This window comes from Antechinus flavipes, chromosome 3, assembly GCF_016432865.1.
Source record: "Antechinus flavipes isolate AdamAnt ecotype Samford, QLD, Australia chromosome 3, AdamAnt_v2, whole genome shotgun sequence".
Classification (NCBI taxonomy): domain Eukaryota; kingdom Metazoa; phylum Chordata; class Mammalia; order Dasyuromorphia; family Dasyuridae; genus Antechinus; species Antechinus flavipes.
The window spans coordinates 133,055,815-133,127,903 of NC_067400.1; positions in this window are offsets into that span (position 1 = coordinate 133,055,815).

Genomic DNA, 72,089 nt, shown 5'->3' on the forward strand with positions numbered 1-72,089 from the left:
CTAAGTTCTTCTGGCACTTTGTGGCTTACAATTTGCATTTTGTATTTGCTTTTCAGTGTTTTACAGCAAATCTTCTAAACCACCCACTTGCAACCAGGAGAGAATAACCTAAGAGCCTCACAGAAGATTCCTTGTTGCATTGATGCTGCAACACTTTGGCTCTCCATTCCATCTCCTTGCCCTGGGCTCTCTATGCCAGTGTCTGGGCCCAAGAGATTGTCCCCCTGCTTACTTGAAATGGATCTGTTCTGAAGGTTTTCCAAAGTATCTTCTTCTGGAAATGTGTTTTATTCCAAATATCTGTGTGTTCTGTCACTCCAGTACCAGTTCAGGAGCTTCATCTGCTGTTGGTTTGAGAGACAGTCAGAGGAAGTCGCAGAAAGCTGTGTCTGCTCTCTGCCATCTTGGCTCTGCTCTGCTAGATATTAATTTCAATATCAGAGTAAAGCTAGTTGTTTCAGATGTATACATTTATGTTTTGAGTTTTGTCTCTGATAACACTATAAAGCTCAGCAAGCCAATTAAATAAAATTATGACATGTTTAGATATGCTCAAAAATATCTTAAGGTATTGAACATAATCAGTTATGTTTTACTTAGAATATCCATTCTCTAAGTTTCATAGACAACTCCTTTAGAATGAAAAAGAAATAAATAATAGTATTTATTGTAAACAAAGGTTGTACATTTTATGACTCAATCCTATTTTTAATTTTTTTTTTTTTTTTTTTTTTTTTGGTAAGCAATCAGGGTTAAATGACTTGGCCAGCATCTACTAAGTATCAAATGTCTGGGACCTTATTTGAACTCAGATCCTTTGACTTCTGGATAGCAGCTTTTACAAATAAACTTTTTTTTCAATATTATAATGCTCTTCTTCATAGCCACTTTTATCTAAACAAAAATATTAAATGGAATAAGTGATAAAATATAAATATTATTATTTGGAATCTACTTACATAAAAACCCAATGGTAAATTTATTCATTGCCATTGCCATTGCCAAAATGATTGTACTACTGTTGCATAAAGAAAATTTCATTAAGTTTTCCTTTCAGTAATATTATATTCAGAGTTTCCCCTTGTGTTACCCAACTTCTATTCTGAAATTTAATTGTTAATTATCATTTACAATTCTTTGTAATAATGATAATTGATTTCTAGAGGCTGCATGACTGGCCTCAAAGCTGTCATGTTGGCAGTTGACATGAAATATTTTGATATTTTAATGTTCTATGAGTGGTGCAGGGCAGGCTACATATTATAGGGGAAGATTCTTGAGCAGCAATTGGCAGTACTAAGCTACACAATCTTTTCCCTTCTGTTCCATTAAAATGCAATAATATTATAATGAAGAATATTAGAAGTGCCTTTCCAGCAAAAAATAGGAAGCTCTCTGCGGCAACTATGCATCCCATGATAATGAATTGTTCAAACTGCTTATTCTTCACAATTTAAAAATAGGCTTCCTCTAGGTACCCAGAAATATGTCTGAAGAAAATTTATGTTTTCTTGCTGCTATATAAACTCATGTTAAAGGTACTCTACTTGTACCCCTTAAAATGTATGCTACATAAAGTATGCCAATCAATAAAATTCCAATTTTCAAATGACCCTACAGTGAGAGTGCAAGTTTCAAAAGAGTATCTTTAAAAAGAATATTCAGTTTCTTTTATATGGTCCTTGTTGCATTTTCTTCCAAGTCTTCTGTCATGCCATTTAACACCCCCATATTAAGAATGTTTTTCCCTCTCCTAATGCCAATCTGTATTCATATGACCTTATATTTAAAATGAAAAGAAATCTTAAAAATGATCTAATGCAAAGGTGTCAAAAACTCTATTCATATGACTACAAAGTTACAAAGATGGGTCAAAGCCAAATTAAAAAGCCATTGGAATTTTTTTTTATTGTGTTATAGCCTCTTTTTTTAAATTTTTATTTAATAATTACTTTATATTGACAGAATCCATGCCAGGGTAATTTTTTTTTTTTACAACATTATCCCTTGCACTCGTTTCTGTTCCAATTTTTTTCCTCTCCCTCCCTCCACCCCCTCCCCTAGATGGCAAGCAATCCTTTATATGTTGGATATGTTGCAGTATATCCTAGATACAATATATGTTTGCAGAACTGAACAGTTCTCTTGTTGCATAGGGAGAATTGAATTCAGAAGGTATAAATAACCTGGGAAGAAAAACAAAAATGCAGATAGTTCACATTCATTTCCCAGTGTTCTTTCTTTGGGTGTAGCTGCTTTTGTCTGTCATTTATCAATTGAAACTCACTTAGGTCTCTTTGTCAAAGAAATCCACTTCCATCAAAATATGTCCTCATACAATATTGTTGTCGAAGTGTATAATGATCTCCTGGTTCTGCTCATCTCACTTAGCATCAGTTCATGTAAGTCTCGCCAGTCCTCTCTGTATTCATCCTGCTGGTCATTTCTTAAAGAACAATAATATTCCATAACATTCATATACCACAATTTACCCAGCCATTCTCCAATTGATGGGCATCCATTCATTTTCCAGTTTCTAGCCACTACAAATAGGGCTGCTACAAACATTTTGGCACATACAGGTCCCTTTCCCTTCTTTAGTATTTCTTTGGGATATAAGCCCAATAGAAACACTGCTGGATTAAAGGGTATGCACAATTTGATAATTTTTTGGGCATAATTCCAGATTGCTCTCCAGAATGGTTGGATTCATTCACAACTCCACCAACAATGCATCAGTGTCCCAGTTTTCCCGCATCCCCTCCAACATTCATCATTATTTTTTCCTGTCATCTTAGCCAATCTGACAGGTGTGTAGTGGTATCTCAGAGTTGTCTTAATTTGCATTTCTCTGATCAATAATGATTTGGAACACTCTTTCATATGAGTGGTAATAGTTTCAATTTCATCCTCTGAAAATTGTCTATTCATATCCTTTGACCATTTATCAATTGGAGAATGGCTTGATTTCTTATAAATTTGAGTCAGTTCTCTATATATTTTGGAAAAGAGGCCTTTATCAGAACCTTTAAATGTGAAGATGTTTTCCCAGTTTGTTGCTTCCCTTCTAATCTTGTTTGCATTAGTTTTGTTTGTACAAAGGCTTTTTAATTTGATGTAATCAAAATTTTCTATTTTGTGATCAGTAATGGTCTCTAGTTCATCTTTGCTCACAAATTTCTTTCTCCTCCACAAGTCTGAGAGATAGACTATTCTATGTTCCTCTAATTTATTTATAATCTCATTCTTTATGCCTAGGTCATGGACCCATTTTGATCTTATCTTGGTATATGGTGTTAAGTGTGGCTCCATGCCTAATTTCTGCCATACTAATTTCCAATTATCCCAGCAGTTTTTATCAAATAATGAATTCTTTTCCCAGAAGTTAGGGGCTTTGGGTTTGTCAAACACTAGATTGCTAGAGTTGACTATTCTGTCTTGTGAACCTAACCTTTTCCACTGATCCACTAATCTGTTTCTTAGCCAATACCAAATGGTTTTGGTGACTGCTGCTTTATAATATAATTTTAGATCAGGTACAGCTAGGCCACCTTCATTTGATGTTTTTTTTTTTTCATTAATTCCCTTGAGATTCTCGACTTTTTATCGTTCCATATGAATTTTGTTGTTATTTTTTCTAGATCATTAAAATATTTTCTTGGAAGTCTGATTGGTATAGCACTAAATAGATTAGTTTAGGGAGCATTGTCATCTTTATTATGTTCGCTCGGCCGATCCAAGAGCACTTATTCCTATGCTCTCAAGTGTTTTTTATTAGGAATGGATGTTGGATTTTATCAAATGCTTTTTCTGCATCTATTGAGATGATCATATGGTTTTTGTTTGTTTGGTTATTGATATAGTCAATTATGCTAATAGTTTTCCTGATATTGAACCAGCCCTGCATTCCTGGTATAAATCCTACTTGGTCATAATGTATTATCCTGGTGACGATTTTCTGTAATCTTTTTGCTAATATTTTATTTAAGATTTTAGCATCAATAATCATTAGGGAGATTGGTCTATAATTTTCTTTCTCTGTTTTCAGCCTACCTGATTTAGGTATCAGTACCATGTCTGTGTCATAAAAGGAGTTTGGTAGGACTCCTTTAATCCCAATTTTTTCAAATAGTATATTTAGCATTGGAGTTAATTGTTCTTTAAATGTTTGGTAGAATTCACATGTAAATCCATCTGGTCCTGGGGATTTTTTCTTAGGGAGTTGATTGATAGTTTGTTCTATTTCTTTTTCTGAGATGGGACTGTTTAGGATATTTACTTCTTCCTCTGTTAGTTTGGGCAAGCTATATTTTTGGAGGTATTTTTCTATTTCTTTTAAGTTGTTGAATTTATTGGCAGAAAGTTGGGCAAAGTAACTCCTAATTATTGCTCTAATTTCCTCTTCGTTAGTGGCGAGTTCTCCCTTTTCATTTTTAAGACTAACAATTGGATTTTCCTCTTTCCTTTTTTTAATCAGATTTACTAAGGGTTTGTCTATTTTGTTGGTTTTTTCATAGAACCAACTCTTAGTTTTATTAATTAATTCAATAGTTTTTTTACTTTCAATTTTATTGATCTCTCCTTTTATTTTTAGAATTTCAAGTTTAGTGCTTGACTGGGGGTTTTTAATTTGTTCCTTTTCTAGCATTTTTAATTGCAAACCCAATTCATTGACCTTCTCTTTCTCTATTTTATACAAATAGGCCTCTAGAGATATGAAATTTCCCCTTATTACCGCTTTGGTTGCATCCCATACATTTTGGTATGATGTCTCATTATTATCGTTTTCTTGGGTGAAGTTATTAATTATGTCTATGATTTGCTGTTTCACCCAATCATTCTTTAGTATGAGATTATTTAGTTTCCAATTATTTTTTTGTCTACTTCCCCCTGGTTTTTTGTTGAATGTAATTTTCATTGCATCATGGTCTGAAAAGGATGCATTTACTATTTCTGCCTTACTGCATTTGAGTTTGAGGTTTTTATGTCCTAATATATGGTCAATTTTTGTATAGGTTCCATGAACTGCTGAAAAGAAAGTGTATTCCTTTCTGTCTCCATTACATTTTCTCCAGAGATCTATCATATCTAACTTTTCTAGTATTCTATTTACCTCTTTGACTTCTTTCTTATTTATTTTGTGGTTTGATTTATCTAATTCTGAGAGTGCAAGGTTAAGATCTCCCACTATTATAGTTTTACTGTCTATTTCTTCTTGCAGCTCTCTTAATTTCTCTTTTAAGAATTTAGATGCTACACCACTTGGTGCATATATGTTTAATATAGATAGTGCTTCATTATCCATGCTACCCTTTAGCAAGATATAGTGCCCTTCCTTATCTCTTTTGATTAGATCAATTTTTGCTTTAGCTTGATCTGAGATCAGGATGGCTACCCCTGCTTTTTTGACTTCACCTGAAGCATAGTAGATTTTGCTCCAAACTTTTACCTTTAACCTGCATGTATCTCCCCGCTTCAGGTGTGTTTCCTGTAAACAACATATTGTAGGATTCTGGCTTTTAATCCATTCTGCTAACCGCTTCCTCTTTATGGGGGAGTTTACCCTGTTCACATTTATGGTTAGAATGACCAATTCTGTATTACTTGCCATCTTGTTAACCCCGGTTTATGCTTTTCTCCCTTCTTTCCCCTTTCCCCCCTTCCCAGTATTAAGCTTGTGAGTACCACTTGCTTCTCACAGCTCTCCCTTTTTAGTATCCCTCCCCCCGCCTTAGAGTTCCTCCCCCTATCTTACCCCTTTCCCTCCCAGTTTCCGTATTCCCTTCCGCTTAGCTTATTCCTTTCCTTTTCACTTTTCCCTTCTCACTTTTCAATGAGGTGGGAGAAGTTTGAATATGTCTTAAGAGTTTTCACTTAAAGCCAATTCTGAAGGCAGTGAGATATCCACTATATTCATCCCCCTCCATTCTTTCTCTCAGATATAATAGGTTTCCTATGCCTCTTCATGAGATGTACTACCCCCACTTTACCCTTTTTCTGGTACAATGCGCTTTCCACATCAATTTCTAGAACAAGGTATACATGTATTCTTTATACATCTATATAGTCGAAATATAGTTCCCAAGATTAATCTTTACCTTTTTAGATTTCTCTTGAGTTCTATATTTGTAGATCAAACTTTTTGTTAAGTTCTGGCTTTTTCATCAGAAATAGATGAAATTCGCTTACTTCATTGAATGCCCATCTTCTTCCCTGGAAAAAGATGCTCATTCTCACTGGGTAAGTTATTTTTGGTTGCATACCAAGTTCCTTAACCTTTCAGAATATCATATTCCAGGCCCTTCGATCTTTTAATGTGGATGCTGCCAGATCCTGGGTGATCCTTATTGTGGCTCCTTGATACTTGAATTGGGTTTTTCTAGCCGCTTGCAATATTTTTTCCTTCGTCTGAGGGTTCTGGCATTTGGCCACTATATTCCTTGGTGTTTTGATTTTAGGATCCCTTTCAGTGGGTGATCGATGAATCCTTTCAATGTTTATTTTTTCCTCTGTTCCTATGACTTCTGGGCAGTTCTCTTTGATAATTTCCTGGAAAATAGTGTCCAGGCTCTTTTTTTCATCATGCTTTTCTGGAAGTCCAGTGATTCTCAGATTGTCTCTCCTGGATCTGTTTTCCAGGTCTGTTGTCTTCCCCAGAAGGTATTTCACATTCTTTTCCATTGTTTGATTTTTTTGGATTTGCTTGACTGATTCTTCTTGTCTCCTCGAGTCATTCAATTCCAATTGTTCAATTCTGATTTTCAGTGAGGTATTTTCTTTACTCACTTTTTTAAAATCTCTTTCTAATTGTCCCATTGAGTTCTTTTGTTCTGTGGAATTTTTTTTCCATTTCGCCAATTTTGTTTTCCAGTTCACCAATCCTATTTTTCAAGGATTTTACTTCTTTATCCACTCTCTCTTTAATTGACTTCTCCAGGCTCTTTTGCCAAGCCTCCCTCTCCTTTTCCCATTTTTCTTCTAGCTCCCTTGTGAGAGCCTTTTTAATTACTTCTATGAGGTTCATCTGTGCTGAGGAACAGATGATCTCCTCCTTTGGGAATTCACCTGGAGACAGTCTGTTTTTAGTCTCCTAAGGATTTAGAGTCTGCTCTCTATCTGTATAGAAGCTGTCAAGGGTTAAAGTCCTCTTCAGTTTCTTGCTCATTCTGTCTAATAATCAAAGACAAACTAGCAAAGAAAAACAAAAAAAACTGGAGTCTTTCTTTGGGGGAGGGTCTGGGTGGTGTTACCGAGCTTCCTCTCCAGACTGCAGGGGCAGCAGTGAGGCACTAGCCCGACTGTGCTGTGCCTGCGCTCTGATATCCCAGAGCATGCTGAGTCACTGTGTGTGTGTGGGGGGGGGGGGGGGGGGGGAAGGAAGGGGGGCGGCCAGGTCCCGAGAGACTCCAGCTGTTTGGGGTTGTATTCTTCAGCCCCAGTGTTTTTAGCTTCTCTGCTGGGCTGCTGACTTGCTGCCGGGGCAAAGTATCCAGTCCTGTAGCGAAGCTCTCCCCGCAGAGACAGCTGCGATCACTCCCCACCCCCTCTCCAGTTTGCTCCCGTGCTCTCACTGCCGCTGCCCTCAGCCTGCGCCCGATCTAAAACCGTCCCAGCCCTCCAGTAAAGACAAACCTTTCTTGGCGAATCTCAAGGATGGCTTCTCTTGGTAACTATTTGTGGTTTTTTTTTTTCAGTCAAACATTAATTCAGAGGCTTCTAATGAAATGGATAGTGAGAGAAAGCGTGGAGCTACACATCTATGTGCCTCCTCTCCGCCATCTTAACCGGAAGTCCCCCATTGGAATATTTTTAACAAAAGTACAATAGAACATAGATAATATTACTATTTGATATTCTATATAATAATTTGCCTAGCCAGGATGCTTTTGAATCTATTTGAGTTTGACACCAATAATACATTCAGTTTTATAGGTAATAAAAAATAACTTAAAAAAATACACATAATTTATAAGTAGAATAATTAGAATTCAACTCCATATCATTCCACACTAAATCCATTTGAGTGCCGGCAACATAGTACTGAAGAATTGTCTAGGGAAACAAGAGAGTGAAAGACTTATTCCAGACAACATATTAATATGTATCGAAAATGGATCATGAGCCTTAATGACTCTGGGTCCTGTCCTTTAAATGCTATGCAAAAAATCTCTTTACCTTAGGCTTAAAATAAACTTACCATTAATCATTACATGTTTATTTGCTTGTACTTACCTCTTTTTCTAGCCAAAATGTTTAATTTTCAAAATACACATGTTTAAGTCCTTCCTCTTGTATTAGCTACTAAATTAAGCTATTAACACGATTTCTACATCCATACTAACTCAAAGTCAGAGTATGAAAACCTATATTAATAAGCTTACATTTTTAATAGTCAACTATAGCACCCAATTGCTTTTAATTAAAAATAATATAATGAACTTAATAAATATCTTTATATTTGCACTCTTACAAAAGCATATACTGTGACTACAAAGAAGAGTAAATAGTAACCAAAAGGATCATAAATGTCGAGCAAAGAAGTAAGCTAAATGCAGTCTTGAAACATATGAAGAAGGGTAACATACATGTGACCGACCTTAAGGACCAAGAATGGTTTTTAGTGGAACTATTATCCTCCTCCCAAATAGTTTCCCACCATACCTTCATCTTCAACTAACTTTTTCCCCAATCTGGAGGTAGGATATTATTCCATATGAGCTGTCAACGTCTGTTGGTCTCAGGATAACTGCTTTGCATGTAGCTTCTCGTAGGCTCTGCTATTAGTACTAGCCTCTCATTTCATTTCTTTGGACCAATAAATATTATTAATGTTCTGGCTTATACTGATTAAAACCTGAAAAGGACAGAATTATATATAGCTCTGAAATTATAGTGACCATATTCAATTAATTAACATCAAATTGCTCCCACACAAAGTTTTGTTTGTTGTACATTTTAAATTTTAGGTACAGAATAAAGTCTTCTGTTTCAAAAAGCTCTTAATTTAAGAATAGATTTTCCCAGAATACTCTGATAATATTGAATTTCAGTGACAATAAAAGGCAAGATAAGGAAGTGATACAATTTTCTTCCATCCATGTACCCCATACACCTGTCCTTATTATGAACACATCAGGAGAAATATCTGTTTAATTTGATGCTGTATTTTTACCAAAGAAAATTTTCTGTCTCTCTACTCTAATAAAAAAATGGCAACAGTGAATGGAGGGAAAGAGCCTATTAAAAGTAAGAGGAAATATTTTGCTGTTGTTGGCAAGGGTGGTGTTCATTCTACAAATTGTATTTCTTGTTTCTTATTTCTTTGCATGCCCTTCTTTTTTAGCTTCTGATTTTTTCTTTTTTTAATTAAAGCTTTTTTTTTTTTTTCAAAACATATGCATAGACAATTCTTCAACATTAGCTCTTGCAAAACCTTGTGTTGCAATATTCCTTCCCATCCTCCACGCCCTCCCCTATATGACAAATAGTTCAATATATGTTTAACATGGTAGAAATACATGTTAATTTTAATGTATGCATACATGTTTATACAATTATTGTGCTACACAAGAAAAACCAAATCAAACCAGTTTAAAAAAAGAAGCAAAATAAAAAGCAAGCAAGCAACAACAAAAAGAGAAAATTCCATGTTGTGAATCACATTCAGTTCCCATAGTACTTTTTCTGGGTGTAGATGGTTGTCTTCATCACTGAACAATTGGAACTGGTTTGAATCATCTCATTATTGAAGAGAGCCATATCCATCAGAATTGATCATTGTGCAATCCTGTTGTTGCCATGTATAATGATCTACTGGTTCTTCTTATTTCACTTAGCATCAGTTCATTCAGGTCTTTCCAGGCCTCTGTGAAATCATCCTGCTGGTCATTTCTTACAGAAAAACAATATTCCATTACATTCATACATCATAATTTATCAGCTATTCTCCAACTGTAGGACATCCACTCAGTTTCCAGTTTCTAGCCACTACAAAAAGGGCTGCCACAAACATTTTTGCACATGTGGGTCCCTTTAAGATCTCTTGGGGATTTCTACTGTGTTTCTACTGTGCAAAAGGTACACACAATTTGATAACTTTTTGATCATAGTTCTAAATTGTTCCTCAGAATGATTGGATCCATTCATAGTTCCACCAACAATATATCAGTGTCCCAGTTTTCCCACATCCCTTCCAGCATTCATCCTTGTCTTTTCCTGTCATCTTAGCCAATCTGAGAAGTGTGTAGTGGTATTTTAGAGTTGTCTTACTTTGCATCTCTCTGAACAATAGTGAATTGGAGCACTTTTTCATGTGAATAGAAATTGTTGCAATTTCTTCATCTGAAAATTGTCTGTTCATATCCTTTGACCATTTAACAATTGAAGAGTGGCTTGAATTCTTGTAAATTTAAATAAATTCTCTATATGTTTTAGAAATGAGGCCTTTATCATAACCTTTAAAATTTATTTAAAAATAATAAAACAATAATCTTGTCTGCATTAGTTTTGTTTATACAAAATTTTTTAATTTAATAAAACCAAAATTATCTATTTTATAATCAATAATGATCTCTACTTCCTCTTTAGTCACAAATTCCGTCCTCCTCTACAAATCTGAGAGTTAAACTATCCAATGTTCTTTTAATTTGTTTATAATATCATTCTTAATGTCTAGGTCAGTGTCCATAAACTACGGCCTGTAGATCAGATGCATCAGCTGAGGATGTTTATCCCCTCACCCAGAGCTATGAAGTTTCTTTATTTAAAGGCCCACAAAACAAAGTTTTTGTTTTTACCATACTCCAGCCCTTCAACAGTCTGAGGGACAGTGAACTGGCCCCCTATTTAAAAAGTTTGAGGACCCATGGTCTAGATCATGAACCTATTTCAAGCATATCTTGGTATATGGTATTAGATGTGGGTCAATGCCTATTTTCTGCTATATTAGTTTCCAATTTTCCCAGCAATTTTTGTTGAATAGTGAATTCTTACCCCAAAAGCTGTGGTCTTGAGTTCATCAAACACTAGATTACTATAGTCACAGACTATTTTGTCCAGTAAACCTAACCTATTCCACTGATCAACTGCTCTATTTCTTAGTCAATACCAAATGATTTTGATGACCATTGCTTTATAATATAGTTTTAGATCTGATACAGTTAAGCCATCTTCATTTGCTTTTTTTCCCCATTACTTCCCTTAAAATTCTTGACTTTTTGTTCAGCCAGATGAATTTTGTTGTTATTTTTCTAGGTCAGTAAAATAGTTTCTTGGGAGTTTGATTGGTATAGCACTAAATAAATAGATTAGTTTAGTTAATATTGTCATCTTTATTACGTTCGCTGGACCTATCCAAGAGCACTTGATGTTTTTTCTAATTGTTAACATCTGACTTTGTGTAGAAAGTGTTTTGTAGTTTTGCTTATATACTTCCTGACTTTCCCTTGGCAGATAGATTCCCAATTATTTATACTATCTCTAAGTAAACCATCAAATCATTTGCAAAAAGTGATAATTTGGTTTACTCATTTGCTACTCTAATCCCTTTAATCTCTTTTTCTTCTCTTATTGCCAAAGCTAGCATTTCTAATACCATATTGAATAGTAAGGATGATAGTGGCAACCTTGTTTCACCCCTGATTTTATTGGGAATGATTCCAGTTTATTGCCATTACATATGAATGCACTTTCAACAATAATTAGTAATGGAGAACTGTGTAGAATTTATAAGAATACAAGTCATTCCTCAATTGAGAAATGGTCAACAAACAACTTTCAGATGAAGAATTAAAACCATCTATAGTCATATGAAAAAAATTGCTCTAAATAACTATTGATTAGAGAAATGCAAATTAAAATAAATCTGAGGTGGTAACTTATACCTCTCAGATTGGCTAAGATGACAGGAAAAGATAATGATAAATATTGGAAGGCTGTGGGAAAACTGGGACACTGATGTATTGTTGGTGGAGTTATGAAATGATCCAATCATTCTGGAGAGTATTCTGGAAATATGCCTAAAGGGCTACCAAATTGTGCATACCCTTTTACCCAATCCTATTGGATTCATTTTCCAAAGGGAGAATCCAAAAGGGTAAGGGACCTATATCTGCAAAATGCTTGTAGCAGCTCTTTTTGTAACGGCAAGGCTAGGAAAATTTAGTGCATGCCCATCAGTTGGAAAATGGTTAAATAAATTAGGGAATGTTAAGGTAATAGAATATTATTGCTCTGTTAAAAAAAAAAAAAAAAAAGATGAGCAAGCTGATTTCAGAAAAGCTTAGGAAGACAGAATCAGGAGGACATTGTACAGAGAAACCACAAGATTAAATGACGATTAACTGTGATGGACTTGGTTCTTCTCAAAAATGTGAAGATTCAAGGCAATTCCACTGGATGGATGGAAAATGTCAAGTGCATTGAGAAAGAGAACCATATAAGAAATGACGAACAGGATGATTTCAGAAAGGCCTGGAGAGACTTTTATTATTATTATTATTATTATTAAATAACTTTTTATTGACCGACCCCTTGCCAGGGTAATTTTTTACAGCATTATCCAAAAATTATTATTTTGGTATGATGTCTCACCATTGTCATTATCTTGAGTGAAATCATTAATTGTGTCTATAATTTGCTGTTTCACCCAATCATTCTTTAAGATGAGATTATTTCGTTTCCAATTACTTTTTGGTCTATTTACACCTAACTTTTTGTTGAATGTAGTTTTTATTGCATTGTGATCTGAAAAGAAAGCATTTACTATTTCTGCCTTCCTGCATTTAATTTTGAGGTCTTTATGTCCTAACATATGTTCAATTTTTGTGTAGGTTCCATGAACCACTGAGAAGAAAGTATACTCCTTTCTGTCACCATTCAGTTTTCTCCAGAGATCTATCATACCTAATTTTTCTAATATTCTATTTACCTCTTTAATTTCCTTCTTATTAGTTTTGTGATTTATCTAAATCTGAGAGAGCAAGATTGAGATCTCCCACTATTATAGTTTTGCTGTCTATTTCTTCTCGCAACTCTCTTAACTTCTCCTTTAGAAAGTTGGATGCTATACCACTTGGTGCTTTTGCTTGATCTGAGATAAGGATGGCTACCCTTGCTTTTTTGACTTCACCTGAAGCATAATAGATTTTGCTCCAGCCTTTTACCTTTACTCTGTATGTATCTCCCTATTTTAAATGTATTTCCTGTAAACAACAGATTGTGGGGTTCTGTTGTGATCTTTTTCTTCTCAAAACACAGCCAGGTGATAAAAGTTCAGATCTTTTATTATCCCAATATAGCCCGGTTAGCTTAGAGGCCTCTCTCTCTGCTTGGTTCCAAGAGCTCTCTCCGAATGTCACCAAATCCAAAGGTCTGGTCCTTCAGCCTCTGCCTCAGTTTTCTTCAGCCTCCAGCCAGCTCCAACTCTTCATGTCATTCCACTGAAATCTCGACTTGTAGCGTCTTCACTCTCCCCGAAGAACACTTCTGCCACCAGCCAGCCAAGTGGAAAATATTCTGCCTTGCCTCGGAGAGAGGGCTTCTGGCGTAACTCTACTGAAATCTGACCGAGAGCTTCTGTCTGTTTCTTTTATCCAAGAGGGAGGAATTGTGGGATACGAGAGAGAGGGATTATGGTTTTTCTCCCATAGTGCTCTCTGGCCCAACGAGCTTCAAGGGAGGTGTGAACTCATTGAACTTAGTTCTACTTAGTACCTTGTTTCAGGTTCTGCCCAAAACTCTTCTTCTTGTAAGATTAGATCAACTCTAATTAGTTAGCAGTTAGTAAGGATTCCAACATCTCCCCCTTTCTTTTGTTTTAAAACATAGGGGGTTTCTGAAGGGGTACACATAAATCCATCAATATGGGCCAGAACTTTGTAACAGATATACATGGTATACATAAATCCATCAATATGGGAGGCATTATACATAATTTACAAAAGCATACAGCAATATCATCAACAATCTTTCATCTCAAGAAATCCAATGATTCTTGCAATTGCTTAAAATACATAAGCACATAGTAATATAACACAGGCTAGTAGTAATGTAACAACATAAATCGACCTGAAAATTTACAAATGTCCATAAGTCCTAGAAATAGTCCATAAGGAATCCATTGTCCATTAGTTCATGCGCCAGGAATCTAATAATTCCTATAAGCTCTGAAGTACTGCAAAAAGTCTCATCAACAATTTTTTCTCAGGGAATCCAGTGATTCTTGCTGGTTTTTCAGGAACTGAAAGCTGAAGATTTTAAAGTTCTTTTGACAGTCTCATTGTTAGCCATCTGATTCCTTTTCCACCTGTGAAATATAAGCAGATCCTCTTCCCCAAGCAGTTAACCTATCTAATTCTCTTCTATTTACCACTTTTGGGATTTCTCTCATCATCTGGTAATTACATTGGAGCTGTTTGCATTGGATATTGTTTGTTGTCTTAAAAGGCCTGTATTCTTCCCAACTGTAATCCTGATTGCTTTTCTGTTGGTTGATGACATCAGAGTTCTGAATTTCTAAAGTCTCTCTGGGTGTAACCTCAGCTGCTATCATGCCCCACCTGTCCTTTGATTGATACTTTGGAGCTGGGCCTTGCCTCTCATTCCTCTGGGTCAATATACATTTAGAGGCCCAATGAAAGCCTCCGTTACATTTTGGACATGGGGTTTTGGGTTTTCTCTCACCCTGTCTTCTCACTCTATCTCCATATCTACAATGAGCTCTCAAATGTCCAATTTTTCCGCAATGAAAACATCGACGAGTTTCTCTAGAATTCCCCTGCCAAGAAGGACCTTGTCTTTCCATGTTCATCATAGTCTGGGCATAATAAGCATTTGTGCCCACTGTGGCACAGCATCTAATGATTTCCTCTAAAGGAGCATCTTTGTCTAGCCCCCATATAATTCTCTTGCAAATCTCATTGGCATTTTCCTTAGCCAAATGTCTAGTCATTATTTCTGTTGCTGCATTGTCTCCAATGGTTCTTATTACAGCTGTTTGTAAACGTCCCACAAAATCTGCAAAAGGTTCATTGGGACCTTGCTCTATTTTTGTGAAAACATTATTTCCATCTTTCTGTCCAGGGAGAGAATTCCAGGCTTTTATTGCAGCCTTAGAAATTTGCTCATAGACTGTTATGATAATAAATCTGTTCTGAACTCTCTGCATATTGACCTTCACCAGCTAGTTGGTCAAAAGTGATTTGTACAACAGCTCCTGTTTGCCTATTGCGTCCCAAATTAAAAGGAGTGTATTTTCTCTCTTTTTGACCTGAGAGTTGAGCTCTTCAATCACAGGATATGCATTTATAAAATCAGATATATCTTCTCCTTCATTTTTTGCTTTAATTAATGCTTTTTCTAATCTGTCAAATTCTGCTTTACAGAGAAGTTGACTGTGTTTCTGTCTCCCTCCCTCCCCCTGGTTCACCCATGAACGTTTAATTGCGGGGGGAGGGTCATGAGATGTGGAATCACTTAATCCTCCTGCTGTGAAGTATCATACTCAGAATTGTAATTAACTCCATTCTCATCTGATTCGTCCTCCTTTTCACCTAGTAAAGTTTACTTCTTCCTCCTGTACTTTCCTTTTCATCATTCTATCACTTAAATAACTTCTTATAGCCAATTGTATTACATTATATGTATTAATTATTGAGTTAGGCCCATTTTTATTATAGAATTGACAAAGATCCTCTCCACCAATTTCCATTCATTTAGATCTAATTCCTTATCAAGAGAGAAACAAGGACATATGCCTTTACAGTTTGTAAAAGTTCAGTGATTTGCTGTACACTTATAATTAAACCTTGGCTTTCCATAACTTTAACAATGCTCTCTAAACATTTTCCTTGAACAGAAACAGGCAGTTTTCTAAATATCTGTCCCATCTTAGCTGAAATTCTACTTTAACTCTTTTAACAAAATTTCTTTGTTGTACTCACTCTAATTTCTGGGTTGAAGAGTCTTTTCCACTGGATCAGGATCAGAGGCTTTTCCACTTGAATCAGGATCGTAGCTTTTCCACTGAAATCCACTGAGGGGTCTGTTTGTCCCACGTTCAGGGCGCCAAATGTGGTGAGTTTTTTCTTCTCAAAACGCAGCCAGGTGATAAAAGTTCAGATCTTTTATTATCCCAATATAGCCCGGTTAGCTTAGAGGCCTCTCTCTCTGCTTGGTTCCAAGAGCTCTCTCCGAATGTCACCAAATCCAAAGGTCTGGTCCTTCAGCCTCTGCCTCAGTTTTCTTCAGCCTCCAGCCAGCTCCAACTCTTCATGTCATTCCACTGAAATCTCGACTTGTAGCGTCTTCACTCTCCCCGAAGAACACTTCTGCCACCAGCCAGCCAAGTGGAAAATATTCTGCCTTGCCTCGGAGAGAGGGCTTCTGGCGTAACTCTACTGAAATCTGACCGAGAGCTTCTGTCTGTTTCTTTTATCCAAGAGGGAGGAATTGTGGGATACGAGAGAGAGGGATTATGGGTTTTCTCCCATAGTGCTCTCTGGCCCAACGAGCTTCAAGGGAGGTGTGAACTCATTGAACTTAGTTCTACTTAGTACCTTGTTTCAGGTTCTGCCCAAAACATCTTCTTGTAAGATTAGATCAACTCTAATTAGTTAGCAGTTAGTAAGGATTCCAACAGGGTTCTGACTTTTGATCCAGTATACTATCCTCCTCCTCTTTATGGGAGAGTTCATCCCATTCACATTTATGGTTAAAATTACTAATTCTGTATTTCCTGCCATCCTAATATCCCCAGATTATACTTTTCTTTCCCTTGCCCTCCTTCTCTTCTTCCCTAGTATTAAACTTATTGCTCCTATTTGTGTCACGCAGCTCTCCCTCTTTAGTATCCCTCCCTCTTCCCTTTGAATCCCTTCCCCTTTCTTGTACCCTTCCCTTATTACTCTTTTTCCTTTTTCCCTTTCCTCTCCCACTTTTTAATGAAATGAGAGAAGAATCTGTGTAAAACAAATATGTCAATTGTTTCCTCTTTGAGCCAACTCTGATGAGAGTAGAATTCACACAATGTTCCTCCCCCTCTCTAAGTTCCCTCAGATATGATAGGTTCCTTTGCCTCATCATGGCATGTAGTTTCCTTCTTTTTATCTCCCCTTTTCCCTTTTTTCTGACACTATCCCCTTTCCATTTCTACTTCCCTTTTTTATGTTATATTGGTAAAATCAAATTATACATTTTTTTATGTATATCCACAACAGAAATACAATTCTCAAGAGTTCCTTTTACCTTTTTCTACTTCTCTTGAGTCCTATTGTTCGAAATCAATTTTTTTTGTTTAAGTCTGCTTTTTTCCTTAGGAACAAATGGAATTCCTCTATTTCATTAAATGTTCATCTTCTTCCATGGAAAAAAATTACTCAGCTTAGCTGGGTAGTTTATTCTTGTCTGCATTACAAGCTCTTTTGCCTTTTGGAATATCTGATTCCAGGCCCTTCGATCCTTTAATGTTGAGGCAGCCAGATCTTGCGTGACCCTTATTGTGGCATCTTGGTATTATAACTGTTTTTTCCTGGCTGCTTATAAAATTTTTTCTTTAGTCTGAAAATTCTGAAGTTTGGCCACAATATTCCTCAGTCTTTATTTTAAGGTCTTTTTCAGAAGGTGTTCAATGAATTCTTTCAATGCCTATTTCACCTTCCAGTTCTATTACTTCTGGACAGTTCTATTTGATGATTTCCTGTAAAATAATATCTAGGCTCTTTTTTTCATCATAATTTTTGGGTAGTCCAATGATCCTCAGGTTATCTCTCCTAGATCTGTTTTCAAGGTCTGTTGTTTTTCCAAGTAAATATTTGACATTTTTCCCCAATCTTTCATTTTTTTGGTTTTGCTTGATTGATTCTTGATGTCTCAATGAATCAGTCATTTCTATTTGTTCAATTCTGATTTTTAGTGAGTTATTTTCTTTATTAGCTTTTTTTTTACTTCTTTTTGTATATGTCCAATTGAGTTGTTTTGCTCTATGGAATTTTTTCCCATTTCACTAATTTTTTTTTTTCTTTTAGCGAGTTATTTTTCTTTTTCCAATTCACAAATTCTGTTTCCCTGCACTTCTTGGGAGTTTTTCACCTTTTCTAATTCACATTTTAGGAAGTTCTTGCTCTCTTGCATAGCTTCTCTTTTCTTTCCCCATTTTTCTTCTAGTTCTCTTTTAAGGTTTTAATAGTCTCTTCTAGGAGAGCCTTTTGCATTGGAGACCAACAATTGTCTGGAGACTGCTATTAGTCTCTTCACGGTTGAAAAGCTGTTCTCATTCTGTATAGAAACTATCAATTGTTCTTTTGATTTTTTTTTTTACTTATTTCATTAAAGCCTGTAGGGTCTGCCTTCAGAGCCAGGAGGTTACCAGCTTCCTCTGCAGAGCAGTAAAAGGTGTATGGTCGGGTAGCTGTCCTGCCAGCCGTCTTCAAAAATCAGCCAGGTACTGGAGTTCTCTGGGAAAGAGTTCCCCACCCAGGAGTAACTCAGGCCTGCAGGGCCAGGCTGGGAAAGTGCCCTGCAAAGAACCCCAGTTGTGTGAGATAATGACTGCCCTGGGAATAGACACTGAGCAGTGAGAGTTTCACTGCAAGCCAAATCCCGCCCTGGGGCTGTGGATATTAGCAGTTGAGCAGTGAGTGGATTTGCAGGGATGGGAAGTATCTGCCTGGGAAGCACAGTCTTCTGGGGAAGTTCTATTGCCCCAGGCTGAGCCCTCCACTGTTCCTATTAGAGGCTGCCCAGGCTGTGCCCCCCTGACATGCAGATTTGTAACTGCCCCCGCAAAAGCCCCAAACTATAGGATGTGGCTGCAGGGTTGCCTTACAGTCTGCCTGAGTCACTTCCGGGTTTGAGGGGTTACAACCAGATCTCGTTAAGTTTTTAAGAGGACTCTCTGTTTTAGGCTTTAATTTCTCTGCCAGTTTACTGCTTTATAATCAAGGCAAAGCAGTTAGCCTATAGCAGAGTGGTCCCTATAACTTCTCTAGCCACAGAGGTCACCCCCACCCCTGGTCTGCTTAGGACACTAGTCTCTCGCTGCCTGTACTAGTCTGTTCCTGGCCCCTCAGGACAAAACTTCCCTGGCAATCTTCCAGATTATTTTCTGCTGGTAAATTGTGTGCTTCTAATCTTCATGAATTTAAGCATTGAAGAGTTATTTTTGAAGCTGAATTAAATAGTTGGTAATGAGGGGAATGAGAAAAGCTTAGAGAGTCGTGTGTGTCTTCTCCACCATCTTGGCTCTGCCCCCGGAACTTATATGAACTGATGCTGAATGAAACAAGCAGGTTCAGAAGATCATTATATACTTCAACAACAATAATATATTATGACCAATTCTGAGTGACCTGGCCATCCTCAGCAATGAGATGAACCAAATCAGTTCTAATGGAGCAGTAATGAACTGAACCAACTACGCCCAGAGAAAGAACTCTGGGAGATGATTAAGAACCTTTACATTGAATTCCCAATTCTTATATTTTTGCAAACCTGCATTTTTGAGTTCCTTCACAGGCTAGAGTCCGATTCTTTTTGTACAGCAAAATAACAGTTCGGTCATATATACTTATTATGTATCTAATTTATATTTTAATATATTTAACATTTACTGGTCATTCTGCCATCTGGGGAAGGGAGTGGAGGAAAGGAGGAGAAAAATTGGAACAAAAGGTTTGGCAATTGTCAATGCTGTAAAGTTACCCATACATATAACCTGTAAATAAAAGGCTATTAAAATTTTTAAAAGAGAGAGAGAGAGAGAGAGAGAGAGAGAGAGAGAGAGAGAGAGAGAGAGAAAGAGAGAGAGAGAGAGACAGAAAGAGAAACATAAAGACTGAATGTTATTGAAGCATATTGTTTTTTTCTTATCATTTTTTCTTTATTATTTTCTTTCTCATGATACTCCTCTTTACTTTTTGGTTTGATTTTTATTGTACAACATAAGAAATATGAAATATGTTTAAAAGGATAACACATTTAACCTATTTAAGATTGCTTGCTTTCTTGAGGAGGGGAAAGTAAGAGAGAGAGGGAGACAAATTTGGAACACACATTCTTGTAAAAATGATGTTGAAATATAATTCTACATGTGTTTTAAAAAATAAATACTATTGAGTGTTATGGGGCCAGAACTCTGTACTTAAAACAAGAATTCTTACAATTCCACTAACTCAGTGGAATTGATAAAGACAATGGTTATCTAGTTTAGCATGGTGATTAATATTTCTCTAAATTCAGTATGATTGATTTAATCTTACAACAAATAATGGTTTTCTAGTGATATAATGATTGGTTTATACTCAGTGTAGAGCATATAAACTCAGCCAAATTCATTCTATCATCCACCTTTGTGGAGCCTGGAGGTTGAAGCACAAGTCTCAGAGACAGAGTCATTCATCCCATCTCATACCACCGTGGTGGCAGGACTCTCCTTAGGTTCTCCACTGAAACCAAGAATCTGGAAGGCCTCTAAGAAGGCTAGCCAGGGCCCTAGGCAAGCAAACTAGATTGTGAAGGAGAGAATAAAGCATTTGGACTTTAACACCTGGCTATAATTGTGATGATTGATCTGCTGAAAGGAAAGCTGCTCCAAGACTTCCAGAAAACAAGAACATTATAATTGAGGAAAAAAAGAAAAGAAAATGAAGCATGAACACCACCATTCATTCCACATGCATGTTGTATTGTAACAACTCCAAGTCACTTTATTTTCTTTTTCAAAGAGTTTATTGCTTGGCTGTCAATCTTCCCCTCAAATTGGTTCCTTTCTTTTTAAGGACATTAATTATTGTTTGATTTTCCCTAGACCTGTCTAGGGTTTCAGTTCCTTTAGTTACAGTTCCATAATTCATATTTTCATATGAAAAGTTCATATTTTGAACTTAGATGTCACTATCACCTATAACTATGCCATCTCCAAGGTCTAGAACTTTGAATTCCCCTTCTTTCATTAGAATAATTTTCCTTTTATTTTTCTGTCTGCTCCACTCTTCATGAATATTTGGCCTTTACTGTAATCTCAAGCAATTCCATCCCACCTTCTTAATATTTCTCTGGATTCATTTTTTTCCCTTTATGGTTTAACTCTATGATTGATCAGCTAAATTATATCTGTAAATAAGTGAGCCAAAGGAAACTATGATTGAGTTTATGAGTTACCAATTAATCTCTTGAATTTACATGGAGTAAATCTTTGAAAATAAGGTCAATTTCACATGTAATATGAACATGCCACTGGCAAACAACTTGATTGAGAATTAAAGTGTAGAACCTTCCAGATTATCAACTGATTGAGAACCCATACCTTATCACTTCTCTCTTGCTCTATTCAGGACTTACTCTTCAACCTTTCCCACTTTTGCCTACTTCTGGAATGTTTCAAGAGAGAGTATGCCTGATTTTCTCCTCATATATTTAATTTTAAACCTCCATTATTAAAATTTATATTAAATGCATTGTCTTTTATTTTTTGGACTAGGCTCCTAATCATCAGCTTCATGGAGAGATGAACAACTAGGCTACTATTTTAAGCCAAAAATCTAATAAAATATTTCATTCTTTTGAAAAAGTATCTTATTTCTAATGGAAAAATTAGTGGTTAGAATAGATACAGTACAGGACAATTAGATAGTTTAATTCAAACATTTGAGGATTCTTTGAATGACTAAATTCAAAGAATGGTGATTGATGTTAACTTTAAAAGACCTTTCTACTGAACTCCCAAGGGTTATGCACTTGACTTTGTTGCTTAATATTACTTGATAAAATATTATCTCCTAACTGAAAGATATTGTACTAAGCACTCAGCACAAAAACAAAAATTAACCACTTCCAATTCTCAAGCTTATATTATGTTTCTAATATATATTGGAAGGACAGGGAGTAAGGGAAGAAATCAATTGTACATCTTAATAAGATAGACTGCATAAAATATCTTTTTTATACAGCTGCCTTCAATTAATAAAATATTCAAGATAAATACTAGCTAATTACTCACTACTTTCTGCCTTTTCATTCCTCCATTTTTGCCAGACTTTCTCTGTTGTCTAAATTTTTCTTTCTCATCTCTTCACATTAAAATCCTGTATGTGCTGGGACTCTGTAACAACTTCCCTGAATATCTATCTGATGAAAAGTAAATCAAAGTGAGCTACAATAAGAATAATACATAAACATAGTAATTATAATACTGTAAATTGGGAAAATATAACAAAACAATCAAGTCTACTGCAAAATTATAAATAAATTTGACAAAAAAAGATATATGATAAAAAAAAATGAACTTGCTTCTCTCTTCTTTGCCAAAGCAGGAGAAACTACAGTTAATGAATGGTTAGGGAAATTTTTTGGTTTTGTTAGAGTATATTTGTTTTTTTTTCCCCTGTCAATCTTTTATATATATGGCTCTATAAGGCATGGCTCTTGGGAAAAACAGAAAAGTGAGGTCTAGTAAATAATGTGAATCATATAAGAACCAAAGATTTGTTTTAAAAATATTTTTTTCTGTTTTCCCCATCTGAAAATGTTTTTTATAATCTAGTGATTCTCCATTATTTCTACTAACTCCCTCTCATTACACTTTATGTTTGGAGACCAAGGAATCTTTGATTGTTGTCTATAGATTTAAAAAACCCAGTCCAGTGCCATGTGCATAGTATGCATTTGAAAAATATTTGATATGCTAAATAAACCACCTTTTGCTTCTGAATTTAAGATACATCATACCTATTGTTATTCAAAATACATATTTTCTTTGCTCTTCTCTTTCTTTAATGTGTACTTGTCATTTTGTTATTAATAAAATTAAATAAAAATAAGTGTCTATGATATGTAATTGATTTTCATCTGTGTAGGACCTAGAACAAAGAAAAATTCTTGACTTGATGTAATTAATAAGTTAATAAGAAATATATTGTAAATACCCAAGTGGGAGTATGAGACAGAAACTGACAGAATGTCATAATAACATTAAAGAGAGGATAACAATTATATACATAAATATGAAATGTCTGCTCTGGAGGGACATTCAAATTCTTAAAAATTCCTAGAATTCCCTTTTAAGTTTAGATTTTTATCATAGTGAACCATTTCTATTCCATATGGATATCATTTGAGTTATTTATTCTCCGTTTAAACTTAGATTTGAATATTATGATTTTTTTTTTTTTGGAAAATTTCAGTAGCTCTGTTGGAAAAATCACTTCAACATGTTAATCAGATTGAAAACATTTCAACTCTTCCTAATGGAACACATCTTCTAGTTGTTGGTTTCAGGTTGGAATTTATCAGGTTTGATTCCAAGCAACTATAGCATTCAATGTAATAGTATAAGAGTTTCTTTTAAAATATCTGTTGATATTATAACACTATGGAGTTCTTTCAATGTAACCCAGAAAAAAATAAGATTCTATGATATTTTCCATGATTTAAATTCCATGATTCCATTAGAATAAAGCTGATTAATTTCTATGGAAAACTTTCATCTTTTTCAATTACATGCAAATGATGTGATGACTATTTCATTTAACAATAATTTTTTGGTGTTGCTATAGACCTGTTTTAATAAAAAATGATGAACAGATTGATTTTAGAAAAAAAAATAATAGGATAACAAGAATGAAGAGTAAAATGATCAGAAACAAGAAAACAGTAAAAGCAATATTGTTTGAATAATAACTGTAAATGACTAAATTATTGTGTGGATTATACATATTTCAGTCAACTCAAAAGACCTATGACAGAAGATGCTATCCACCCCTAGATAAAGAATTTATAAAGAGATGTAGAGTATATTTTATTTGCAAATGCATGTATGAAATGCTGGCCTTCTCCAGGTAGGATGGGGATGGGGAGAAGCAGAAAAGCAGATAGTTTGAAATTTAAAATGAAATAAAATATAAATTTAAGTAAAAAAGAATCTCTGATTCATAGATACAACATCTGATCACCATAATTTCAAAAGACTCTGAAAGCATTTTCAGGAGATGGATCAATACCTAATCTCAAAAAAAAAAAAAAAAAAAAAGAGTAAGTAATGATTCAAACTCCGTTAATTTTAATTTTATATGTTAATATTTTGGACTCACTATTAGTTCATCTCTCAAATTATTTTAATGCCATTTATGCTGCCTTGACTATGTTTTACATAAAGCTCATCTAGAAAGGAAATAGTATATTAATAGTATATTCAGCTTTACCATATATTTTGATTATATTATCTCATTTAATTATTGAGTTGTTAATTTTTATTTCACAAATGAGGAAACTGTAGAAAATTATATAATTTGTTGAGAAGAATGAAAACCATTAGAGGTGGTATTAGAACTCACTTGTTTCTTTACAGTTATTATTTCATTTGATCATCATATCTACCCTGAGATGTAGATGTTATTATCTTCCTTTGATAAATGAGTTCATTGAGACAGCCAGATATTAAGTGACTTGTCTAGACTCAAAAGAATGGATGTGAACTCAAGTATCACTCATTCCAAGTTCAGAACTATATTCACTGTGTCATGGCCTTTAAAAAAGTCATTTATTAAATATATTTTATTAAATTTGAATATTGATAAAATAAATTAGTAAATTACTTTGCTATTATTACATATTAAATATGTATTATATTTTCTCTATTTAGCAATGAGACTGCATAATTTTTTTCCCATGTATCTTCTTCTTTTTGAATTTTATTAGTATTGATTTGATTTGTTCATTTAAAATATTCTTTAATCAATATTATTAATTTTACATTCTGTGCTCTTCATAATGTTTTATTTGGTCACAGATGCTTCCCCTATTCATAAATATTATAAATGTATTCTTCCTAACTCCTCTATTTGTTGTTGTTGTTTTGTTGATGTTGATGATGATGATAACGTATCCTTTTATGGCTAAGAACAATTTGGAACTTAGCTTTGAACTTATTGGGAAATGTTGATTTATATCTTGATTTTCCCATACCAGTTTCTTGAAACTTTAGTTTTTCCAATAGTATTTCTCAAATAGTGATTTTTTGCTGCAATATCTGTTATATTTAGGCTTTTTAAATACTATATTCCAGTGATTATTTGTGTAATTCATTTGTTCAACTCATTAACTTCTCCATTTGTTCACCAGTATTCAGTTGTTTAAATGAGAATTGCTTTATACTATAATTTTATATTTGATATTATTTAGAATCTCTTCCTTCCCAATTTATTTTTAATAATCCAGTTAATAGTCTTGACTTTTTTCTTTTTATCATAAAATTTTGATAAATGTGCCATTTGTCAAATTTTTTTTAGTTCTATAAACTAATATTTTTAAAAGGCTCAGTGTGATTTTTAAAATATTAGTTTATAGAACTAAAAAAAATTTGACAAATGGCACATTTATCAAAATTTTATGATAACAAATAACAAATTAAGTTATTTAATATTACCTGTAATGTTCTGGGTTAGGTTTCCGCAAGTCTTGGGACCAGCCTTCATTTCAGCAGAGTAATCACCATGAGAATAGGTAAGGATAAAGTCCAAAAGTCTTTATTGTCTTCTTTTCAGTCTGTCTCCTTGTCTGGGGCTTGGCTAGCTTTCTGGGGGGGGGGCTTCAGAATGAGTCTTGGTTTCAGTGGAGGAAGCAGAAGAGCCACCATGATGATCTCTGTCTTGATGTCTGTCTCTGGCTGAGTTTGTCCCCAGTTTATATCCTCTATAACAATTACATCATTATAGTATACTGAGCATAACCAATCATTATATCACTAGGGAACCATTATTTATTGTAAGATTTAATCAATCATACTCAACTAGAGAAATCACATGCTAAACTAGATAACCACTTTTTTATCTTGTTTAAATCAATCACACTGAGCCTTAAAAGTATATTTCTCCAAAGTCCCTGCCTTTTACAATTTCCCTAATAACATTTAAAACAATTTTTTACATTTATTTTTAAGATTTTTGAGTTCTAGATTATCTCCCTTATCCCAACTCTAAATTAAGAAACCATATGTTAAGCTATGCAAAATACTTCCATAAAAGTCAAGTTGTGAAAGAAAACATAGATCTGCCACCATAATGAAAATAAAAACTCTCAAAAAAATAAAGAGAGACATAGAGAGAGAAATAGGGAATGTTTCAATTCTATATTCTAACCAAATCAGTTTCTTCTTTGGATATGGATAGGATTTTTCATCATAAGTTCTTCAGAGTAGGTGTAGATGATTATATTACTGAGATTAAGAAAAGTCATTTACACATCATAATCCCATAAGATTGCTATTACTTTGTATACAGTACATTTCACTTTGTTCCTGGACTTTCCCGTTTTGTTTTGTTTTGTTTTGTTTTGTTTTGTTTTGTTTTTTCCTGAGAGCATCATACTCATCATTTCCCAAGAACAATAATATTCCATCAGATAAACTTGTTTTGATTTGTTTAAACAATTATTATTGCTAATTGTATTTCTCCCATTTATTCTCTTTCTCCTTTTGCCCTGTTCCTTCACAAAAGTGGTTTGCTGCTGACCCTTACCTTCCAAAACATGCCCTATCTTTTATCATCCTCCCACTCATCCATATTCCATTCCCCTTCTATTTTGCTGCAGGGTAAGATAGATTTCTGTACCTTATTGAGTATGTATGTTATTTCTTTTTTGAACCAATTCTGATGAAAGTGAGGTTCTATTTAACATGTATAGGACTGCTTGCCATCTGGGGCAGGGGGTAGAAAGAAGGAGGGGAAAAATCGGAACAGAAGTGAGTGCAAGGGATAATGTTGTAAAAAATTACCCTGGCATGGGTTCTATCAATAAAAAGTTATTAAAAAAATAAATAAATAAACAACCCCCCCCAAAAAAAATAATAAAAGAAAGTGAGGTTCACTCACTCACCTTCTCCTCCTCTCGTGGGCACCCATCTGATTCCTTCTCCATCTGTGGAGATACAAGCAAATCCTCTCCCCCAAACAGTTAACCTATCTAATTCCCTTCCATTCACCACTTTCTGAATCTCTCCACATCACCTGGTGATTATCTAAAGATAGTGGAGCTGCTCGTACTGGAAACTGCCCTTCTGGTGGGTTATAAAACCTGTCTGCCAGAGCTAGTGCAGCTTTAGCAAAAATCAAGAAATTACTTGTATAAAGAGCTAAATTCAGAAGTGCTCTAGGGTTATCTGTGGTGCCCCCTTTTCTTTGTTTTTGGAGCAGCGTCTTAATGTCCCTGTTTCTCCTCTCTACTATTGCCTGTCCTTGAGGATTAAGGGTATGTCAGTGGTGTATAAAATCTTATACTGTGCACAAAAGTGTGCAAAATGTCTAGAAGTATATGCAGGTCCATTATCTTTTTTTATTGCTTGTGACACACCCATAATGGTAAATGCTTGTGTGAGGAATTCAGTGACCACTCGGGCTGTCTCTTTTGCTGCTGGTATTGCAAAAGTGAATCCTGAAAAGGTGTCTACCACAACGTGGATAAAAGACAGACGACCAAATGCCCTTGAGCAAAAACACACCTTTCTGGCAAATTTCAAGGATGTCTTCTCTTGGTAATTATTTGTAAGGTTTTTTCAGTCAAGCATTAATTCTGAGGCTTGTCATGAAATAAATTCTGAGAGAAAATGCGGAGCTTAAATAGATGTGTATGTATTCTCCACCATCTTGACTGTAAGTCCCAAAGCAATACTTTCTTAATCCATAATCTCTCTTGTTCTTCCTTTTTTCTTTCCTCCACAGTTTCCATGGTAAATAAAATGAATATTTTCACAGAACTCTGTGTCTGAAAGACCGACAGACAACTGGAGAAAAAGAATGAGAGAGAGAGAGAGAGAAACTAGATAATTATTTCCTCCTTTGACTAATTCAGATGAGAGGGAAATTCATGGTGACAACTTCTTATCATTGTTTGCATGTTTCTAACAGCACACCCCAAATTCTGTTAGATATTTTTCTCTATGTTCATCATTCCTTCTCTCTTTAATGCATTTCTCTTTTCCTTTCCTTTTTATATTTTTTTGTCGTTTAAAAAATCTAAATATAACAGAAGCATTCTTATATTCTCTAGTTAGGCTCTTTCAATGATTCCTGATGATGTCACCATTCAGAGTGAATTGATGTATCACCTCTCCATATTAGAATGCAAACAATTTAACCTTAGTACAATATTATTCTGTGCTTTTTTATTTTTTTAAATGTTTTATTCTGCTCAATTTTTTTTTTTTAAATCAGGAATGTTTGGAACAATTACATTGTTGGAGTCTGGATTTGTCCACATTTCCACTCCTATATTCATAATCTCACATCTGGCATATATTTTAGAAAATTTTCTTTATTCAACTTGAAAGCCAGCAATATATTCTTACCCTGGTATCACAATCCTTGATACATGTCTTGTCAGTCCACATGCTGTAGGTGGAATTGCAGAGCAGGCAACAGAGCTTTTAGATAGCACTAATTCCTTTACCCTGCTCAAGGTTGAGTCTAGGTAGCAATATAGAACCAACTCTTCTGTGTGAGCAAACTCTTCATTGCTAGAATTCTCCATTGGTGGTGTACCATCTCCAGTGTCCACAGACTTCTCTATCTCACTGTCACATAGTTGGTGGAAAAATGACTCTCTCATATTTCCAAGTTATGATTTTCTTGTATTTTTTAAAATCTTTGTAGAAAAAGTATATTGCAGAAGAGAAGCCATATTTGTGGCCATATGCTGCTCATCTACTCATTCCCCATTTATATTTTAATAAACTTTATCCCTTATCCCCAGATTGATTTGGGTCTGAAAGGCCCAGGAACACCTCTATTCTTCATGTAATGGAAAAAGAAATTCCAATTTAGCATGTGAATCCTTAAAATTACCTTAGAAATAATGAAATTATGATTTTAAACATCATACATAACATTAAAACTGATCTGGGACAGAACCAGAAAATGAAAGAAAAAAAGGTCATTTTTAAACTAGAATTTTAAATTTGGATAAAGTATAGAAATTACTCAGACACATAGTTACATAGTACACAGAATTACAATGGTACCTAGATAAATTGTTCAAATACACAGTCACCATATTCCTTGCCACCCTATTATATCAATACTAGCTAGTATTATCCAGATCATAACAGATGTTCTCAATTTTAATAGGATGTCAAAATATGTTTTAATTCAATTATTGCATTTTGAATAAATAAAAAAAAATCTAACTTTTTTGTACTCTTTACTACTGACACCAATGATCCACTAAAGTCATGGTGAAAGGATCATAAAAGGATTATTTTACTTCACTGGATCATGGTCAAACATTCTAACATTTCCCAGATTGCTATTGTAATGCAGATGACTGAAAACAAAATATATATTATGGTTGAATTAATTGAAAGCAACTACACAGCCACTTCTATATATCTGAAAGTATAAATCCCAAAGTCTTGGCAAAATTATTGGCAATTTCAGTCTTCAAGATACACAATTTAAGACTTTCAATTCAAATACACAAATCTGGAATGTAATATTTTATGGATAGATCTTGTTCAATGGGCATGACTGAAAAAATGAATACAAATTAAATGAAAAATTCTTGCTATTTCCTGTGCTCAACATTCTTAGTTTCTCAGATATTTTAAGTTAATATAGAAGATTGATGTAGAGTATTAAATTTTGAATTCATGAAAACATATGAATCAATTCTTTTTTTTTTTAAATTAGGAAATGTTATTGCTCTTTATTTCTTTCTCCCTCCCCATTCTCTGTGTGTGTGTGTGACATAGAGCCCCCCCCACCCCCCCACACACACACATTTAAAAGAGCTGTTAAAGTTCCTATAATTCTATGGTAATTTTTGTGCTTAAGTATTCAGTAGGTGTCCTCTGTTTCTATTATAAACAGTAGGTCAAATGCTAAAAGGCGTCTCTAGTAAAGCAAGGGGAAAAATAATTAACATTGTTCTTTTTTTCAAATATTCATGTCAAAATTAGAAAAATGGTGAGATATCATGTTTACAAAGAAAGAAACTTCATAGAATTCTTCAGAAAATATTTTTTATACTTTTTTTTTTTTACTGTCAGATTAAAAATTAAAGCATTTTTATTCTTAGTTTTCCAATGCAGGATCTACTTTGATTTCATATTCAAGACAAATTATATAACTTAAAAAAACTTAAAGGTCATTTAGTTCAACTCATAAAAAAAAATACTACCTCACAGCATTTCTGACAGTCTTTTGTTATGTGAAAATCACAACCTTTCAAAGGAAAGCATATTGCACTTTGGGGAAAATCTATAGTTGTAAGGACAGTTTTCATTACAATAATGTAAATTTTCTGCCTCTCTCTATACTACACTTTCTTTCAAATGCTGTTCTTTGAAGTCAGATAAAGAAAAGAATGACTGTGCTCTACACATAAAAATACTTCAAATATAGGAATATGTAATGATGCCTTTCTTTCTCCAAATTTTCTCTCATCCAGGTTAAATTACCTTGGATGCTTCAACAACTTGTGAATGGCATGAATTGCATTTACTTCATCTAGGTATTCTTGATATAAAACAAGTTGTATGTTTCTTCTCTAAAATATAGCAGAGAAGTCTAGATAATAGATTTAATATTCTAGACACTTTGGATGTCTTTAGGTGAGGATCATCAAAAAGTCAAAGCATCTCTGAATGATAATGGATTTTAGAATTCATCTAATCCAATTTCCTTCCCCCCAAACTTGTCATAAAGAATCACTTAGATTCTAAGTGAAAAAAATAGCGTTTTAAAAAGAATCACTTGAAAACCCCTCACTATTAAGAATTCATTATCTCATAAAATAAATCATTCTACTATGGAATTTTTCTAATTAGAACTTTTTTTGCTTATAATTGAAATAAATCTGACTCTCTATATCTTCCATATATAGGTCCTCATTCTGTTCTCTGACATTAAGAATACAATTGATTTCATTTTCATATAGAAATTCTCCAAATACTTGTAAGCCAAGATCCCACTTTTTTGTAAACTTAATCACAAACATTAATATTCAACATATGTTAAATTCATATATTAAGTTTGATGTGGTAATGCACAAATTTTTTATTTCCTTGTGATCATTCTTAAATTCTCACTTTTGTTTATTTTAAAATAATTTACTGAAGTAATTTCCTTTCTCCTAACTTTTATTTTTAATGCATTTCTATCACTACTTTCTTTCCTAAGGTAGTTAAGATAGGAAAAAAAAAAAAAAAGAAAACTGATCCTTTGTTCAAATATAGATATAATTGTATGTCTTAGCCCATAAACTTCATACCAAATAGTTTCTTGTCAATCATCTTGAATTAAATTGTTACTACGTTGATTAGTGCTATAATCTTTCCACATTTCATTATGATGAAATTTTATAAATGATTGACCTCTGAAATTGAAATCATGAATGATTTCATAAGTGATTGCTCATTTAATATAGTTCTTCTTAGCCTCTCAACTGATTTTATTTGTTATTTTTATATCATTGTAACATACCATTACATTTATATATCACAATAGTATAATTGTTTAGTCATTCCCCAATTAACATAAAGTATTTTTATTACGTCATCATCATCATAATTGCTACTATTTCTATTACTATTACTACTGCTTTTAGTGGGGCTGCTGCTGCTGCTACTACTCCTAAACTTCTAAGGACTACTATGGCTACTACAGAAAGTACCCCTGTGATTGTTTTTATTTGTGGTTCATGTCTAATAATGTTATCAGGTTAAAACGTATTATAGCCTTTGAATTTGGAATATTATATTTTAAATGTTAAATTGTTTTCCAAAAAAGTTACTATAACTTTTCTAAGATAAATAACTAATCCTTTTATATAACATATCAGTTGTTTATATTTGATACTGAAATGAAAAAAAAAAAAAAAGACAAAACAAAAACAATTCCTGTTCATTCAACAGCAAAGGAAAGGATCTTTATTTCTTTATGGTAGGACAGGCTCTAATAATACTAAATTTAATCTATGATTATGCTAGATTGTATTTAAAAAATCAAATACAAAATAATGCAGGCATCTCTACACTGCCACTTTTCTGAATATTATAAATAGTTGTAGATACAGAATACTGAACATTCAATATGAATCAACTATGTTACACAAGACCCTTAAATATTAATGCAATTTTGAGATGCATTGATAAAGTTATTTAATGTTCAGTAGAAGAGATGCAATAATCCCACTGCCTTCTGTTCAGTCAGATATATTTTGAAATATTGTGCCATACTCTGGTTGTCATATTTATTTGTTTATTCATTTATTTATTTGTTTTGCTGAGGCAATTGGGGTTAAGTGACTTGCCCAGGGTCACACAGCTACAATGTTAAGTGTCTGAGGTCAGATTTGAACTCAGGTCCTTCAGGGCTGGTACTCTAACCACTGCATGGCCTAGCTGCTCCTTCTGGTTGCAATATTTAGCAAAGACATTAGAATTCAAGAAAACACCCACAAAATGATAACCACGACTAAGGACCTAAAAATAATGTCATGTAAAGTAAAAAGGGATATTTATGTTTCGTTGGTTGAAGACTTTGTAGGAATATGATATCTATCTCACAACATTTTAATTTTTGTTATGCAAAGGAGAGTTTAAATTGTTCTGCATATGCCTAATAAGGCAAAATGTTCAAACAAGACATAGATGTATTAGAAAGGCTGATTTTAATTTAATGCAAGAAATTTTACCTGAAATGATTTACCTAATAAGGAGTAGATTGTTTAAATTAGTAATTTTTCTACTAAGAGATATTCAATAAAAATCTGGATAAATAACATTATGCTAGATATCTTATATAAAGTTAGATAAGTCGAGTTTGAGGTCAGCTCAAAATCAAAATTGCACTAAAAAAAATTCTTTATGTAATACAATTTTGGTGTAATCACCCTCCTCTTGTGATTTCTGAACTCACCTAATTTCTTATGCTGTGTGTTAACATTGTATGAAACCATAATTTCATTCATCTGTTAAAAAAGGATAAGGATTGGGTAATTTCTAAATTTTCTCCCAAAATTAAATCTCATAGTTAACATGGAAAATAGCTTGATATATTTTTAAATACCATATTTACAATATGCCTCTGATCTGCTAAGCAAGTCATGTTTGAGGGAATTAGTGTTCTAACAATATGAAATTTTCATTGAAATTTAAATATTTCTTTTTGTGGTAGCCAAAATTTCAAACATCATTTGGTGAATTTCTGAAAATTTGTACCATATGATTGTAATGGTCTATTATTATGCTGTAAGAAATGAAAAAAATGAATGTTTTCAGAGATACCTTGGGAGGGGGAAAAACGACTTTTTAATAAACTTTTACAATATGAAATCAGCAAAGCTTAGAGAAGAATTTACACAATAAGACTTGAGATCATTTAAATACAATAACCACACTGTCAATGGACCAATGATGAAGCATAACATGAAAACTAAAAAGAAATGGATTGCACTCGAATGAAGAATGAAACCTATGTCTTGAAATCCATGCAAAATTAGTTTTTGTTTACTAGACATATTTATTACCGTTTTTTTAAAAAAAAATTTGTTCTTTTCAATATGATATTTGAGGCAAATGTCAGGGTGAAAAGAACGATAGTTATATTATTGTCAGAAAAAAATAGAAAAGGAAAAAATGGAGTCCTTGAAATATTGTTTTAATAAGCAAGGAAAAATATAAAATCAATAGGAGAAAGCAAATAGAAATGTGACAGCTTGGAAAATTATTACCTATATTTGTTATGTATTTTTAAAATAATTTTTTTTCTTTTATGTATTCTAAATGTATTTTAAAAGAAGAAAACGATATTATGAAATTCTGAGTCCAATCTAAAAATATTTTATTCATTTTATACTAATTTGTAAAAAGAAAAAGAAAGATAAAGATCTCATACCTTATAGGAAAATAGGATCAAAAGGTGATAAAAGAAGGGTGGAAAGTGTTAGAAGAAAGGGCATATTGAAAGAGGGTATAATCAGGAACAAAACATTTTTGCCAATTTATTTTTTTTCCTGATTATACATGATCATCCATAAAAAAAGGGACATTTCCTTATGAATCATGTTGGGAGAGAAAAATCATAACAAAAGGGAAAAACCATAAGAGAAAAAAAATGCGAACGAAGCAGGTGTTGATTTACCTTTCTCTGGATATAGATCGAGTTTTCCATCCACATTTTTTTGGAATTGTCTTTGATCACTTTACTTCTGAAAAAACAAATTCTTTCATAGTTGATCAATACACAATCTTGCTGTTAATGTGTACAATATATTTCTGGTTCTGCTTCTTTTCTCTCAGGAGCATCAGTTCATTCAAATTTTTATAAACATTTCTAAAATCAGCTTGCTCATCATTTTTATAAAACAATAATATTTCATTATTTTCATATATCATAATTTATCAGCTATTCCCCAGTTGGTAGACATCTACTCATTTTCCAAATATTTGCCACCACAAAAAGAGCTGTAAATATTTTTGCATACATGGATTCTTTCCCCTCCTGTATGATTTCTTTGGCATGACAATTTCATAGTGGTATTGCTAGATCAAAGGGTATGTATAGTTTTATGATCTGCTGGACATAATTCCAAATTGCTCTACCAAGTGATTGGAATATTTCACAACTTCACCAACAATGAAATAGTGTTCCAGTTTTCCCACATACCATTCAACATTTATCATTATTTTTCCCTTTCCTCTTAGCCAAACTGACAAGTATGAGGTGGACTTTAGAACTGTTTTACTTTGACTTTCTCTAATCAATGGAAATTTAAGGCATTTTTTTATGTGAATATAGATAATTTTAATTTCTTCTTCTAAAAATTGTCTGTTCATATCCTTTGACAATTTCTCATTGAAGAATGACATAGTCTTATAAATTTGACACAGTTCTTAATATATTTTAGAAATGAAACTTTTATCAGAAATAGTGCCAGTAAATTATTTCTCTCCTTCTCTCCCTTTATGCTTTTCTTTTAATCTTATTGTTTTGTTTAGTTTAATAAGTTAAAATTTGTCCTCTTTGCATTTCACAAAGTTCTAGTTTTCGTTTGGTCATAAATTCCTCCCTTCCCCAAAGATCTGATAGATAAACTCTTTTGCTCTCCTAATATACTTATGCTTACTATCTTGAAAAGTTCATATCCTGAAGAGGAATACAGCATGTCAAAATTGTATGTACATGTTAAGTACAGTGTAAATGAAAGGTAAAAACAGAGAATATTTTAATAGAAGAATAAGGATTTTTTTTTGCAGAATATGAAGCTTAATACAGTCCATAAAGTAAGAAAACAGAAAACCAAAGAAGCAAAGGTCAAGAGGGAGAACATCTCATGCATGAGGTACAGTGAATGAAATGATATAGTTTTGGGAAAGGAGGTGTTGCATTCAAGGAATGAAAAGAATGTCATTGTCATTGGATAGGAGAGTACATGACAAAAAGGAAAATGTAAGAAAAGTTTAAAAGATTTAAAAGACTCAAATGTAAAGATTGTAAAAGTAAAACAGAAGATTTTGTATTTAATCCTAATAAGTCACTGGAGTTTTGTGATAAGAATGATGTCAAATTTACATTTTAAAAATATTACTTTGGAGTAGGGCAAAAACAAGATGGTGGAGAGTAGACAGATCTTTGTCTGAGCTCTTCCAGACTACCCTCAGATCAACATTAGATCAAGCCTCTGAAATGGTTTTGGATTGAAAAAGAAAAAAACCAAATATTTGGAGGGTAAAAAATTTCCAGTTGAAGATATTTTGGAAGAACTTCAGAAACGATCTGTTTCAATCAGGTATGGGAGGAAGGGGCCAGGTGCAGACATAATGAAGGGACCTTGGGCAGTGTGGTGTCCACACACAGGGGGAATCTACTGGATGGTTCTTAGCCAAAATACAAGTGCATTGGCTACTCTGTCCTGGTTCAGAAGTCAGTAGACTAGCTGTGAAACATCCAAAACAATTAAAAAAGCTAAATAGTGAGCCCCTGAATCTCAGATTAACATGGGCCTTGGTCACACACACTCAACAAAGAAAGGAAAGAAAGAACATCAGCAGTACCAGCCCCAGGATAGCATGAAGTTGTTATTGTCTATAGTGGAAACTTGGGACAATCACACCTTTTGCCCTTTAAAAATGGGCAAAAAAAAAAAAGAAAGAAAGAAAGAAAGAAAGAAAGAAAGAAAGAAAGAAAGAAAGAAAGAAAGAAAGAGAAAAGAAAAGAACTCTGAGCATAGATGGCTTTTATGGAGTCAGAGAAGAACAAACCTTAAACCCTTAGGACACTAAAGGCAAATCATCATCAGATGAATCCCCAATGGATGGCATGAGCTCAGAAGACTCTCTTGGAATAATTCAAAAAGGAAATTTAAAGAGAGTTAGAAGAAAAATGGAAAATAGAGAGATCCTTGCAAGAAGAGATTTTGGAAAAGGAAACAAAAATTATTTGAAGAAAACTCCTTAAAATAGATTTAGAAAAATTGAGAAAAGCATATAACTTCTTACAAAATAGATTCTCTGGAATGAAAAAAAGCATGTAGCTCCTTACAAAGAGATTTGATGAAATGGAAAAAGAAACCAACTCTCATAAACAGAGTTTGTGAAATAGAAAAAAATAACCTAATGAACAAAATAACTCATTTAAAAATCAAAAAGCTAACTGAAGAAAATAATTCACTATGAATTAAAATTGAACAAATGGAAGTGAATGACTCAATGAACAGAGTCAAACAAAATAAAACAAAACAAAACAAAAGAAAAATAGAAGAAAATTTAAAATACATGACTGGAAAAACAACTAATCAGTAGGATAGACAATCTAAGAAATATTGGACTTCCTGAAAACCATGAAGAAAAAAAAAGAGGCTAGATGGCATCTTTCAGGAAATCATCAAGGAATACTGACTTGATGTCCTAGAAACAGAAGGTAAAATTGTCATGAAAGAATTCAATGATCACTACTGAAAGATAACTCAAAATGAAAACTCCAAGAAATATCATAGCTAACGTTCAGAATTATCAAATCAAGAAGAAAATATTGCAAACAGCCAGAAGGAAACAATTCAAATATTGAGGAGCCTAGCAGCTTCCAATTTAATAGATTGAAGTACGTAAAATATGATTTCCCAAAAGAAAAAAAAACAACATGAATTACAGCCAGAATGAATTATCCAGTAAAATTAACCATTAACATTCAGGGAAAATGATGGACATGAAATGAAACAGATGAAGTTCACTTATTTCTGAAGAAAAGACCAGAGCTGAACAGACAATTTAATGTTCAAATATAGAACTGAAGAAAAGCACAAAAAAGGTAAAAAGAAAAGAAAAGAAAAAAAAGATGACTTTTTTTAAAGAAAAAGTTTACGTACATCCCTGTAAGAATTGTACCACAAAATAAATTTTAAAAAAGTTAAGGAGGTAAATAGAATTTTAGAAAAGTTAGGTATGATAGACATGTACAGAAAGTTGAATGGAGACAAAAAGGAATATTTTTTTTCTTTCTCCGTGGTAAATGGAATTTATAAAAAAAAAAATTGATTATGTGTTAGGATTTTAAAAATCTCAAAATTAAGTACAAAATGACAGAAATAGCAAATGTGTCTTTTTCATATCATGTTGCAATGAAAATTATCTTTAATAAAGGGTGAGGGCAAAATAAACTAAAAATTAATTGGAAACTAAATAATCTAATCCTAAAGATTGAGTCTTTGAAACACCAAATTGTAGATACAATCAATAATTCCATTCAAGAGAATGACAAGACAACAAAGGAAAATTTATGGAATTCAGCTAAGAATTCTTAAGAAAAATGTTGACTCTCTAAATGCTTGCTTGCATATAATTGAGAAAAATTCAATAAATTAGGCATTCAACTAAAAAAAGCTAGAAAAGAAAACAAATAAAAACTCAATTAAATAACAAATTTGAAATTCTGAAAATAAAAGGGGATATTAAGAAAATTGAAAATAAGAAAACTAATGAACTAAAAATAAAACTAAGGGTTGAAAATATCAGCAATAGATAAACCTTTAATTAATTTCATTAGAAAAATCAAAGAAAAAGAAAGTGCTGCTATCAAAAACAAAAAGGTGAAATATTCCAGCAATGAAGAAAAAATTAGAGAAATAATTAGGAGCTATTTTTTCCCAATTATATTTCAATAAATCTGATAATCTAAGTGGAAAAGATGAATACTTACAAAAATATAGATAGCCCAGATTAACAGAAGAGGATCTAAAATTATATTATAAAGTGACTATTATCAAAACAATTTGTTAATGACTAAGAAATAGAGTAGTTGATCAGTTGAATAGATTAGATTCAAAAGACAATAGTCAATTATTATAGCAATCTAATGTTTTATAACTCCAAAGACCCCAGGTTCTGGAATAAGAACTCACTATTTAAAAGACATTGTTGGAAAAAATTCAAAATTAGTATGTCAGAAACTAGACATTGACCCACATCTCATACCCTCTAACAAGGTACAATCAAAATGGGTTCTTGATTTAGACATAATGAGTGATATTTTTAGCAAATGAGAAGAAGTAAAGAATAGTCTACTTCTCAGACCTATGGAGAAGGAAGGGATTTGTTGCCAAAGAAGAACTAGAGTACATTATGGAATGAAAAATAGATAATTTTTGTTATATTATGTTAAAAACTTTTTATATGAACAAAATAAATGCAGACAAGTTTATGGGGATGCACTAAAATGGGGGAAAATTACATCTAAGGATTCTAATAAAGCCTCATTTCTAAAATATATAAATAATTTACTCAAATTTATAAGAATACAAGCCATTCTTGAATTGCTAAATGGTCAAATGATATGAACAGAAACTTTTCAGATGAAGAAATTAAACCATTTCTAATCATATGAAAAGGAGCTCTAAATCACTACTGATCAGAGAAATGCAAATTAAGACAACTCTGAGATATTACTTCTGGGATTTGTTATGATGACAGGAAAAGATAACAACGAATGTTGGAGGGGAGGGGATGTGGGAAAACTAGTACACTAATCTATTGTTGAGGAAGTTGTGAATTCATCCAAACATTCTGGAGAACAATTTGGAATTATGGCCAAAAGACTATAGAACTATGCACACCTTTGGTCCAGCAGTGTCTCCACTGGATCTGTATTTCAAAGAGATCGTTAAAAAAAAAAAAGGAAAAGGACTCTCATGTGCAAAAATTTAGCAGCCCTTTTTGTAGTAGCAAAAAATTGGAAACTCAGTGAATGCCATCAGTAGGAGAACGGTTGAATAAATTATGGTATATGAATGTTATGGAACATTATTGTTACTTAAAAAGTGATCAGCATGATGATTTCAGAGAGGCCTGGAATTACTTACATGAACTGACACTAAATTAAGTGAAAAGAAGCAGGAAAACATTGTACACAGTTTCAGCAATATTATACGATGATCAATTTTGACAGACATGGCTCCTTTCAAAAGTGAGATAATTCAGGCAAGTTCTAATGATCTTGTGATGAAGAGAGGCATCTTCACACAGAAAGAAGATTGTAGGGACTGAGTGTCTATGAAAAACAATATCTTTACATTTTTTGTTATTGTTTGCTTTCATTTTATTTCCTTTCTCATTTTTCCTTTTTGATCTGAATTTTCTTATGCAGCATAATTGGGAAAATATGTTTGGGAAAATTGCACATGTTTTACACAAATTGCATTACTTACTGTCTAGGAAAGGGAATGAGGAGGGGGAAGGGAAAGTGTTTGAAACACAAGATTTTGTAAGGGTGAATGCTGAAAATTGTCTTTGTTTTTGTTTTGTAAATGAAAAAAACTTTAATAAAAAAAGAATATAGACTCAGAATAAAATATCATTTTGATAGCTGAGCATAAGACAGATTGGAATAGAAAAAATCTTGATAAGGACCTCAACCAGAATATGAATGCCATGATGTAGACTTTAGGTTTATAGAGATCTGTACTGGGGTGATGGCTCATTAAATGTTGAGAAAGGAACGTATAAGAGGGATGAAGAGAAGGGTCCTCTTTCTGCAGTTCATTATACATAAAACTATCAATTGGAGTATTCTAAAACATAAATCTGTCTATGGCACTTCTTTAATCAAATAATTTTATAGGCTCCTTATCAACTCTAAAATAATATAAGTTTACATTTAATATTTTATGTACTTCACAATTTGAATCCAATCTGTTTTTCAGAACTGATTTTATGTGATTTTCCCCAACAAATTCCCTCAAAGTTGATGATAAAAGATGACTCTTATGAGTCTCCATATATTAAAATTCACATCTTACTTCCAAAGTTTTACAAAGACTTACCCATATATCTTTGGAGAGAATTATTCAGGGAACTATCTGATCAATCTTTGTTTTTGTTTTGTAAATGAAAAAAACTTTAATAAAAGTAAAGCAGTAAAGCAGATGAGATTGCATGGCCTTTATATAGAGATATGAGTCCACTATCATAAAGACTGTGGTCACACCTACTGGCACTTTCCTGAGAAAACACAAAACTCCCCAATAGGTCTTCATTCAAGATCATTGGTTGAGTTGGCCTTAATACTCTTTTCAAAGGAACTATCCTACTCTATCTTCTAAAAACAAAACAACAAAACAAATAAAATAGACCATTGCAATTTCTCTCTTGCTTAAAACTTCCTTTCCACTACAATGTATTATGTTTTAAAAAATCTTATATTTTCCCTAACCCTATCCTTTCCCTAGCCCAAAATAATCAGCTGTCTTCTTAAATTACTTTTTGTATGTAGGTCACCAAAACTTTGCAATCCTTAAGAGATTCTTCACTCTTTATTCTTCTTTCAACATGTGGAATCAGTTACAATGTTTTGTTGATATTATCTTAACACCATCATTTGTATATGCCATTTTCTTTCTACCTATAGGGTCATAATACTAGTTTAAAATCTCTTTAAGATTCATAAGTTCTTTGTTTTCTTCAGGATCAAATTTAAACTTCTTTGTTTGACATTTGATATACTTCACAATCTTTGTTAAGCATTTCTTTCTTTCTTAAATTTTATGTTTCAGGTCATTATTGGCTCTGAATACAAGATATTCCATAAAAAGGAGGAATAATCAATCTCACATGGAGTTTTGCCCTTTAGGAACTGGAGATGATGGCTACGTTGGAGCAGAGTTATATAGCATGCATATCCTCTTAGAAAGATCTAATTCAGATATTCCAGAAGTGAATTGCCTGACCCTAGAAATGCACATTGAAATTTTGAACAATGCTTATGAAGTCCTAAATGTTGTGGGGAAGAAAATAGATTTTTAATTATTTAGAAAAAAAAAAAAAAAACAAAACTTTTTTTTTTTTTATTTCCAAAGCAAATGCACAGCTAATTTTTCAACATTGACCTTTGCACAGCCTTGTATTTCAGATTTTTCCCTCCTTCCCCCAGCCCCCACCAGATGACAAGCAATCCAATACGTATAATACATGTTAAAATACATGTTAAATCCAATGTGTAAAAATTTATATAATTCTCTTGCTGCATAAGAAAAATCAGATCAAAAAGGAAAGAAAATGAGTAAGAAAACAAAATTCAAGTGAACAACAAAAAAAAGAGTGAGAATGTTATCTTTTGATCCACATTCAGTTCCCAAAGTCATCTCTCTGGGTGTAAATGGCTCTCTTCATCACAAGATCATTGGAACTGGAATCAATAATCTCACTTTGGAAAGAATTATGCTCATCAGAATTGATCATCATATAATATTGCTGTTGCCATGTACAATGATCTCCTCATTCTGCTCATTGCACTTAGCATCAGTTATTCAAGTTTCTCCAGGGCTCTCTAAAATCATCCTCCTGATCATTTTTTATAGAACAATAATATTCCATACCATTCATATACCATTACTTATTCAGCCATTCTCCATTTGGTGGGCATATACTCAGTTTCTAGTTTGTAGCCACTACAAAAAGAGCTGCCACAAAATTTTTGCACATATCGTTCCCTTTACTTCCTTTAAGATCTCTTTGGAATACAGGCCCAATAGAAAAACTTCTGGGTCATAGGCTATGCACAGTTTGATAAATTTTTGAACATAATTCCAAATTGCTCTCCAGAATGGCTGGATTTGTTAACAGTTCCACCAACTATGTATTTGTGTCCTGGTTTTCCCGTATCCTCTCTAACATTCCTCATTATCTTTTCCTGTCATTTTAACTAATCTGAGAGGTGTGTAGTGGTATCTCAGGGTTGTTTAAATTTACATTTCTCTGATCAATAGTGATTTAGAGCAACTTTTCATATGATTTGAAATGGTTTTAATTTCTTCATCTGAAAATTGTCTGTCCATATCCTTTCATCATTCATCGATTGGAGAATGGCATGAATTCTTACAAATTTGAGACAATCATTTATATATTTTAGAAGTGAGGCCTTTATCAGGCCTTACATGTAAACATGTTTTCCCAAATTATTGTTTCTCTTCTAATCTTGTCTGCATTAGTTTTGTTTGAACAAAAATGTTTTAACTTAATATAGTCAAAATTATCTATTTTGTGTTCAATTATCAGGTCCAGTTTTTCTTTGTACACAAATTCCTTCCTTCTCTACAGATCTGAGAGGTAAACTGTCCTATGTTCTTCTAATTTACTTATAATAGCACTCTTTATGTTTAAATCATGAATTCAGTTTGACATCATCTTTGTATGTGGTTCTAGATATGAGTCAATGCCTAGTTTCTTCCATACAGTTTCTAATTTTCTCAGCATATTTTGTCAAATAGTGAGTTCATATTCCAAAAGCTGTGATCTTTGGGTTTGTTAAACACTAGATTACTATAGTTATTGACTATTTTGTCCTGTGATCCTAACCTATTCCACTGATCAATGAAAAGAAAAATCTACAATATTTGTCAACCATATTATGATTGTTTTGGATGCATATTTACATTTGTATAAATTTATTAAGTGTGTGAATGTATATGGATATAGAGATGTATGTATATATGTGTGAATCTGTGGGTAGGTATGAATGTGTGTATAATTATATGTGTGTGTTTGCATATATAAATATATCTGTATGTAATTGCACTTTGCTTGGGGGAGGTAGGGGAATAAAAGGACAAAAAAAATATAAGAAAGAATGAAAAAATAATGATGCAGAAGCAAAGAAAAGATGGACACTCATGAATATAATTTATTCTTTGAGTTTATACATTTTTTGAAATGGAAATGGAAATGTTTTATATATATATATATATATAATATATATATATATATATATATATATATATATATATATATATATATATATATATATATGTTTTCCCCCTAAAGTTCTGCTGGATACATGACAATGTTTTATTTTTTATTTTACTTTTCTATCTTTCCTTTTTTCTATTATTTTGTCTTATTTTGTATTTAGTTCAATAAATTAATTAGTTAAAAGAAGAAGACAATGTAGTAGATATTGCTGAGATGGAAGATATGGAAGAGTAACAATAAGAAATAGAGTGATCAATCCACTAAGACTCCTCTAAAAATAAATCAGATTCAATTGTTGTGGGTAAATCTAATAAAAAGCTATATAAGTCTTTATTCCAGCCTACCATACAAAAGGAAACAGATTCAGAAGTTTGAGTACACTGAAGAAAGGTTCCAACAGTAACATGAGTTTACACAGAACATTCTATCATAGGGATATATTATTTACCAAGGCAAGGGGAGTTTTCAGAATAAGATCAGGAATCACAAACCTTGTCTAGACTAACACAATAATCAATACTTCCAAGAAAATTGCAAAAGGACTAGTCAAGCTATTTTATTAAAAAGTGTATAGATGCAATCTTGATGCTAAAGCCTAAATCAGTAATTATGCAAAAAGAATAAGTAAAAAAAGGGGCTAAGAAAAAACTATCATAATGAAAAGGAGGCTCAAAGAAAAACCAAAAAATGGAATGACTTCAAAATGATACAAGAAAAGACTAAAAGAAAAAGAAAATGCGAATACAAACTCAGTAAGAATTCTCAAAAGACATAAAACTATTAAAAAAAAAAACTCAAAGTTATTTTTCAGTGAGATAATTACAGAAAAATTGAAAAAGAAATAAGAGTTATGAAAGAAAGAATTGGACAAGGAATTAACGGCTTAACAAAAAAGTTACAGAACCTTAAGTAATCGACAAATACTATAACAACAGGAAAGGAACAAATAATAATAAGTGACTTCAGTGAGGCAATAGAAATATTAAAACAAAGTTAAATAACTGAAAAACATAAATGAAATTATTGTATCTCATAACAAAACAATTCAATAACAGATGGAAATGAAGAAATTAGGAATTACTGAACTATCTTAATGCCATGAACAAATGAAGAAAAAATGAGCTTAGACAATATATATCAGTTTTGTTTTTTAAAAAGCATATCTCTTAGAACTAGAGAACAAAATGGAAATATAATAAAACTGTGATCTCAAAAGTAACACTTTTAAGAAAAATTACAAGTACAATCAATACCTCCCAGGTCAAAGAAAAACCAGCAACATTGCAAACAAGCAGGAATAATTCAATTACTAAGAAATTACAAAGCACACATGATTAACCAACTTTAATATGAAGGAGAGAATAGTTTAAAATATGATATTCCAGTAGTCAAAGGATGCGGATTTATAAGCTATATTAACATATACATAATAATGAAAGATACTTCTGCAGAGAAAAAAAAAGTCTTTTTTAATTAGACACTTCCAAATATTCCTGATAAAATGATCATCAATATAATGAAGCATTACAATTAAAACACAAAAATTAAGTTAAGTATAAAAAAGAAAAAAAAAGAAATAAACCCATAAATCACTATCAGATGAAATATTTACATTCAAATACAGGGAGATGATATATGTTCCTTCTAAACGCTATCATCATTCCTTGTTATAGAGGACTGAAATTGTTATTGTTTTTGTTTTTGTTTTTTTTTTTTTTTTTTGTTTTCCCAGTCTTGATGACCTTAAGAAATGAATGAAAAGTGAGGAAATACATTTTAAAAGGGTAAATAAAAGGAAAGTTAGAAGAAACTCATCCCATAAAATCAGTGTAAACAAGTAAATATCTATATAAAGAAGGGGATAGATGTGAAGAGAAGAACTGATATGTGAAACTCATTATCATCTGAACTGGTCAAAGGATAAAAGAGTTTGTACAAACACATATATTTGGAAGTGGGAATCCTTTTTAGGGAATGGATAAAAGAGGCTATTATAGGAAACTTAGATTAAAATATGATTAATTTTAATTAAAACAATAAGGATGTATAAAAATATCTATGACTTTTTGTATTCTGATGAATAATGGGAATCTGGGGGGGGGGGGAGTCCAATCAATTAGGGAATGACTGAGGAGTTATAGTGTACAGATGTGATGGAATATGTTTATTCTCTAAGAAATGATGAAGGGAATGGTTTTATAGTATCCAAGAAAGATGTGTATGAACTGATGCTATGAAGTGATAGTACCAAGGGAACAATTCATAATGACAAAATATGGTAAAGATCAACAAGCCCAATTTCAGATCTCTAATGATTAAATGTGCTACCCACTTTTTAAGAGAATTGGAATACAAAGTGTAAAATGAGGCATATGTGTGCGTGCACACACACACATATATACATATATACACATTATAGATGCATATATGTACATATATACACATATATGAATATATATACACATACACACATATAGCTATAGATCAATACTCCCATGTTAACATTGAAATTGTTTGATTATGCATATTTATAATAGTTTATTTTTCTTAATTGGGGAATGATTTTAGGATTAGAGAGAAAGGAGTCAGATTTTTGTTCAGTGAATTCACATAATACTAATATACACTTAAGCAAAAACTTTGTTTGGTGTGCATTTGAAATCATGTACAACTAGCAATCTTTTCCCAACCACTACTTCCCTTCCTAACCCTCCCCCCCAAAATTATTCTTCAGGGTATAGACTGGGAATTACTCATGTAATATACATTCCATCCCTTGATTATATGTATTTATGCCCAATTAACATGAATTAATGAAGTTTTCTTATAATAACCTTTTTATTGTTGCATGTAGTCATTTATTTTTTTCCTATGATTTTTTTTTCATTTCTTTGAATATCTACCCATAGTTTTTTATAATCCATATGTTTGATGCAGGAAGCTATGTTGTATGCCATTTAACTTAATTTATAAATAAAAAGACACCAAGAATTCAAAAACATTAAATTTATGTCTTTAAAAAAAGTTTAAACTCTTTTTAACCATAGTGGAATATTTTTGGGATTTACTAGTTTAAAACTTGCAGGTTGTTTTAATCCTAAATTTTGCTATTTTTAATCAATTTTTCTCATTTTCTCTATAACTTTTCATTATTCTCCCAGCCTGATATAAGAACTCATTACTAAATTTCACTAATCTAATATATATGATAGAGATTTCATGTAAATAAATGTCAATTTTTTCTACCTTCCTGAATATTCATGTATTCTCAGAGAAAGATGTACTGAAAAAAAAATAAGGTAAGGTAAATGAAGTGGGTCATGTAATTGATGGGAGGAGTTATGGAATAAGAGATATACATAATTTTAAGAAAACAAATCTAAATTCTTTTGTAATGATACTCTCAAACTAAAACAAAATGTATTACATTAATTTTATAGGAACAAATTGTTGAATTTGAAATTATTTTATTACTATGATATCATACACAATATTTCCAGATAAGATTCAGCATCACTTTCTTTGATTTTTAAAATGGAAAACAATTCACAGACTTTCCAGCAGATGGCAGCAATTGTTCATTAATTAGTTGAGTTTTTCCTCTAAAATTAATCCATTTACATTAAGTATAATCATATAAAAGAGAAAACAGAAATATTTTATCAAAAGCATGATTTACTTTTTTAAATCAAGAAATTCTGGGAAGAATCAGTAATTAAGTTAATTTTTAAAAGTAATAAGACATGAACTTTTTAAAAAGGCACAAAAATGTTTTTCTATGTTTTTTTCCCACCATCATTAACCAATATTTTTCTATTGAGAAATAATCATTATCTTTTTGAAATCAATCAGAAAAAGTTCAAAACTTGACCTATATAGTTTGACACAAAGTAGAAGTAAAGCCTCATTTGTATAAAAGTAGAAAATAGTTTGAGCAGCTAGGTGGCTCAGCAGATAAAATGCCTGCAGAGTGAGCAATAGTCATCTACTTAAGTTCAAATTTTTCCTCAAATACTTATTATCTGTGTTATCCTGGAGTAGTCACTGAACTCTTTGTGTCACATTATTTGAATAATATTGATCCTGAAAAGATTGGAGCTGTAATTTGTGAAGATTAGACTTAAATACTTGCACATTTTCACAACATCAATCATTCTACTATGATTTAGTGCCAGGCCCAGTTTATTTTCCATATGTAATCTGGATATGTAATGCATAACTGCATATCTGTAATGAAGATCTATACAGCTCATTGTTGAATGAGTAAACAGATTAAGATGTAATTAGGAAATAATTAACAAAATACAAAACCATCATAGATTATAAAGTTAATGTTAATTTGCTCCCAATACATTACTGGCAGGGATACACTTAAGTTGAATTTAACATTATTGCTCTGGTGAACAACACTTCACCTGGTACATGATTTAAAGATAAAAGTTGATAAGAGCAATTTAGTGGAGCAATGAAGGAATTTACTGTCAGATCTATGGATAGGGGAAGATTTAATGCTAAAACAAGAGATAGAAAGATTCACAGAAGATAAAATAGATAATTATGATTATGTGAATTTGAAAATATTTCAAACCAAGAAAATAAACACAGCTAAAATTAGAAGAAAAACAGTAAAATGAGGCAAGAGTATTTGCAGTAAGTTTCTCAGAAAAAAAGTTGTTTGTCGAATATATAAGGAACTGAGCCAAATTTTAAAAATATAATAAAATAAAAGCCATTATCCAATTGACAAATAGCCAAAGGATATGAATAAGCAGTTTCCAGAAGAAGATAACAAAGTTTTCAATTTCATGAAAAACTGTGTCCAAAATCAAAAATAATTTTAAAAATGCTAATTAAAGCAACTGTGAAGTTAATGTTACACTCATCTGATTAACTTGCAGGATAGAAAATTCTGGAGATAATGTGTGAAAACAGACACACTGATATGCTCTTGTGGAACTCTGAACAAGAAAAAGAATTCTAAAAACAATTTGAAACTATGACCAAAAGTCACTAAACTGCACATACCCTTTGACCTAATAACTAGCTCAGTACTCCAAAGGGGTTTAAAAAAAAAAAATTATAGTTGTTTTTGTGTGTGTTGTCAAAGAATTAGAAATCATGAATACCATAATCCAAGATATCCCCTCATCAAATAATAATAAATATGTCCATCTCCAGATAGAGAACTGATGAATTCAGATCAGATTGAATCATTTTTTTTTTCATTTTACCTTTTTTGAAGAAAGGACAGAGATACAAAGTTAATAAAGCAGTTTGATTTTTTATAACTATAGATTTCTAATGGGATGTATATATATGTGTATGTATGTATGTATGTATGTATGTATTTGTTGCACCCTTAGTGATTATTGAAGAGTCGAAGTAAGAGAGCACAGAACTTAAAGCTAATTTTAAACTAATTAAGATTGTGATCTGGACTATGTAGAAATGGGTTTCCATGCATTCCTTCTATCTCAGGACCTGAGACCTCATATTTGTGATCTCTGATCTAGGCAATCATCATTCTTCCATTTTGTTTTAATTGGGCTAATTTTTATTGACATTTTTAATTTAACATGATTTTAATTATGAGGATTTGTAATGAAAACTTTAATAAAATAGAAAAATGATGTCACCAAAAAGTCTATAGAATTTCACCATTTCTAGGAAAATGACAACATAATAGAAGTAAAATAAGGTATTAAAAATTAGGTTTGGCAGAAATCAGGCATAAACCCGTGTCTTAAGATCAATACCACATTAAGCTCAAAATAAATAAATTTGAATATTAAAGATCATTTTGTTTTTTAAAAGGAAGGAATACCAATAATTATAGAATTTTCTTAATCAAAGAAAATTGGAAATACAAAAATAAAATGCAAATTGTTTAAAATTGATAATATTTTATAAAATATATTAATTCTTATAAAATCTTATCAATCTGACAGTTGTTAATTAAGAAAACAATTTCTTTCAAATATCTTTAACAAAATTCTGATATGCAAGAAATGAGAAATTTGCCAATACATAAGGTGTCAAAAGCTACTGTGTAACTAAAAAGAGTATTTAAGAGAATTTAAAATAATAACCACATAAAAAACTGCTCTTGTGCATTGATAAAAGAAGTATAGTTCAAATAGGCCATGGGATTTTATCTTATTCCCCAAGTATTTTCAAATATAAAAAATTAAATAAAATATTTAAGGACAGAAATACAGGTACTAAATTGGTAAGGAAATATAAATTCTACAAAGTATAAATTCTATAGTATTTGATATAGAAGCTCAACATTAGGCATTTAATCCTACAAAAGCCAAAAAGTGAGAGAAAAGCCTGATTTTATACATATATATATATATATATATATATATAACAATTTGGTGCACAAAATAGCTGGAAAAATTTGAAATTGGTTGATTGGAGAATGCTAATAATTCATAATAAATCAATGCGAAGGAATATAAAGTATGAGGAATATTAAAAATATGGAAAATGTATATGAACTGAAGAATGCATTCAGTAGAAAGAGAACAACAGCATGACTGACAATTTAAATGGACAGATGAAAAAATGAAAACTAAATTTTGTATATTTATAATTCTATGCAATAATTTTGTTTAATATAATGGTATGCAAATGTGGCATACTTTATACTTGTATTTGGAAGTTCTGAATTCATTCTTCATCTTTACTAATTATTACCTGCTTGTAAGTTATTTTTCTTATGGATTCTTCATCAGTAAAATATGACAGGTAGATAAAATATTCTTTAAGAACCTTTAAATTTTAATTTAAATGCATATACATATATGCATGTGTGTATGTGTGTGTATGCATTTAAATAATAACTTTTATTTTCAAAATATGAGCAAAGATAGTTTTTAACATTCACCCCTGCAAGACCTTGCATTCCAAAATTTTCTCCCTTCTTTCTTCCCATGCCCTCCCCTAGAGAGCAAGAAATCCAATATATACTAACCATAATAATTTCTTTTTCTTTTTTTTATTTTTCATAATTATAACTTTTTATCAACAGAACCCATGCCTGGATAATTTTTTACAACATTATCCCTTGCACTCCTTTTCTGACTTTTCCCCTCCCTCCCTCCACCCTTCCCCTAGATGGCAAGCAATCTTATACATGTTAATTATGTCTCACTATATCCTAGATACAATATATGTTTGCAGAACCGAACAGTTCTCTTGTTGCACAGGAAGAATTGGAATCAGAAGGTAAAAATAACCCAGGAAGAAAAACAAAAATGCAAACACTTTACACTCATTTCCCAGTGTTCCTTGTGTGGGTGTAGCTGCTTCTGTCCATCATTGATCAATTGGAACTGAGTTAGAGCTTTTCTTTGTCGAAGATAGCGACTTCCATCAGAATATATCCTCATACAGTATTGTTGTTGAAGTGTATAATGATCTCCTGGTTTTGCTCATTTCACTTAGCATCAGTTCATGTGAGTCTCTCCAAGCCTCTCTGTATTCATCCTGCTGGTCATTTCTTACAGAACAATAATATTCCATAACATTCATATGCCACAATTTACCCAACCATTCTCCAATTGATGGGCATCCTTTCATTTTCCAGCTTCTAGCCACTACAAAAAGGGCTGCCACAAACATTTTGGCACATACAGGTCCCTTTCCCTTCTTTAGTATCTCTTGGGGTATAAGCCTAGTAGTAGCACTACCATGCTAATTTCTTTTATAATTTTCACATTTATCATGCTGCAGAAGAAAAATCAGATCAAAAAAGAAAAAAAAAAATGAGAATAAAAATGAAAAACAACCAAACAGAAAAAAAAAGATGAAAATGCAATATTGTGATCCACATTCAGTCCCTACTATCCTCTTTCTGGATGCAGATGGCTTTCTATATCACAAGCTTATTGGAATTTGTAATGGGCTGAGGCTTGAGTTGATGCACTGAGGTCCCAAGCACATGAGGCTAAATAGTAATTGGACCATACTCTATTAATATATAAGCTTGGAGAAAGAATGGCCCCCGCCATTCTCTTTGTGCAAGTCCTGATGTGTTGTATAGGAAATGACGATTCTGGTGGGTGGAGGCAGGGTTGTGGAAAAGGAAAGGGAGGAGAGACTGTTTGCTTTTGCTATTGCAACGACCTTTCAGCTCAGATTCCCCCTCTGTTAGCTGATTTCCTGTCGCAGCTACCCATATTGCTATCACAATCTTTCTTCCCTATATTTGCTATTGCAATCCTTATTCACCTCTTCCCTTCAATAAAGATTGAAGATTTTTCCCTTAACCTGAATTCCTGACTCTGGCTGATTTTAAATACGTGGTCATTACAGGAATTATCCTGAATCACCTTATTGTTGAAAAGAACCATGTCTGTCAGAGTTGATCATCACATAATCTTGTTCTTGCTATATACAATGTTCTTTTGGTTCTACTCAATTCACTTAATATCATTTCCCATTAGTCTCTCCAGGCTCTTCTGAAATCATCCTGCTGATCAGTTGTTATAGAACAATAATATTTCATAACATGTATATACCATAACTTATTCAGACATTCTCCAACTGTTTCCAGGTCTATATGTCCTTTTTGCACATGTAGGTCCTTTTTGCTATTTTATGATCTATTTGGGATAAAAATTCAGCAGAGTTACTGTTGTATTAAAAAGTATATGCATAGTTCAATAGCCTTGGACATAATTGCCTATTGCTCTCCAAAATGGTTGGATCAGTTGACAACGCCATCAAAAATACATTAGTTCCAATTTTCCCACATCCCCTCCATCATTTATCATTATATTTACCTATCATTTTAGCCAAACTGAGAGATGTGTGGTGATAAGACAACCAGGGTTGTCTTATTTTGCATTTCTCTAATCAATAGTGATTCAGAGCATTTTTTCATATGCCTAGAAAAGGTTTTAATTTGTTTATCTGAGGATCTTCTATTCATATCCTTTAACCATTTATCAGTTGGAGAATAGTTTGTACTTTCATCAATTTGAGATAATTCTCTATACATATTAGAAATGGGACTTTTATCAAAATGCTCAGATATAAATTGAGCCCCTTATAAGCTTGTCTGCATTGGTTTTGTTTGTAAAAAAAATCTTCTTTGGTCAGACATTTCTTCCTTCTCAACAGATCTGAAAGGTAGCCTATCCCTTGTTCTCATAATTTCCTTATAATATCACTTTTTACGTCTAAATCATGATCCTATTTTAGCCATATTTTGGTAAAGGGTGTTAAGTGTGAGTCAATACCTAGTTTCTTCCATATTATTTTCCAATTTTCCCAGCAATTTTAGTCAAATAATGAGTTCTCATCACAAAAAGATAATCTTTGGGTTTATCAAATAGTAGATTATTAAAGTTATTGATTATTGCATCTTATGAACCTAACCTACTGCACTAATCAACTAGTCCTTTTCTTAGCCAGTACCAAATAGTTTGATGAGTACTGTTTTAAAATATAGTTTTAGGTCTGGTACAAGTAGGCCACCATTTCATTAATTGCCTTGAAATTCTTGACCTGTTGTTCTTCGATGAACTCTATTATTATTTTTTTCTAGCGTGGTAAAGTAATTTCTTGTCAGTTTGATTGTTGATTCACTAAATAAATAGGTTAATTTAGGTAAAATTGTCATTTTTATTATATTAACTCAGTTAACCTCTGAGTATTTGTCATTCTTCCAGTTGTTTAGATCTGTCTTTATTTCTGTAGAAAGTGTTTTATAGTTGTGTTCATATGGTTCCTGCCTTTGCCTTAGCAAGCAGAATCCCAGATATTTTATATTATTTACAGTTATTTTAAATAGAGTTTCACTTTGTATCTCTTGTTGCTGGACTTTGTTAGTGATATGTAAAAATGTTGATTGTTTATGTAGACTTATTTTGTGTCCTGCAAGTTTGCTCAAGTTGTTAATTCTATCTTTGTTTGAATTTAAAAATGTTTATTTTCAAAATATATGCTTACAAAAGTTTCAACACTCACCCTTGCTAAAACTTGTGTTCCAAATATTTTTCTGTTCTCCTTCCCCTAAAACCCTCCCACAGACGTAAAGTAATCCAATATATGCCAAACATGGAAATTTTCTATAAAAATTTTCAAAATTATTATGCTGCACAACAAAAATTAGATTAAAAAAAGAAAAAAAAATGAGAGAGAAAACAAAATGCAAGCAAATAACAGCAAAAAGTGAACGTACTATATTGTGATCCATGCACAGGCCCCACAGGCCTCTCTATGAGAACAGCTCTCTCCTGCAAGAGAAAATTGGACCTGGGATAAATGTTAAAACGAGCCACTTGTACCAGAATTGATTATTATATAATCTTTTTGTTGTTATATATACAGTGTGCTCTTGTTTTTACTCTCTTCAATGAGCATAAATTCATGTAAGTCTCTCTAAGCTTTTCTGAAATCATCTTGCTGATCTTTTCTTATAAAATAATAATGTTTTCTTAGGGCATATATTTTATAAATGTATATATAGGAATATATATTCTCTAGAATAATATAACATTTTATAACATTCATATACAAAAATTTATTCAGCCATTCACCAACAGATTGGCATCCACCAAGTTTCAAGTTCCTTGTCACTACAAAAATAGTTGCTACAAACATTTTTGTACATGTAGGTCCCTTTACCTTTTTTATGCTATCTTTGGGATACAGGTTCAGAAGAGACACTGCTGGATCAAAGGGCATGAAGAGTTTGATAGTTGATTTGGGCATAGTTCCAAATTGCTCTCCAGAACAGTTGGATCAGTTCACAACTTGACCAATAATATACTAATGTACCAATTTTTCCCACATCCACTCCAACATTCATCCTCATCTTTTCCTGTAATCTTAATTAATCTGACAAGTATGTAGTGGTTACCTCAAGGTTGTCTTAATTTACATTTCTCTGATCAAAAATGATTTAGAACATTTTTCATATGCTTAGCAATGGTTTTAATTTCTTCATCTGAAGTGACTGTTAGTACCCTTTAAACATTTGTTAATTGGAAAATGACTTGAATTCTTATAAACTTGAGTCAATTCTCTATATATTTTAGAAATGAGGCCTTTATCAGAACCATTTTATGTAAGAATTTTATCTGTTTATTGCTTCCCTCCTAATCTTATCTTTATTGATTTTGTTTGTAGAAAAACTTGTAACTTAATAGAAACAAAATTTTTCATTTTGCATTCCATAATGTACTCTTGTTCATCTTTGTCCACAAATTCCTTCTTTCTCCACAGATCTGAGAGGTAGACTATCCTGTGTTTTTCTAATTTGTTAATATTAATATTCTTCATGTCTAAATCATAAATCTACCTTATCTTGGTAGAGAGTGTTATGTATTTGGTTTCTACCTTACTAATTTCCTATTTTCCAGCAATTTTTGACAAATAGTGAGTTCTTTTACCAGAAGCTGGGGTCTTTGTGTTTATCAACACTATATTAAGATGTGCATTGTTTTTTTTTTTTTTTTTAGCTTGTGAATCTAACCAATGCCACTAATCAACTACTCTATTCCTTAGCCAATATCAAAAGATTTTCATGACCATTGCTTCATAATATAGTCTTAGGCCTGGTACAGCTAGAACTTTTTTGAATTTTTTCCATTAATTTCCTTAAAATTCTTAACCTCTTGTTCTTCCAAATGATGCTAATTATTACTTTCTGTAAACTGTTTTGGTAGTTTGATTAGTATGGCACTGCATAACTAGATTGATTTAGGTAGTACTGTCATTTTTATTATATTAGCTTGATCTATCACTTGATTCACTAGTGATAACCACTTGATATTTTTCCAGTTGAATAGATCTGACTTTATTTGTGTGGAAAGTATTTTGTAACTGTTTTCATATGGTTTCTGACTTTGCCTTGGCAAATAGATTTTCAAATACTTTATATTATCTACAGTTAATTTAAATTGAATTTCTTTGTGTATTTCTTGCTGCTGGATTTTGTTGGTAATATATAAATTGTCATGATTTATGATCTTTACTGAAGTTATGAATTGTTTCTACTAGTTATTTAGTCGATTCTCTAGGATTCTCTAAGTATACCATCATATCATCTGCAAAGTGTGATAATTTGGTTTCCTCATTTCTTTAATTTCTTTTTCTTCTCTTATTGCTAAAGCTAATATTTCTAATAAAATATTGAATAGTAATGGTGATAGTGAGCAACCTTATTTCACCCCTGACCTTATTAGAAATGGTTTTAATTTGTTCACAATTACTGTGAAGAACCAAGTCTTTCATATTTGATCATTTCATATTCTTGCTTTTATTGTACATAATGTATTCCTGGTTCTGCTCATCATAAGTTCATGTAAATCTTTCCACATCTTTATAAAGTCAACTTGTTTGTCAATTTTCATAGAACAATAATATTCCATTACCTTCATACACCACAACTTCTTCAGCCATTCTCCAATTAATAAGCATCCACTCATTTTCCTATTCTTTGCTACCACAAAAAGAGCTGCTACAAACATTTTTGTATGTCTGTGTCCTTTTCCTTACTCTATTATGTCCTTGGGACACAGATCTAGTAGTGTCACTGTTGGATCAAAGTGTATGAACAGTTTTATAGTGCTTTGGACATTGTTCCAGATTGTTCTGCAGATAGTTGGATCATTCCATAACTCCACCAATATTGCTTTAAGGTTCTAGTTTTGCCACATCTTCTCCAGAAATTATCATTATCTTTTCCTGTCATCTTTGCTAATCTGAGAGGTGTAAAGTAGTGTCTTAAAGTTGTTTTAATTTGCATTTCTCTAATCAAGAGTGATTTAGAACATTTATTCATATGACTACATATGGCTTTAATTTCAGTATCTGTTATGGACCACAGCTCTGAACTTGGAACAAAGGATTCTTAAAAGATGCTAAGTCAGTGGAATTGCTAGATACAATGGTTATCTAGTATAGCATGGTTCAGTATGATACATTTAATCTTACGATATATAATAGTTTCCTATTGATTTATACTCAGTGTAAAGCATATAAGCTAGCAGCCTTAGCCAGGATGTATTCAGGGAGATTCAGAAACCAGAGAAGACAGGAGGGGAGCTCAAGCTCTTGGAACCAAGGAAAGACATTTATTTGATCTTCAGGTAAGCCAATGGTGGCAAGCTCTCCTCTTGCATTTGTCCACTGAGACCAAGGTCGGTCTGAAAGCCTCTAAAGAAAGCTGCCCAGCCCTAGGAAGGAGATAATAAAGAATCTGGATTATAAGAAAGCTAATCAAGCCCCAGGAAAGGAGATAAGACTTTGAAAGCGCTAATAAAAGATTTGGACTTCAACCTCTGGCTATTCTTGTTGTGATTACTGAGCTGAAAAGGCTTTTCCCAGAGATCCCAAGAAAATCAAACCAAAAACCTTCATCTGTGATCCAGAAATTAGGGTGAGTACAAGAATGAAACTTTGTAAAGGGCTAAAGTAGTACTCCAGTTAAAGTGGGTCAAATGTTTAGAAATGAAATTTCTCCACTGCAAGAAAAATTTGTTGAAAGCTTGGTTAAACTTATAAAAAAACAAGGTTTGATTGTTACTTGGGAGTAGATCATGGAACTTTTAGAAACAGTACAGTACACATCTCCTTGGTTTTCTAAGGAAAATGAATTAAATCTAGACAAGTGGAAATTAGTAGGAGAGTAACTATGTGAATACTACAATGATAATGGACCTGATTCAATTTCCAAAGAAACACTTTATACATATAACTTAATACAATTGGCTTTAGTAAATTATATAAGTATTAGAATAAGAAAAAAAAAAAAAAACTAGGTGAAAAGCATGAAGAATCAGGCAAGAAAGGAGTTAAGTAAAATTCTGATGAAATTAAGAAGTGTCATGCTTCACAACAAGAACCATTAGGGAATTCGCCATCTCATGACCTTCCCCCCTCAATTAACCCTTCATGGGTAGATGGAGAAGGAGGAGGGGAAGAGGCAGTGACACAACCAGTACCACCTATGAATAGCATTATGACAAGATTACAAAAGGCATTGGTTAAAGCAAAAAAAGAAGGACAGAATATATCTGATTTAAAAATAAATGCATACGCTGTGATCGAAATGCTTGACTCTTCAGGTCAACAAAGGAGAAGCACTCTTTTTGATCTGGAAAAAAATCAAGGATTTGAAAAAGGATTGCACTCTTTATGGGGCTACATTATCTTATGTTAAGATGTTACTACAGAATTTGGCTTATGATATCTTAACCCCTAGTCATTGCAAATCCATAGCAAGGACATGTTTAAAACCTGGACAAAACTTGTGGCTTTTGGAATAAGCCCAATGAAATAGGCAAAGCAGAGTTAATATATAAATCACCTTTGACCAAATAAAAGGTAAAGGTCAGTATGCAGACATTTTAGCACAGATTAATTACTCCTTAGCAGCATATGAGCAAATTGCTGCTGCTGCTATAAAAGTTTGGGGCTCCCTCTCAGGAAAAGACAGAGGGAAAGCCTTCAGAAAAATAGAGCAAGGTCCCAATGAACCCTTTGCTGATTTTGTGGGATATCTGCAGACAGTTGTCATATGATTGGAGAAAATGCAGTTACAAGAATAATGATCAGACAACTGGCTAAGGAAAATGCTAATGAGGTTTGCAGAAGAACTATACGGGAACTACACAAAGATGCTCCTTTAGAGGAGATCATAAGACACTGAGCCACAGTGGGTACAAATGCTTTTTATACCCAGGCTATGATGCAGAATATGGGAAGATAGGATCTTTCTTGGCAAGGGCCTTCTAGAGAAATTCCATCAATGCTTTTAGTGTGGTAAAGTTGGATATCTGAAAGCCCAATGTAGGTATAAATCTAGAGTGAGAGGCCAGAGTGAGAGAATAAGACCCAAAACCCTATGTCCAAAATGCAACTGAGGTTAATGTAGATTAACTCAAGGAAATGAGAGGCAGGGCCCAGCTCCAAAGTCTCAAACAAAAGACAGGTGGGGCATGATGGCAGCAGAGGTTACACCCAGAGAGGCTTTAGAAGCTCAGGATTCTGATGTGATCAATTAGCAGAGAAGCAATCTGATAGAAGTAAGGGATTACATGATTAATCAGCCAAAAAGCAATCAGATGGCAGAAAGAGATTACAACTGTTGGCTTTTTAGCCCAACAGAAGGACATTTCCCAGTGCAAGCAGTTCCAATGTAATTGCCAGGTGATGAGGAGAGATCTAGAAAGTGATAAATAGAAGGGATTAGATGGGTTAACTGCTTGGGAGAGAAGGGTTTGCTTTTATTTCTACAGATGGAGAAGGAATCAGATGGATGCCAATGAGCTGTATTCACCTTGTCCATCAGAGAGAGACAGAAACAAGAGAAAAAACCTCAAAACAAAGGAGAAGACCTAAGAACCATCTGACACTGAAAGAGCATGGCTGATGAGATTTACAGAACTTCAAAACCAGGAGGAATCATTGGATTCCCTGAGACATGATAAGACTAATGCAGGACTTCAAAACTTGCAGGAATCATTGGATTCCCTATAAACATGAAGTAATGGACAATTGTAATAGCCTGAGGCTTGAGTTGATGCACTGAGGTTCCAAGCACGTGAGGCTAAATAGTAATTGGACCATACTCTATTAATATATATGCTTGGAGAAAGAATGGCTTCTGCCCACTCTTTGTGCAAATCCTGATGTGTTGTATAAGAAATGATGATTTTGGTGGGTGGAGGCAGGGGGGCGGAGAAGGAAGCAGAAAGAGAGACTGCTGGCTGGCGTCTTGACACAGCTGTTCCCATTGCTAATCCCCCTTCACTTCTGATTCCCCTTCACTTTCGATTCTTCTTCACCTTCACTAAGAATGAAGATCAACGATTTTCCCCTAACCTGAATTCCTGACTCTGATTGATTTTAAAATATGAGGTCATCACAGACAATATATTCCTTTTGGACTATTTCTAGAACTTCTGGACATGTTTAATTCCTCATGTTGATTCATATTATTTGTTACATCACTAGTAGCCTGTGTTACTATGTGCTTATGTAATTTATGTAATTATGTGTAATACCTACCATGTTGATATTATGTATAGATGTTTCAAATGAGACCCTTTGGAAACCCAATAATCTGATTTTATTTCCCATTTCTTTTGTTGTTTTATCTCCCTTCCTGAGACTTCAGGGAGGGTGTGATCCTTTTATGATGTTTTTACCCCTTTTTTGAGGAGTCAGGGAAGGTGTGATCACCTTCTTTTTGGGGTTCTCACCTCCTTGAGGAGTCAGGGAGAATGACCACCTATGTTCTAAAAACAAAAGAAAGTAGGAGATGTTATGGGCCAGAACTCTGAACTTGAAACAAAGGATTCTTACAAGATGCTCAGTCAGTGGAATTGATAAATACAATGGTTATCTAGTGTAGCATGGTTTAACATGATAGATTTAATCTTACAACAAATAATGGTTTCCTAGTGATATAATGATTGGTTTATACTTAGTATAGAGCATATAAACTAGGAGCCTCAGCCAGGATTCATTTGGGGAGATTCAGAAGCCAGAGAAGACAGGAGGGAGTTCAAGTTCTAGGAACCAAGGATAGAAATTCATTTGATCGTCAGTCAAGCCACTGGTAGCAGGCTCTCTGCTTGCATTTCTCCACTGAGACCAAGGCCTGTCTGAAAGTCTCTCAAGAGAGCTGCCTAGCCTCAGGAAAGAGATAATAAAGAATCTGGACTATAAGAAAGCTAACTGGGCCCCAGGAAAGGAGACAAGGCTTTGAAAAAGATAATAAAGGATTTGGACTTTAATCCCTGGCTATTCTTGTTGTGATTACTGAGCTAAAAAGAAGGCTTCTCCTAGAGACTCCAAGAAAACCGAACCAAAGAACATTACAAGTATCTGAAAATTATCTGTTCACATCCTTTGCTCATTTATCAGTTGGGGAATGACATATTTTTATAGATTTGACACAGCTTTTATATATTTTAGAAATGAATATATCATTTTTCAGACCAGACATATCAACATATCAGAAATGCTGGCTTTTTTCCCTCAGATTTTTACTTCCTTTTTTATCTTATTTCTCTTGGTTTTGACTGGCCAAACGTTTTTAGGTTTATGTAATCAGTTGTCCATTTTAGGTCTCATTTGGTAATAAATGTATCACTTCACCAAAATCTGATAGGTAAATTATACCTTGGTCTTCTAAGGTGTTTATGGTATCAATGTTTATGCCCAAATTACGTATCCATTTTGATCTTATTTTGGTATGGTGTGTGAGATGTAGATTTATGCTGAATTTTTGATATATTATTTTCCAGTTTTCCCAAGAATTTTGTAAAATACTTTATTTTTATTCCTGAACCTGGAGTTTAGAGGGTTACCAAATAATAGATTACTATGAACATTAATTATTGCACGAGGTATATCTAACCACTGAATTAGCACTCCATTTTTAGCCAGTACCAAGTACTTTTGATGACTGCTGATTTATAATATAGCTTTATGTTTGCTTCCACTATTTATTTTGCTGTTTTTTTCATTAATTCCCCTGGTATTCTTGATCTTTTGTTCTTTTAAATGAAATTTGTTATTATTTGTTTTAGTTCTATAAAACAATATTTTATCAATTTGATTGGCCTAACACTGAACAAGTAGACTAATTTACACAGAATTGTCATTTTTATTATATTAGCTTGGCCTAGCAATGAAAAAATGAAAACTTTCCAATTGTTTAAATCTAACTTCATTCATGTGAGAAGTGTTTTGTAATTATGTTCATATAGTTCTTGGATTTCTCTTACCAGATAGACCCCCAAGAGTTTTATTTTGTCTACAGCAATTTTAAATGCAATCTTTCTATTTATCTCTTGCTTATAGGTTTTGTCAGTAATATATAGAAATGCTGATAATTTAAGTTGGTTTATTTTATATCTTGCAACTTTGGTAAATCTGTGAATTGTTTCAGTTTTTTGGTAGTGTTTTGGAAGATTTTCTAGGATTCTCAAAGTGTATCATCATATCATCTGCATTTTTGTCTTATTGCTAAAGTCAGCATTTCTAGTACAATGTTGAATAATAATAGTGATAATGGGCATACTTATTTTACCCCTGATATTATTGGAAATGCATTATAACTTCTCTTCATTAAAAATAATGCTTGCTGTAAGTATTAAATAGATTATGCTTATTAAAGCTCCCTTTATGCCTAGGCTCTCTAGTGTTTTTAAAAGGAATATGTGATCTATTTTGTCAAAAGCTTTTTGTGTATCCAATGAGATTATCATATGGTTTCTGATGGTTTTGTTAGTGATATGATTAATTATGATAAGTTTTCCCGATATTGAACAATACTTGCATTCCTGGTATAAATCCCACTTATTTATATTATAGGTCATAGTGTACTATCCTGCTGATAAATTGCTGTTATTTCTTTGTCATTATGTTATTTAAATTTTTTTAGCAATATTCATTAGTGAGATTGGTCTGTAATTTTCTTTGTCTGTTTTGACTTTTCCTAATTTAGATATCAGTATCATATTTGTGACATACAAGGAATTTGGAGTAGTCTTTCTTTAAATATTTTTACAATTAATTTATATAATATTGGAATTAATTTTTCTTTAAATGTTTGGTAGAATTCACTTTTGAATCCATCTGGCCCTGGATAATTTTTATTAGAGACTTCATTAATGACTTTTTCTTTTTCTTTTTTTTTAATTAAAGCTTTTTATTCATAAAATATATGTATGGGTAATTTTTCAGCATTGGCACTTGCAAAGCTTTCTGTTCCAAATTTTCCCATCTTTGCCCCCATCTTCTCCCCAAGATAGCAGGTAGTCCAATTCATGTTAAATATGTAAAAATATACATTAATCAAATATGTATACACACACACATAAGATAACTATCTTACTGCACAAGAAATAACCTGAGAAAGAAAAGAAAATGCAAGCAAATAATAACAGAAAGAGTTGAGTTTGATTTTGGAATCAAACCAGATGATACAGTAAATAAATAAGAAGGTGCTATTGACTCTTGAGTATGGTTTTATAATTTTGCTTGATTTGCCTTTCTTTCCCAGTTACACCAAATCATTGATTACATACATTTAATAAATTAAAAGTAACCATTGCACATTTAATTTTTCATTAGCCTCAGAATGTTTCCAATTAACTTATTAATATATTTTCCAGTGTCTAACAAGGTTATCTTCTAATTTAAAGGAGTCTTTGAGAAGAATATATGCTTTAAGTACCTGGAAAAGCTAGCCCATATTTTCCCATAAATTCTACAATAATAAAGTGTAATAGTAAATTAATCCCTAATTCCACTAACTTATGTTTAGTAACAGTAATAAAGGGAACAAAGATTCTGTAAGAAATATCTATTTTTTTTAAGTCATAAATATAAGATGCACTACAACTTTATAGAATCCCTTATGGAAAAAGACACTATTATATAACTCCTGATTAAATTAAGGAATGCATCAATTAATATTTATTTGATATATGATTAATTACACATAATGGTTGATAATCTTCTTGCTTTAATCCTATTAGTTTTGGTAAGTGCAATTTTCAGAATCACCACAAGATGGAGATGTTGTCTATATAGGTACCATTGGAAATTGTGCAAATCCATAGAAGTTTAAAAAAAAAAAAAAACTATAGAATTGACTTTAAAGTGGAAATATTTAATTATAATATATACAATGGAAAGTTAAAATGTATAAAAAAATAAAGGCCTGCAAGTGTAAAAACACAAACAAACCAATAGTCTTTGACATACTTAGATGTTGATCATTTTCCCACAGATGCTAATTTTGTATTTTTTATTATTTGATTGCCAGAGTCCATCCAGTCTAATATTAAAAAGCACAAGTTCATTGTTTTAGACCTATAAGATGTCTTAAAGATTATTTAGTGCAATTACATTATTCTAAAGTGCAGGCCATGAAATTGGTATTAAGAGACTTGGTTGAGATCAAAGAAGTCAGAGATCTCAAGAAATTTCTTTACATAAATCCAGTTTCTGTTTAGATCATAACTATTTAAATATCTCAGATACATGAAAACAATTTTCTATGAAATAGATGATATGAGTAAAAGAACTTGCTTCAAGGAGCCAAGAAGTCAGAGTACACGTAGCACCCCAGATAACTTCTCTCAACATTTCTGAACAAATGACTTTATTTAACTCTTCAAATCAAACCTTGGAGTGGCAGACCTAATAAAGACATTTTTTTTTAACCTGAGACAACTTGGAATGGTAGGTCTATTTTAACAAGTTAGGGTCCCAGATAGGGTATGTCAGGAGCACTAATGGTGGACCTTAAAAGAAGCAGCAGTGACATCAGAAGATTCTGGGACTCTCAAGTCAGAAAGAAAGGGCTTACATCAACTTAAATGAGATCACACTTGTAAAGTACTTATGACAGTTCCTGTTAACTTAGAAGCACAAAGCCCATTATTGTACATTTTGCTTCCTTCCTTCCTTCCTTCCTTCCTTCCTTCCTTCCTTCCTTCCTTCCTTCCTTCCTTTCTTCCTTCCTTCCTTCCTTCTTCCTTCTTCCTTCCTTCCTTCTTTCCTTCCTTCCATCCTTCCTTCCTGCCTGCCTGCCTTCCTGCCTTCCTGCTTTCCTGTCTTCCTGCCTTCCTGCCTTCCTCCTTCCTTCCTTTCTTTCTCCTTCCTTCTTCCTTTCTTCCTTCCTTCTTTCTTTCCAAGTAACTAATTCAATAAAAATCAAGAAAGGTTTTACAGAGTGAGAAACTGAAGGATATTAAGGCTTCCAGAGGTTGGGGTCAGAAAGTACAGTCCAGACATAGTAATAGTGTCTTAAAAATCAAAGAAAAAAATGGAATATTTAAATTAATAGAGTGGTTCTGGGGGTGGAGTCAAGATGGTGGAGTAAAGCCAAGAAGCTAATAGAGCTTTCCAAGTATCTCTCAAAAACCACATGAAAATCTCTGAACAGAATGTGATAGAATAAAACCATTCTCTAACTCAGGAGAGAATGAAAAAACTTCAAGAAAAGTCAGTCTCACTTGAGTAAAAGAGGTGTTCAGCTTGTTTTGCCACAGTTCCCTTTTACTGTTCTGCCTCAGTTTTCCTAATTGTCCTGCCTGTTTTCCTAATTGTTCTGCCTCAGCTCCCTGAATTGTTCTGCCTCAATTCCCCTGATGGCAACCCCCCCCACACCCCGACTTTTAGGATTGATATAACTTAGGGCTAGCTCCGCTAAGGTTAAAATTTGTAAATGTTTAAACTCAAGATAAGGGGGATTTCAGACATCCTGGCTCCTAAGTCCCCCTAAGTTATCAAGAATTTATGTCCTCACTCCCCAAAGCTAGCATTTCAAATACAATATTGAATAGTAATGGTGATAATGGGTAACCTTGTTTCACCTCTGATCTTATTGGGAATGGTTCCAGTTTATCACTATTATATATGATGCTTGCTAATAGTTTTAAGTAGATGTTACTAACTATTTTAAGGAAAATCCCATTTATTCCTATACTCTAGTTTTTATTTTTTTTTTAATAGGAATGGATATTGGATTTTATCAAATACTTTTTCTCTATTGAGATAATCATATGGTTTTGTTAATATGATTATTGATATAGTCAAATATGCTAATAGTTTTTGTAATATTGATCCAGTTCTGTATTCCTGATTTAAATCATACTTGGTCAAGGTATATTATCCTGGGGATGATTTTTGGTATTCTTTTTGCTAACATTTTATTTATGATTTTTGTATCAATATTCATTAGGGAAATTGGTCTATTATTTTCTTTCTCTTTTTCTTTTTTGTTCTATCCAATTTAGATATTAGTGTCATGTCTGTGTCATAAAAGGAATTTGGTAAGAGTCCTTCATTCCTTATTTTTTCAAATAATTCATACTCTTTGAGTTAATTGTTCTTTAAATGCTTGGTAGAATTCACATGTAAATCCATCTGGTCTTGGTGATTTTTTTTCCTTAGGGAGTTGATTAGTTGCTTGTTCTATTTCTTTCCCTAAAATGGGACTATTTAAGTAATTTATTTCCTCTTCTGTTAATCTGGGCAATATATATTTTTGTAGGTATTCCTCCACTTCACTTAGGTTATTAAATTTATTGGCATAGTTAACTCCTAATTATTGTTCTCATTTCCTCTTCATTGGTAGAAAGTTTTCCCTTTACATTTTTAAGAATAATAATTTGATTTCCTCTTTCCTTTTTCTAATCAAATTAAATAAAGTTTATCTATTTTGTTGTTTTTTTCATAAAACCAAACCTTAGTTTTATCCATTAAGCCAATAGTTTTTTTTTTTAACTTTTAATTTTATTAATGTCTTATTTTATTTTATTTTTTTTTTTTAGAATTTCAAATTTGGTATTTGATGGGGGATATTTAATTTTTTCCCAGCTTTTTTAGTTGCAAGAACAATTCATTGATTACTCTATTTTATGCAAGTAAGCATCTAGAGATATAAAATTTCCTCTTATTACCACTGAATCCCACAAATTTTGGTATGTCATCTCATTATTGTCATCTCTTGGGTGAAATTATTAAGTGTGTCTATGATTTGCTATTCCATGCATTCATTCTTTAGGATGGGATTATTTAGTTTCTACTTATTTGCTGGTTTATTTTCTCCTCGCTTAAATTGCATGTGATTTTTATTGCATCATGATCTCAAAAAAAAATGTATTTACTATTTGTGCCTTTTTGCATTTGATTTTGAGGTTTTTATGTCCTAACACATGGTCATTTTTTTTTTATAAATTCCATGAATCATGAAAAAAAAGTAAACTCTCTTCTGTCTCCATTTAATTTTCTCCAAAGATCTATCATAATCTAACTTTATTAACATTTTGATCAGAGAAATGCAAATTAAGACAACTCTGAGATACCACTACACACCTGTCAGATTGGCTAAGATGACAGGAAAAAGTAATGATGAATGTTGGAGGGGATGCGGGAAAACTGGGACACTGATGCATCATTGGTGGAGTTGTAAACGAATCCAACCATTCTGGAGAGCAATCTGGAATTATGCCCAAAAAGTTATCAAACTGTGCATACCCTTTGATCCAGCAGTGTTACTTCTGGACTTATATCCCAAAGAAATACTTTTTTTTTTTTTTTACCCAAAGAAATACTAAAGAAGGGAAAGGGACCTGTATGTGCCAAAATGTTTGTGGCAGCCCTGTTTGTAGTGACTAGAAACTGGAAATTGAATGGATGCCCATCAATTGGAGAATGGCTGGGTAAATTGTGGTATATGAATGTTATGGAATATTATTGTTCTGTAAGAAATGACCAGCAGGATGAATACAGAGAGGCTTGGAGAGACTTACATGACCTGATGCTAAGTGAAATGAGCAGAACCAGGAAATCATACACTTTGACAAAGATATTGTATGAGGATATATTCTGATGGAAATGGATTTCTTCGACAAAGAGACCTAACTCAGTTTCAATTGATAAATGATGGACAGAAACAGCTACATCCAAAGAAAGAACACTGGGAAATGAATGTGAACTATTTGCATTTTTGTTTTTCTTCCCGGGTTATTTTTACCTTCTGAATCCAATTCTCCCTGTGGAACAAGAGAACTGTTCGATTCTGCAAACATATATTGTATCTAGGATATACTGCAACATATCTAACATATAAAGGACTGCTTGCCATCTAGGGGAGGGGGTGGAGGGAGGGAGGGGGAAAATCAGAACAGAAGCAAGTGCAAGGGATAATGTTGTAAAAAAATTAACCTGGCTTGAATATAATATAATATAATATAATATATATATATATATAATATAATATATATATATATATATAATATATATATAAAGTTATTATAAAATAAAATAAAATATAGTTTTGAGAGAGCAAGGTTGATATTTCCCACTAGTATCATTTTGGTGTCTATTTCTTTTTGCCACTCTTTTAACTTCTCTTCTAGGGATTTCCATATTATACCACTTGATGCATATATGTTTAGTATTGATATAGCTTCATCATCTCTGGTAACCTTTAGTAAGATATAGTTTCCTTCCTCATCTCTTTTAATTAGATCTATCTTTCCTTTTACTTGATCTGAATTCAGGATTGCTACCCCCAGTTTTTTTTTTTTTTCATCACCTAAAGCATAATATATTCTGACCAGCCCTTTACCTTCACTCTATATGTATCATTATGCTTTAAATGTGCTTCTTGTAAACAACATATTGTAGGATTCTGTCTTTTAATCCAGTCTGCTATTTGCTTCCATTTTATGGGGGAGTTCAAGTCATTCACATTCAGAGTTAAAATTACTAATTCTGTATTTCCTGCCTTCTCATTTATCCTAGGTTATTGTTTTGTGATTTTAGGGAAAGGTTCAGATTCGCTCCTACAAAATGATGCTCTCAGACTCAATTAAAGTGAAAGTAAAATTTAATTATACAATGTACGGAATAGATTGCTTGCAATAACAACTAATACAGCAAATAACATATAACAGACAAAAGACAAAGAATAGTAAGAATTATGATTAGAATAGCAGAAAAAGAGAGAGAATACATTACATCACTGGTCAAGGGAGCTTCATCTCTAATTTACGGATGGCTGAGAAACCCTGGTATTTCAGCCTGTGAGTCTCGATTGGGAAAGTTCTAGGTAGATTGTCATCTCCATATGTGAGGTTTTCAAAATGGAGAATGTTTTGCCTGCTTTTTATAGGAATCAGGACAAAGAAGGCTTTGAGGCAAATGAAGATCTCATGTAAGACAGGGATGTACCAACAAGGGCTCCAGATGGTTATAGTCAAATGTTGTATTGACAAGGTGGCCAGTCCTTATCAACAGCAATGGTTCCATGGAGTGGTGAGTTCCTGGAATCACGTATTTGGAGCTAAAACACAGGTGATATATGCCTAGCTTATAGGTTAAAAAATGGTCAAGTTCTCATTGGAGTAAGAGCTAAAACACCTGTTGTTATGGTTGTAGGGAAGGTCAAGTTCCCACAGGAGAATCAGCAAAAACATATGCTCTTATGGGTTAGGGAACGGTCAAGTTCTCACAGGGGAGTCATGTCCTACCTTGGTTAGGTTCACATGGAGACTGGGTTCACATGGTTCGGATGGAGATTAGGTTCACATGGGGAAAGTCATGTTCTTACAATGATTTGAAATGAACTTACTAATAATATGGAGATTTCCTATTCAGTTATGTTCTTCTCTTTCCTATCTCCCTTCTCTCCTCCCTGGTATTTTGCTTTTGATGACTAACTCCTTCAAACATACCTCCCCCTTCAGAACTCCTCCCCCCTTTTTACACCTTTCCCCTAATTCTTCTATTTTCCCTTCTATTAGTCTTTCTCTTTCTTTTCCCCATTTCCCTCCTACTTCCTTATAAGGTGATACACGTTTCTTTATGATACCAAATATATCTGATATTCTCTCTTAGAGCCAAATCTGATGAGAATAAGATTCACACAATGCTCATTCCTCTCCCTTTTTTCCCTCAATTATAATAGGTTTTCTTTGCCTCTTTGTCAGATGTAATTTTTCTTATTTTTACCTTCTTTTTCCTTTTCCAGTATGATCCCCATTTCTACCTCTAGTTTCTTTTTCATATTATCATAATGAAATGAAATTAAACCCACGTTCTCTAAGTATACCCATAACAGAACTATAATTCTTAAGAATTTTTTTTTCCTTTTTACTTTTTTATGCTTCTCTTGAGTTCTGTGTTTGGAAATCAAATTTTTTTGTTCAATTTTGGTCCTTTCATTAGAAATAGGTGAAATTCACCTATATCATTGAATGTTCATCTTCTTCCCTGAAAGATAATGCTCATTTTATCTGGATAGCTTATTCTTGGCTGTAATCCCAGTTCCTTTGCTTTTCAGAATATCAAATCCCAGCCCTTTTGATGCTTTAAAGAGGAAGTTGATAGGTCCTCAGTAATCCTAATTGTGGCTCCTTGGTATTTAAATTGTTTCTGGCTACTTGTGATATCTTTTCATTGTTATGATAGTTTTGAAATTTAGCTAGAATATTCCTTGGGGATTTATTTTTGGGGTTTCTTTCAGGAGGTGATCAATGGATTCTTTTGATGGCTATTTTACCTTCTGATTCTAAAATATGAGGGCAGTTTTATTTTATTATCTCCTGTTCTCTCTCTTTTTTTTTCATCATGGCTTTCAAGAAGGCCAATAATCTTTAGATTGTCTCTCTTAGGATTATTTTCCAAATCAGTTGTTTTCCTTAGGAGGTATTTCATATTTTTTCTTTTTTTTTTTTTGTTTTTGTTTTATTGATTCTTGAAATCTTATTGAAATTCACTTCCATTTGTTTAATTACAATTTTTAATGTATTATTTTCCTCAGTTACCTTCTTTAGCTCCTTTTGAAATTGGCCAATTAATTTTATTGTTCATTGCATTATTTTTCCATTTTTTCTATTCCTTCTTGAAATGATCTCATTTAATTTCCCCATTTTTTTTTCTAACTCCCTTTTAAGATCTTTTATGCAATCTTTGAAGAAAGCCTTGTGATATGGGCACCAGCTTATTTCTCACTATAGGGGCTCTTATGGAACCTCAGGATTTGAGGTCTGTTTTTTTTTCTAAGTCTCCATAAAAGCTGTGTATGGACTGTGCTTCCCTGGGCAAAGACATTTCCAGTGCGTGTGAGGCTATTCGCTGGACAACTGCTAATACCCATAGCCCCAGAGTGGGCGTTGGCTTGGGAAAGAGACACTTTCACTGCTCAGACTGTAGCCCCAGGGCAGTTGCCAATCCACAGAGCAGGGTTCTTCACTGTGCTACCTAGATCTGACTCACTTCCGGTGGGGAACTTTTTCCCAGAGCACTCTCATACTTCGCCACTCTTTGCAGCCCCTTTGTAGGACAACTACTGTCCATACACCTATTCCTGCTCTGCAGAGGAAGCTGGTAACCTCCTTGCCCTGAAGGCAGAAGGCTTTTTAAAAAATGAGTAAAAAAATCAAAAGGACAATTGATAGCTTCTATAAAGAAAGAGAGCAGGTCTTCAATCCTGAGGAAATTAATAGCAAAAAGTCTCCAGACAAAATCGCAAAGGGAAATGTAACCTGTTTCCCATCACACAAATCTCTCCAAGAAGAGACTATTAAAAATCTTAAAAGAGACCTGGAAGACAAATGGGGAGAGGAAAGAGCATCTATGCAAGAGAATAACAACTTCCTGAAATGTGAATTGGAAAAGGTAAAGAATTCACAGGAAAGTAGGATTTGTGAATTGGAAAAAGAAAATAACTCACTAAAAAAAAAAATAGTGAAATGGAAAAAAAAATCCATAGAGCAAAACAACTCATTAAAAAAGTCAATTGGACATATACAAAAAGAAGTTTTAAAAAGCTAATGAACACCTTCTGAAAAAGACCCTAAAATAAAAACTCCAAGGAATATTGTGGCCAAATTTCAGAACTATCAGACTAAGAAAAAATATTACAAGCAGCCAGAAAAAAAAATCCAAATACCACAGTTCCATAATGAGGATCACTCAACATCAAGCTGCCTCCACATTAAATGATCGAAGGGCCTGCAATCTGATATTCTGAAAAGCAAAAGAACTTGGAATGCAGCCAAGAATAAACTACCCAGCTAAGCTGAGCACTTTCTTCCATGGAAGAAGATGGACATTTAATGAAACAGATGAATTCCATTTGTTTCTAAGGAAAAAAAAACAGATCTAAACAAAAATTTGATCTCCAAACATAGGACTCAAGAGAAGCAGAAAAAAGTAAAAGGAACTCTTGAGAACTGTATTTCTGTTGTGGATATACATAAAGACCACATGTATAATTTGATTTTACAGATATAACATAAAAAGGGAAATAGAAATGGAAAAGGGATGGTGTCAGAAAAAGGGAAAAGGCGAGATAAAAAGAGGGAAACTATATCCCATGAAGAGCCAAAGAAAATCTATCATATCTGAGGGAACTTGGGGGGGGGGGGGTGAATCTTAATCTCTTCAGAGTTGGCTCAAAGAGAAAATAATTGACATTTTTGTTTTACAGAGAATCTTCTCTCACCTCATTAAAAAGTGGGAGAGGAAAAGAGAAAAGGATAAGAGCAATAAGGGAAGGGTACAAGAAAGGGGAAGGGATTCAAAGGGAGAAGGGAGGGATCCTAAAAAGGGAGAGCTGCATGATCCAAGCAGGCTCCATAAGTTTAATATTAGTAAAAGGGTAAAGAGGACAAGAAAATGAAAAGCATAATCTGAGGATAATAAGATGGCAGGAAATACAAAATTAGTAATTTTAACCGTAAATGTGAATGGAATGAAGTCCCCCATAAAGAGGAGATGGATAGCAGACTGGATCAAAAGTCAGGACCCTAAAATATGTTGTTTACATGAAACACATTTAAAGGAGGGAGATATATGCAGAGTAAAGGTAAAAGGCTGGAGCAGAATCTATTATGCTTCAGGTGAAGTCAAAAAGCAGGGGTAGCCATCCTGATCTCAGATCAAGCAAAAGCAAAGATTGATCTAATTAAAAGAGATAATGAAGGGCACTATATCTTATTAAAGGGTAGCATAGACAATGAAACAATATCAATACTAAAAATATATGCACCAAGAAGTATAGCATCTAAATTCCTAAAGGAATTGCAAGAAGTTGCAAGAAGAAATAGACAGCAAAGCTATAATAGTGGGATATCTCAACCGTGTACTCTCAGAACTAGATAAATCAAACCACAAAACAAATAAGAAAGAAGTTAAAGAGGTAAATTTAAAAAGTTGGGTATAATAGATCTTTGGAGAAAACTGAATGGAGACAGAAAGGAGTACACTTTCTTCTCAGCAGTTCATGGAATCTATACAAAAATTTACAATATATTAGAACATAAAGACCACAAAATTAAAGATAGAAAGACAGAAATATTAAATG